The sequence below is a fragment of the Callithrix jacchus genome, chromosome 9, assembly GCF_049354715.1.
Source record: "Callithrix jacchus isolate 240 chromosome 9, calJac240_pri, whole genome shotgun sequence".
Classification (NCBI taxonomy): domain Eukaryota; kingdom Metazoa; phylum Chordata; class Mammalia; order Primates; family Cebidae; genus Callithrix; species Callithrix jacchus.
This window is the reverse complement of record NC_133510.1, coordinates 131096131-131168219: the sequence shown is the minus strand read 5'-3', so window position 1 is coordinate 131168219 and position 72089 is coordinate 131096131. Positions and strand designations below refer to the sequence as shown.

The 72089-nt window shown below is 41.9% G+C and overlaps 1 long non-coding RNA gene across 1 annotated transcript; it reads right to left on the bottom strand.

Annotated features, from left to right (window-relative positions):
• Positions 1-53559: 53559 nt before the first annotated feature.
• Positions 53560-60328, bottom strand: LOC144577799 (uncharacterized). The gene is made up of 2 exons (XR_013522416.1): positions 54089-60328; positions 53560-53746 (listed from the first exon to the last, which is right to left on the bottom strand). It is a non-coding gene; the product is annotated as an uncharacterized LOC144577799 (long non-coding RNA).
• Between the last annotated feature and the right edge of the window lie 11761 nt (positions 60329-72089).

Below are 72089 nucleotides of genomic sequence, written 5' to 3'. Positions count from 1 at the left end.
TAAATGGAATACAGAGCAGGAAGTGAGCGGCTGGAGGGTCATTCTATTGGGTGCTCAAGCTGGCACCATGGCTGGCAGAGCTAGGCTGTAAACTGGCCATTGTCTGGAGATACTCTCCAGGGGGAAGAGAGTTACTTTGAGGGCATACTTTTAGGTTATAAATTGCCTGTTGCCTCCTGAGGCAACCTCATCAATTATACACAGACACACAAACACAAACAGATAGTGTACTCTTTTAGTTACAATAACTTTACAAAAAGTATTCTCCAAATTAAAAGGTGAAGTTAAGGAAACTATACCATTCACAATGTATCTAAAATCATTGAATACTTAAGGATAAATCTGACATTTGTGAAAGACTTGTGCTCTCAAAAGTACAAAACACTGCTGAGAGAAATTAAAGAACTGAATCAACAAAGACATATAATATCTCATGCTCAAGGATCTCATGACTCTGTATTAAGATTTGAAATCTTCCCAAAATGATCAAAAAAATCGATTCAATAAAAACCCAATTAAAGTTTCAGAAGATGTTCCTTGTAGAAATTGCCAAGCTGATGCTAAAATGTATATGGAAATAGAAAGTACCCCATCAATTTTGGAAAATAAAAATTGAGCACCCTAAAGTTTACAATGATGATTGCAACTTATCTCAACCTACCTTCAAATAGTATTGACATTTCATGTGTGTCTGAAAATGTACAAGAGCATACTCTGTTCCTCCCATCTCACAATTTGTGCTACTTTTTTTGCCACATTTTACTTCCACAAATATTATAAATGCTATAATTCATTTATCTTATTTGGACTTTGAAAAGTCAATTACCTTTTGCATTGTTATATGTAAATTTTCAGTGCTGCCAGAGAAGTAGCACTCAAATATAAATTTTCTCTCAGCAAGGCAACTTTACCTTCTGCAGAAAGGGTACACTCACCAGCAGTTTGCTAAGAGACAACATTGAACAATGGAGGCAGGGTCATTTATAGCTAATGCATCTGTCAACTGCTGTGTCCTGATTCCATTGGCTGGAACTGGACCTCACAGTCTAGGCTGCACCTGGTTGGCTAACGACTTAAAACTTTCCTAAATAGATAAAGGCAGAGGAGAACAAAGGAAAAGGAAAAGAGGAAGTAACTTGAAGAATGCTTAAAGAGGTAAAACTACTTCCAAATAAGGATGAGGAATAAGCTGTGGAAGAGTCACCTGGGCTTGTCCAGGCATGTCAGGGCAAATATCTAGGTTAAACTGTAAGAACTAAAAACGTTGGATATACATATTTCTTTATTATAACTAATAGATACTCAGGAGTATTTGCAAAGGGTCTAGAGTAAATTAACTTTGAAAGAAGCTATTATTTATAATGAACTAAGAGGAAAGCTTTGAAGAAGAACTTTTATTTGTTTTTATTTTCTACAGCCTTAATTTAGAAATTAGAAAATATTTACATTTATATTAACCTACCTACTTACTTCTAGTAATGTTTATTCTCATGTGCAGGAGATCTTTCCCCCAAAAGAATTTCTCTTATGGTATTGCAAATCTGCTTTGAATGAATTATTTTAGCCTTTGTCTGAAAAGTCTTGGTTTGGCCTTTATTTTTGAAAAATATTTATAGAGCCTATGCAATTCTAAGTTGATGAGGCTTCCCCCCATATAGCTTTGCACTTTGAAGATGTTACACTCTTTTCCTTTGAACTGTGTGGTTTCTGATGAAAAGTCTTTTGTAAGTATATTCTGTAGAACATAATATATATACACATATTTTCTTTTGCTGCTTTTAAGATCCCTTTTTATTACCTGTTTTCAGAAACTGTATTACAATGAGTCCCAATGTAGTTTTCTTTATGTTTCTTTGGCTATGGGTTTATTTATCATTTTGAATCTATCCATCATAGTTTTCATAAAATTTGGAATATTTTAGCCATTATTTATTTAATACTTTCTGGATTCTTATTCCTTTCCTTATTTTTTTGGACTCCAATTGTATTCAGAAATTAAATATATGACAACCACACAAATATTTCTGTGGAAGGGGTTAACAGTTATATAGCTACTATAGAAGAAGACATTACTTTTCTTGGGCCATCAAAAATTATAGGTCTGCATCTAAAGAAAAAGTTGCAAAATGAAACATGGTGAGAAATGTGTCTTTAAAAGAAAAAATGCAAAACAAAAAACAGAGCTCCAGTGCCCTTTGAGGCAGTGTAAAGCAATTTAATACAGATTCCACTTTTTCTTCTTATTACACTTATATTCTTCATTAAATCCTTGAGTATGCTCAGTATGTTCACAGTTACTCTGTTAATGCTGCTATCTGAAGATTCCATCATCTCTGTCATTTATGGGTCTGTTTCTACTGGCTTATTTCCTTCCTATGTTTAGGTCATGTTTTTCTGCTTCTTCATATGTCTTGCAATTTTTTAATTGAAAGCTAGACAGCTTAAATTTCCCTGGGGTGAATGCTAGATTTTCTGTACTTCTTATGAAATGTATTGAACTTTATTTTTTAATATCAATTTGATGTTTAAATCTTGTTTTAACCACTTTTAGAACTTGTCCAAAGTATCCTTTAATCTATAGCTAATTTAGCTCTGCTTCTAAGGTATGGCTCTTCTTCTCTACCAAATGCCTTGTGTATTCACAAAATAATGCCCAGCCCTTTGTGACCTCTGGTAATTTTTATCATATAGCTCCCTGGCAACTTTAATTTCCCCAGAAGTTGTTCTTTATTCAACCTGTGAGGTTTTTTTCCCAATACATTTGGAGATTTTTATCAGCCAAAGATCCAAATGTGCCTATGTGCACATTTCCGAAACTCTTGCTTTGCACAACTCCTTCCTTCCAGGAGTCTGTCCAGGAGTCTGTCTGTACCTCAGATTTCCCAAAGTCCAATCTCTCTCTTCAGTTCAGTGAGAACAGGAGGCTCTGTTGGGGTTGACTGTCCCTGCTTTGCAGCCCAGAAACTGGGAGTGATAGATCTCCTCTTACTTGTTTTTCTTTTTTTCAGGTATCATAGTTTTACACTGCCAGTTGTCCAAATCCAGATAATTTGTTTCTATAATTTGCCCAATTATAGGAATAATTTTTTTTTCAGTTTGTTGACTGTAAAAAGGTGATTGTGGACCATGTTTCCCTCCTATGGCTAAGACATCAATTTCCCTCCTATTTCTTTTGAACTATAAAGACAACTTCCTTTGTTTTCCCCGCTATTTTCTTCCTCGTCCTTGTTATTTCCCTTCTTCCACTTCTGTCTTACATTATCATGACCAACATTATTACAAGCAACAATTACTGTTTCTTCCAGGTGCTAAGCGGAGCATGTTACTTGCATTTTAAAATTTAATTATCTTGCAAGGTGAAGATGAATAAATTCTGTGGACCTAATGTACAGCATGGTGATTATAGTTAATAGTAACGTGTTTTGACCTTGAAATTTACTGAGAGTACATATCAAGTGTTCTCATCACAGACACACACACACAGCATAACTACGTGAAATGATGCATATGTTAATTGGCTTGACTATGATAATCATTTCTCAATATATATGTGCCAAATTGTCACATTAGGCACCTTGAAAATATAAAACTTCTATTTGTCAGTTATACCCCCATAAATCCAAATAAAAAGGAAAACACAAAATTTAATTGTAACAACAGCTCTCAAACTAGGTCTTCCAGGACCCCCTTTATCTCACCCTCCTGTTGTTTGTGGTCATGTCTCATTATTCTCAGCCTTCTCAACAATGAAAAGATGCTGACTTAACTCAATCTCCTATATGCTTATATGTGCCCCTCTTGTCAGATGGTGATCTTTTTACTTACAATTTATTTTATTTTATTTTGTTTTATTTTATTTTCATTGAGATGGAGTTTCATTCTGTCACCCAGGCTCAAGTGGTATGATCTCGGCTCACTGAAACCTCTGCCTTCTCAGTTCCAGTGATTCTGTTGCCTCAGCCTCCCTAGTAGCAGGGATTATAGGCACCTGCCACCATGCCAGGCTAATTTTGGTATTTTTAGTAGAGAACGGGTTTTACCCTGCTGGCCAGGCTGGTCTCAAACCCAAGTGATGTATCCGCCTGGACCTCCCAAAGTGCTGGGATTATAGGCGTTAACCACCAAGGCCGGCCCACAACTCATTTTAAAGCTATTCATCAGGCTAAATCTGGCTCAGGATTCTGCTTGGTCTCCATATCCTCTAAGAATCTTCCATGGTGGTTTTCATGTCCTCTCCTCCCACCCTCACTTTGCTAGGCTGAATTAGGCACCAGCTGTATGCACAATTTTATCCCAACTCATGCACAGCTCTCCCATATTTCCCAATGTTCGTCCCAGAGACTACTCTGTACTGTCTCCTTTCTTCCCTCAGAACGTTAGTGTGTGACGTCTGTCAGATTCATCTCTTTGTCTCCAATGCCCAGCACAATGCCAGATGAAGTGGGTGTTAACTAGAGTCTGGCTGTGTGAATGAACAGATAAATGCGGAAGAGGATACACTTTTCTCACTAATAGTCAGCTTCATGGAACCAGGATGATTCCCATTTACTTACACAGCCTGCTCAAGCAGAATCTGCTAACATGCTCATCCTTAAATACAGAAACAATGTCCATATTCCTGTTGGGCACAATTGGTGCTCATTCATGCTCTCTCTTTTTTTTTTTTGAGACAGAGTTTTACTCTTGTTACCCAGGCTGGAGTGCAATGGCGCGATCTCGGCTCACCGCAACCTCCGTCTCCTGGGTTCAGGCAATTCTCCTGCCTCAGCCTCCTGAGTAGCTGGGATTACAGGCACGCGCCACCACATTCATGCTCTCTTAATTAGTCCCCTGAGAAGTGGGAGCCATAAAATCCAATTGAGCAGTCTCATCTCTTTTCCTTCTAGCTCTTGGTGAAGCCAGAGGAATGGAGATATACGGTTTTCTGACTGGGCGCGGTGGCTCACACCTGTAATCCCAGCACTTTGGGAGGCAGAGGCAGGTGGATCACCTGAGGTCAGGAGTTTGAGATCAGCCTGACCTACATGGAGAAACCCCATCTCTACTAAAAATACAAAATTAGCTGGGTATGGTGGCACATGCCTGTAATCCCAGCTGCTTGGGAGGCTGAGGCAGGAGAATTGCTTGAACCTGGGAGGCAGAGGTTGTGGTGAGTCAAGATCACGCCTTTGCACTCCGGCCTGGGCAACAAGAGTGAAACTCCATCTCAAAAAAGAAAATAAAGTTTCCTGAATGTCATTATCAGCTCAGAATTTTAAGTGTGTGTCCATTCCCCAGTCACCCACTGGAGCATCATGACATGAATGAAAGCCCAGTACCTCCCAGGTCACACAGGCTGGTCCCTCATTCTGTGGAGGGTCAAACTGACACTCGGACTGCGGCATTCTCCAACGTCATGTGATAACTCAGTCGCAAAACCAGGATTAGAGCCTAGATCCAGCTAAAGTTTTCTTCTCATTTGTGTCCTAACTTTGCCCTTATTTCATCTGATTTATGCATGTAGTTTGACATCATTCATTCATTTATTCATTCATTTGATAAATAATAAATATTTTATCTGTATACATGCCGGAAAAATACTCAGATAAATAAGCAACAGACTCTACTGTCTTCAGCTATTAAGCTTCTATTTAACATTGCTTCAAGCATTTATTTATTTCAACATCATCATTTTCAAAGTTGATACATACAAGTAAAGCATATCTGAGCCTATACAATGGCTAGTTAAAAATCGATCTGAATTTTATCTACATTTCTTAGCTTCTGATTTCTTTTTCTTTGAACTGAGTGACTGAAATTTACTCCAAAACTTATTTTACTTAAAATGAATGCTTGGTTTTTAGTATTTAGAAAAAGATGAAATATATAAAATGCCCCCTGGTATATTTGAATTGAATTTTCTTTCTATTACAAACATTGAATTCTTTTCAAAGTACAATTTAATGTGTCCATGCAATGGAGCACAATGATATATTCTAGGTTGGCCTTAGGAATGAATTTTGAGAAAATATCCTATTCCCAGCACTTTCACATTGTATAGGGAAACAATTTTTTTTTTTTATTGCATTTTAGGTTTTGGGGTACATGTGCAGAGCATGCAATACAGTTGCATAGGTACACACAGGGTAGTGTGTTCTGTTTGCTTTCTCCCCTTCACCCACATTTGGCATTTCTCCCCTGGCAATCCCTCCCCACCTCCCCCTCCCACTGGCCCTCCCCTTTTCCCCCTATAGACCCCAGTGTTTAGTACTCCCCTCTCTGTGTCCATGTGTTCTCATTTTTCATCACCCACCTATGAGTGAGAATATGCGGTGTTTCATTTTCTGTTCTTGTGTCAGTTTGCTGAGAATGATGTTCTCCAGATTCATCCATGTCCCTACAAAGGACACGAACTCATCATTTCTGATTGCTGCATAATATTCCATGGTGTATATGTGCCACATTTTCCCAATCCAGTCTATCATCGATGGGCATTTGGGTTGATTCCAGGTCTTTGCTATTGTAAACAGTGCTGCAATGAACATTCATGTGCATGTGTCCTTGTAGTAGAACAATTTATAGTCCTTTGGGTATATACCCAGTAATGGCATTGCTGGGTCAAATGGGATTTCTATTTCTAAGGCCTTGAGGAATCGCCACACCGTCTTCCACAATGGTTGGACTAATTTACACTCCCTACACCAAAATTAACTCCAGATGGATTAAAGACTTAAACATAAGACCCGGCACCATAAAAACCCTAGAAGGGAAACAATTTTTTAACTTTGTATTTGATCCATTAACCTTAGAGTTTTGAAATTGGGTTAAGTATCATATATGACCATACACGAATAAAAGATATCCATGACTGCTCTCCCAGGAGCAGAGAGTGAAAATAAAGTTGTCTTAGGTTGTGGGACTGGCTCCTAAAACATCTCCAAGATCTATGCCCAGGGAGCGGCTGCCAGCCATATCTCATGCCTTGGAATCAATAAGAACCTGAAAATCATTTCAGATTTCACACGCCTGCTTTGCTTATGTTTCCAGCTGAGAAACTGCTTGTACCTACAAGACAGAATAATTTTTTAAGTCCATCTGATTCTAAGAGCAGCTACTCACAGAAAAAAATCAAACTCTGTTCTCTTAATATCACACTTTGATCTGAGGGCAGATAAGCCCTACAAAATACCTGTATAGTTTATAAAACCTTTGGCTTTAGCCCATGGAATTAATGTAGGTGAAACTCAATTTTACCTCTAAAAGCATTTCAACATGATGCCAGAGCAGGTTGTCATTGCTCCCATTAATTGATGATAATACAATATCACTTTTATTTGAACATAAGGAAAATCTTCATCATTAACCTTGGTCCCTGGGCCCATTCCCGGTGGTGCCTGGGATGGATTTCTTTATGTGAATCTCCCTTACTGAACTAATACAGGAGTGCCATCTGGCTGGTTAGGATTTCAGAAGGTCTCTGTTGAGGAATAGGTGTCAAGAGCTCCACAAAACTGGGAAATAAACCTGGAAGTGATGGTTTCTTGCAGTTTCAGGGATTCCATTAAAAGAGACAGGTGCTGAGGTCAGGAGTTTGAGACCAGCCTGGCCAACATGGGGAAACCCCGTCTCTACTAAAAATACAAAAATCAGCCTGGCGTGGTGGCAAGCACTTGTAATCCCAGCTACTTGGGAGGCTGAGGCAGGAGAATTGCTTGAACCCCAGGGGCTGAGGTTGAAGTGAGCTGAGATCCTGCCAGTACACTCCAACTTGGCAAATGAGTGAGACTTTCTCAAAAAAAAAAAAAAAAAAAAGTGACAGGTGCTTTGAGAACGTAGAGAGAGGAAAATAAATGCAAAGTAGCCGCTGTCCCATTTCTGCCAAAACTGTTACGCCCAGAACGTTACATCAAAATTTTACCTAACTAAATATTTGCATTTCTCATTCTGAACCGATACATCAAACAAGGCATATACTTATTAAAATATCCAGTGCTTCAGTTTTCTTATCGATATCAGAAAGGTAGGTGCTAGGTACAGGAATGGAAAGGCGGTAATGGGTGGAATTGAAATGAAGCTTCTGCATATTTGTGGAAATCAGAGAGCTATACATGTCCCTAGGGGATCTAAGAACTGCAGTGAGCAGCCAGGTGCCAAGGCTCATGGAGCAGCCAGGAGGCCAATGCAGGCGGATCACTTGAGGATAGGAGTTAACGACCAGCCTGGGCAACATGGTGAAATCATGGTGTCTCTACTAAAAATACAGCAGTTAGCCAGGCATGGTGGTGCATGCCTGTAATGTCAGCTACTTGGGAGGCTGAGGCAGGAGAATTGCTTGGACCTGGGAGGTGGAGGTTGCAGTGAGCCAAGATTGCGACACTGCCCTCCAGCCTGGGCAAGAGAACAGGGCTCCATCTCCAAGAAAACCAAACCAAAGTGAAAAAGACTTGCAAAAATCCTGTAAGCATATCAGGGAAAATGTAAACATGGAGACATGTTTCAAAAAGCCTCAGGGATGGCACATCCTGCCTCAGTTCTGTTTTTAACTGGAGGCAGCCGATGTGCTTTTCGATAACACAGTGCTTGGCACAATCAATTGTTCTGTGCTAATGTGGTTGCCACAGTCCCTTCAGTGTGAGTCCAGCCACCAGTAGTGGGTGGTCTTACTGAAGCTGGAACAGAATCTACGAATAATCAGGACCTTCTCAGCACTGGCTATGTCTAAACCTTGTTTGAGTGGTATCCAGAAAACTCCGAATATCATTATAGTTGAATAGCCTCAGAAATGAAATCAGTTTGAGCAGAACTGTGATTCTCCGTAGCCACCTGCAAATGTATTTGCGTTTGTTTTAGTATCATTATAAGATGGTGGCAGTGAAAGTATCTTTTATGAACAAATAGATGAGGTTCCTGCAAAACCACCCCTGAAAAACCCTCTTTCATCACGGTTATGATAAGATGCATCCCTGCGGAATGATCTCAGTCAATGCTATTTTAAGAAGTGTCCACCATTTAGATAACCCTCCCTGTGACAAAGAAGGACAGAGACATTCGGTATGGATTTTGTCATTATTCTTCGAGTTGGACCTCTTACTTGCAAGCATTTAAGGTCAGATAAATGGAAAAAAGTGGCTTGGTGTAATGAAGATGGGTATCTGTGTCTGAGCACAATATTTCCAGAAAAGAATTATACAAGGAGCTTTTCCTCATATTACCAAGAGGAGTGATATATCTTTTTAAAAGTTACTTCGATGAGCCCAAGGATAATGAAAAAATATCCTGATGTTAAAGAGATATGGAAAGAATGTGAATTAAATCATTTCACACATTGAAAATGCCTAATTACTTATGTATAGGTGATTTTAAACAAATGAAAAAGTTAAGAGTGTATTACCCTGGCGTATTGACTGCTTTGAGTTAAAGGTAGTTGGAAAATAGCAGGTGAAGGAAAATTGTTCTGACCTCTTTTCTGTTTCTTAAAAGCAGGAGCTGAAATTCCCATGTGATAGACACCTTCACTATAGCAAAAGAAATAGCATCTTTATCCTCAAGGACAAGAAGTGGAGGCCAAAAAGCATTCAGTACAGACTTTGTGAAAATAACTCCTATCTTTCATGTCTTCCCACACAATTTAGCTGCGTCTTCACAAGTTTCTATTCTTCGTCCAATCCAGTATATAATAAGGGTGTCTAACTGCTTAAGTCTTTTTTTTTTTTAAATGATGGCTCCCATGCCATGTAAAACTTGTCTTAAATACATTTGCATGCTTTTCTCCTGTTGACTTATTAAGTTTCAATTTAATTTTCAAGCCCGTTTTGCAAGAAGCCCTAAATGCGATCCACACTCCCATACCCACACATGAAACAGGTGAGTTGTGTAAATTCTAACTCTAAAGTTTTACATATTTAAGTTGGCCCCTAAAAAATGTTTTAGGCACCATTCTTATAATTTGAAAAATGGGGCTGGTCCCTTCTATTTGAGCATGACATGTAGCAGATATTACAGGGTCCACCCACATGCCCTCACCAAGAACTGCCAGAGCATTAGCTGCAGACAGCTCAGAGCTGAGTCCCTCTCTGGGAATGTCGCTGGCCAAAGGACAGTGTCTCTCAAAGTTACACCCCGTCCCCAAAGCAGCTTGCATCCATTAATGGCAGGAGGCAGAGAAATGATTTATTTGTAAAGACCCAGCCCCATTGCCTTGTTGAAGACAACTCTGAAAAGCCAGCTCAGCATCAAGGTCTCCCCTGGGATTCCTGGAGGCTGACGCCACAACTCATCACATCATCACACATCACTACCTTCTACAGGTCATTCCTCCTCCCTGACTCCCTCCCAGATGCTGCTTTTGAGAATTATGCCCAGTGAACCTCCGTCATAGAACACGTTTCTAGCACACCTAACCTGAGGCACTTTATGAAGAAGATTCTGTTAACAGATCGATGCACACCCAGGGGCACACTGTGCAAGCATCCATGAGCTGGGCCCAGAAGGAGACTCAGGGAAGGATCAAAACATTCCTCTGCACCAGAGCTTGCAAATGTATGACAGTAAACCCACTGAGCTGAGCTCACAGATGTTTCCTTTGATTTGCCTGATGGTTTAAAAAAAAACGTTGCATTCATTGACAACGTGTAATATCAGGAGATTTTACATTAAATATATGATACCTAACATTTCTTTAAAAATGAAAGTCTGAATTGTGGCAATACTGGCATGCATTCTAATAGCCACAGTCAGCTGGAGATGAGGTCACCATCACTGCACTCTTTAGAGAGCATGGGAGCTCTTCAGTGAGCCACAGTCTCCAGCACGCCCTATTGCCCCCCACCATTTGGTTTCATTCATCTGTCTAACCTGCCTGGCCCCTGTAGGCATTTGAGCTCATGACTTCCAGTCTTGTCTACGACTTCTCTCTCTACTAAAAAGAAACTGAATTTCTCAAGGCCAGAAACTATTGATCCTATTCCAGCATTTTTCTCCTCCCAGAAACTTGACCTTTAGCCTATGAGTTATTTAACTGGTGATTCAGATATGTCTGTTTAACTGGTTTATTTAACTGGTGGCTCAGATATGTCTGCTCAGGGTGAGAATGACTCCATGTCTGACAGTCTGTAGAATTTAACTCATTCATTTATTTTTATCCTATTTAAAAAGTTGGACTGCAGGTACATAATTAAGTTAAACTTTTCTGTTTATAACACATCAGTGGTCTGTGTAAGATCCCCTTCTTGTTTTACTTATTTTATTAATTTGATTGCATTCTTTATTCTCATACCTGTTCCCACTGAGTCCACAAGCACAGCTGGAGCATGTGTAGTATGTGTCCTTAATATAATGGTGTGTGTGTGTGTGTGCGTTCGTGTCTCTGATGTGCATGTTCACCTAGGGAATTTTCTTGGTTGTGTGAATGTATTTGAATCGAAACTTCTAATTATCTAAAAATGCATCATCATAACGTATTTCCTCAACTCTTGGTACATGAGGCTTGAAGCAATGCACAAGCCTGTGGCCCCTGCTCCTCACTCAGGACTTGGCCATTCATTTCTAAGCACACAGAACTCAAGAGTACTGGTCACGGAGCACAACTCAGGAAAACAGAAACATTCTCCCTGTTTTCTCTTAGTGAAGGGTGCTTTGGTATTGATTCTTGTGTGGAAAGATACTTTTTCCCCCTATTTTTTTTAATCCTCCAAGAATGAAAATTTCACTCCCTTCTGGACAAAAAACATACATCAAGACCCAACTTAAAACCCGGGTCTTTCAAATGCCCAGATTCTCACTTTCCAGGAGAAAGCTGAGTCTGGACCCACAGGTTATAATTTCATCAGCCCTTCCCTGCAGCATTTGCGTGTCCTGTGCCTAGCCTGGACAATGGCCCTTCCCTCCTATGCCATGTCCTCCCCTTCAAACCACAATGGTTAGGGGCAGTGTTCTAGCTGTCTTCTGACTCCCACAGCCACAGCCTGGCTTAGCGGCAGATGACCAGGAAACAGTCATTGGAAAAGCAGACATCGTTTTTTCTGATGAGAGCTTCAGTTCCACTGCCTTCTCCTCTTCTCTTCCTGAAGAGAACTTCGCCTGGTCTTCCTTGTACTTGGGAGTGTTCTTGTGCACAATCAACCACAGACAGACACACAAGGAGGCGTGCTGGGCAGATGGGTCTGCCTGGACACACGTTCCAACATTGGAGGCGTCAAAGCTTAGCTCACGTTGATGACTGTGAAATACCTGTTGTGGTGTCTTTATCCGCTCTGCAGTAGGATTACCGAGGAAAGATAAAATAAGCCCCTGAGTACACGCTGAAAATAGCAACGTAACTCAATCATGTGTCCTCAAAAGAGTTTGACTTAAAATTAAAAGAAACTATTTCATCTGCTGTTAAGAATATAAAAGTAGGACAAGCTATAGGAGATCAATTTTAAATCATCTGAAGCTACAGGAAAGATTCGTCCTGAAACTTCTTTCAAACGAGGTAATGTGTTTTTCTGTCTTGGCCTTTTAATAAAGAAATCATGCATTCGGCAAATGGTAACATTTAAACCAATTACGAGCCACTGAACTTAATTTTTGTAAGAACATAGGACTGAGTTATGACCTTCTTTTTGTGAATATAACACCTTTACCAAAATAAAACAATGAGAGTTATGTCTTGTGCATTAGCTCACACTGTTGGAGAAAAATAATTTTACATTTTTCTCCTTTTGGATGAGAGCACATTATCAAAATTTTTATGTACAAAATATTATTTCTTTCTTAGTAAATGTAGGGGTTTGACAGTGACTGGCCATGTTTCACAATAACACGATAACTCTCATCAAAACACTAGGAGTAATTACACCATCCTCATTAACAGATAACAGAAGTTAAGCATCAAAGGTTTAGTCGTCACTCACAGTAGGTCAAAATAACCTGAAATACACCCACCATGGGACTTTTTGTTTAAAATGAGTGAATACCCAAAAGGATAGTAAAAATGTAGTGTGTTTTAAAAGTTTACATTTTTTAAAAATAATGCTTTTAAACCCTTACGAAATGCGGTGTGATATTATTACGTATTGTAACTCACGACATAAATCTAAGGGGTGTGTATGTATTTAACTTGAAGGGTGCTCACTTGAGACACTTCATGAACATGAGGTCAGGGTCTCCGTTCCATACAGGAATCAACTAATTTGAGTATCCTGGACCTCTTCCCCCTTTCCCTTGGGAGAATCCTGGACTGAGGACATGGGGTTACGTATGCGTTATTTTCAGCAGCTTACAGTGAGCTTGGCCAAGTCTCTTCTCTTCTCTAGTCTTCAGATCCAATCTGAACGGCGCAGGTGCCAAGCAGGTCATTTCTAGCCTGTGACTCCAAAAAAGCTGTTACAGCTCTTTGTACCAAGTCTTCTCTGCAGACATGTGGTACATTTTGTTAGCTCAGGAAGTGTTTTAAACAGCTTCAAATCAGTCTTTTAACATTTTAAGATTCTGCATGAATATCCAGACTTTCTTTGTCTCCCAGAGCAACTGAGGCTCTGGTGCCCCAGGCTGCATTTCTGCAGGGCCCCGGGTGGCAGCTGGGCTGCGGTCACCCTTTTCCACACCTCAGGCACCCAATGACTCTGGTCTGCAGGTTCCCCCAACCCCCTGCTACAGGAGCTGAAAAGAAATTATTTAGGAAGTTAGTGAGAGTAAGAGAGTCCTCAGTAAGGTTTCCCATTTAAGGAAAAGTAGCCCCTACAAATCATTTCTTTTCTAACAAAGAGCAGCCTGTAAAATGGAGCTTCAGACATAGATAAGCAAGCTGGAAACTTGCATGGGTGAATGCCAGCAGTTGTGCCAATAGAAAAGGGCTACCTGGGCTGGGCGCGGTGCCTCACGCCTGTAATCCCAACACTTTGGGAGGCCAAGGCAGGCAGATCACGAGGTCAGAAGATGGAGACCATCCTAGCCAACATGGTGAAACCCCATCTCTCCTAAAAATACAAAAATTAGCTGAATGTGGTGGCAAGTGCCTATAATCCCAGCTTCTCAGGAAGCTGAGGCAAGAGCATCGCTTGAACCCAGGAGGTGGAGGTTGCAGTGAGCCGAGGTCATGCCACTGCACTCCAGCCCGGCGACAGAGCAAGACAGTCGATAAAAAGAAAAGAAAAAAGCAGGAAGGCAGGAAGGAGGGAGGGAGGGAGGGAAGGAAGGAAGGAGGGAGGGAGGGAGGGAGGGAGGGAGGGAGGGAGGGAGGGAGGGAGGGAGGGAGGGAGGGAAGGAAGGAAGGAAGGAAGGAAGGTAGGTAGGAAGGAAGAAGGAGGCTACCTGAGAGCCAGGCATATTCAATATGGACCTTCGTCTTCTTTTTTCTTTGTCAACCACGTGTACAGCAGAGGAGCAGGCAACATGGCACCAGCCAGGTGGAGACACCATCTGCATAGTGAAAGACGAGGATGGGGCAGCCAGCTTCTTTGTGCATTATGTAAACGGCACGCCTGGTCCAACCAATTTTGGGCACTAAGTAAATCAGACACTGCCTCTTCACGATCATCTGTGAAACCCCATGCATTTCACCAGGAAACTGGAAGACCCACTGGAGAGCTCCCCTCTGTCTGCAGGAGAAAGAGCTTTTCTCTTTCCTTTGCCTATTAAATCTCTGCTCTTAAACTCACTCCTTGTGTGTGTCCTCGTCCTCAATTTCCTTGGTGTTCGGCTACAAACCTTGGCCATTACCCCAGATACACAATGCTGCTTCACCGCGTTTATTCCTCTCTAGGCTGAGACGCTGTCACTGCAATAACTCACTTTGCTTGCCCTGCTGATCATCTTATAGTAAAGTGGGGTCTTTCTTGTGCCTGTGTCTTTCTCAAGTCAGCATCAGTGGTCAACTGTAAGAACTGTTCATTCCAAGGAAAGCCCTTGTACTCATTTCAGTTTGCAATGCTTTTCTCATGACTATTAAAATATTCCTTCAATCTGGGCTTCTTTTCTACTGCCAGAAATCCTGCCACACTAATCCCGTTAATCTGGGCTCAGAGATGGTATTTTCCTTTCTTTTTAAAGTAAACTTGTATTTCTCTCTCTTTTTTTTAAATTATACTTTAGGTTCTGGGGTACATGTGCAGATTATGCAGGATTGTTGCTACGGTACACACAGGGCAAGGTGGTTTGCTGCCTCCATCCCCCCATCACCTATATCTGGTATTTCTCCCTTCATTACCCCTCCCTACCCTCCCCACTGCCCCACTGTCCGCAGTGTGTGATGCTCCTCTCCCTATGTCCACATGTTCTAATTGTTCAACACCCGCCTATGAGTGATACCATGTGGTGCTTCATTTTCTGTTCTTGTGTCAGTTTGCTGAGAATGATGGTTTCCAGATTCATGCATGTCCCTATAAAGGACACAAACTCATCATTTTTTATGGCTGTGTAGTATTGCATGGTGTATATGTGCCACATTTTTCCTGTCCAGTCTATCATCGATGGACATTTGGGTTGGTTCCAGGTCTTTGCTATTGTAAACAGTGCTGCAATGAACGTATATGTGCATGTGTCTTTATAATAGAACGATTTATAATCCTTTGGGTATAGACCCAGTAATGGGATTGCTGGGTCAAATGGAATTTCTATTTCTAGGTCCTTGAGGAATTGCCACACTGTCTTTCACAATGATTGCACTAATTTACACTCCCACCAACAGTGTAAAAGTGTTCCTATTTCTCCACATCCTCTCCAGCATCTGCTGTCTCCAGATTTTTTAATGATCGCCATTCTATCTGGCGTGAGATGGTATCTCAATGTAGTTTTGATTTGCATTTCTCTAATGACCAGTGATGATGAACATTTTTTCATATGTTTGTTGGCCTCATAGATGTCTTCTTTTGTAAAGTGTCTGTTCATATCCTTCGCCCACTTTGGATGGCCTTGTTTGTTTTTTTCTTGTAAATCTGTTTTAATTATTTGTAGATTCTGGATATTAACCCTTTGTCAGATGGGTAGATTGCAAAAATTTTTCCCATCTAAATTTGTTGCCCAGATTCAATCACAATTAAACATTCATACGTAGGGAACTGAGAAAAGGCGGAAAAGAGATTAAACACAACTGATTTTCTCAAATGACATAACTTCTGTTTTGGTAAACCTAAAACTCACTATAAATAGAGTTACTCATAGAGCACAATGTAATAATGGGAAAAGCAATCAATTATGAATTCCTCACTGTTTGCTGAAATCTGTTCTGTGTATTGTCTTTTTTGCTCTCTCTTTCTTTCTATCTCTCTCTCTTTCTCCCTTTCTTTCTCTCTTTCTTTCTTTTGCAGAGGCTGGAGTGCAATGGTATAATCTTGGTTCACTGCAACCTCTGCCTCCCAGGCTCCAGCCAGCAATTTGCCTGCCTCAGCCTCCAAGTAGCTGGGATTACAGGCATGTGCTAATTATTGTAATTTTAGTAGAGACAGAGTTTCAACATGTTGGCCAGGCTGGTCTTGGACTCCTGATCACAGATGACCCACCCATCTCGGCCTCCCAAAATGCTGGGATTATAGGTGTGAGCCACCGCACCTGGCCAATTCTGTATAATGTATCTTTTTAAAATTAAAATAATAATAATAATTGTAGTAACAAAACACATAACATAAATAGACTTCCAAATATTTAAACATGATGTATATCTCTTTTTTCTCTTTAAACATAATAATCTATCATATTCCCCACACTCCTGATATATATAAATATAAAATTTACCACCTTAACCAATTTGAAGTCTACAGCTCCATAGTAGCAACATTCACATTGCTGTGAAACAAATTTTTAGAACTTTGTCACCTTGCAAAACTGAAATTCTGTACCCATGATGCTAACAGCGACGTCTCATTTTCACGAGTCCGCCCACCTCTGGGCAAGCACATTCTCCTCTCTGTCTGTGAATGTGATCGCACTAGCTATCTTCTATGTGGAATCCTGCAGTATCTGTCTTTTTGTGACTGACTTCTTTCGCTTAGCGTAATGTCTCCAAGGCTCATCTATTGTGTTGTCTCATTTAACTCTTAAGACAATCCTGGGAGGTGGATCTTATTTACAGATGAGCAAACGGAGGCTGTAACAGACATCCAGTGCCACCTGACAATGTAAGACAGGTCAAGGTTACATTCCAGTTTAAATCCCTATGGCAGAGTTGGACGTGGTGGCTCACACCTGTAATCCCAGGACTTTGGGAGGCCGAGGCAGGTGGATCACCTGAAGTCAGGAGTTTGAGACCAGCCTGACCAACATGGGGAAACTCTGTCTCTACAAAAAATGCAAAAATTAGCCAGGTGTGGTGGCGGGCACCTGTAATCCCAGCTACTCGGGAGGCTGAGGCACGAGAATTGTTTGAACCCGGGAGACAGAGGTTGCAGTGAGCTGAGATCACACCATGGCACTCCAACCTAAGTAAATAAAGAATAAATCCCTATTGCCACCTTGTAGACCACGTGCATTCAATGTCTTGCTCCCAATTATGAGTGAGAACATGTGGCATTGAGTTTTCTCTTCCTGGGTTAGTTTGCTCAGGATAATGGCCTCCAGCTCCATCCATGTCTCTGCAAAGGACATGCTCTCATTTGTTTTTTTTTATGTCCCTGTCATATTGCATGGTGTGTACGTACCACATTTTCCTTATCCAGTCTACTGCTGATGGACAGCTACTTTAATTCCACGTTTTTGCTACTGTGGATAGTGCTGCGGTGAACATACGCGTGTATGTGTTTTTATGGCAGAATGATTTACATCCTTTGAGTATATACCCAATAGTGGGATTGTCGGGTCAGTTGGTAGTTTTGCCTTGAGTCCTTCTAACACACGTTTTTCTCTATCAGTATTCTGCTAATTTTTACGAACATACGAGCCCTAAGCTGAACCACCTTTTGCTGTCTTGAGTTTTACTGCTTTCCTTTGAGCTAATAAGTGTTATGCTTTTTACTTGCTTAGGTATCGGTGCTTACGCTCACATGGTCAGAACAATCTGTTATTCTGTCCATGTTTGCTTCCTGAAGGAGCCTCCTGCTCTGCTGAGCTGCCCCAGCCTGTCTGGGTGCCTCAGGCCTGAGCGCCACTGCCCCAGGCTCACCCTTCACCATCTTCCTGGCATCCCCCTTCCTCTCCAGGGCTGGATCCCTGTTTCCCATATGCAAAGTCCTTCTTTTTCTGTGTTTGGTGAAGTGCGTTCTGCGCTTTATGCTGGGGTTTGGGTATGTGACATTTCTTTCTGGGATTTTCATGTCTGAAAATGTCTTTATTCTTACCCCATATTTGATTAAACATCCCATATGTTCAAATACTAAACTGGCCATCAATCTTCACTTGAACTTCAATGCATTGATCGATTGTTTTGGAACTTCCAGTATGCTCTTGAGAAAATGGAAATTACTCTGATTCTAATTTTTTTAATGTGGTAGAAATGTACACCCCGATTCCAAAATTTTCAAAGATGACGGTTTACTGCTAGAGAAAAAGAGAAAGAAATGCGATTGACTCAAATCCCTAGTCTCCTCGGTACTTTGAAATTTACTTCGGATTTGCCAGTATTTCTTTTTAAAATGCATCTATGTGGTCACATGTCCATTATGTTTGTTACTTCTAGTGGCTACGTGGCATTCCATGGTAAGCACCTATGATCATGTCCACACCCATTCCTGATTGATGGAAAATTCAGTTGCTTCCATCTTCCCACTAACACACACAGTTGTTTACCCACAGCCCAGCATGAGAATGACCCTGGGTTATTTACCACACACAGGACTACAGAGAAAGGATATATATATATATATATATATTCACAATTCAATATGATTCCACTAATTTGCTCTTTAGAATGGCTAAGCCAGATTTATTTTGTCCCCAGCAGTGGCAAGGATCCCGTTATGTTACGTTCTTACCAAATCTCGGAATGAATCTGTCCTGCTCAGTATCCCCACCCGATGGGCATAAAATGGTACCACGTCATGCTCTCTCTCTTACATTCTTAGTCTGGTAGTTTGGATGCATCTTCAGCTCTTAGGCTTTTCCTTTTGTAAGTATATTCCTAGGCATTTAGAACAATCGAAGTGGTTGCTCTTTACAAATTTTATATTTTTAATTTTCATGGGTACATAATAGGTGTATACGACTGACTGCTTTGAAAGAAAGTCGCATCTATTTCAGCGTCTTTGCTAGTGTTGATATTCATCATTGTTTCAGCATCGGGTGGACTCTCAAACCGGGACAGCACTGCACACACTGTACGGTGTGGGCTCCTCTCTAATGTGGATGTGTTGAGAAGAGGTTGTGAGTGCTCAGTGTGAGAGTTCTGTTCTATCCTACACTGCATGAATAAAGCCAAGTGCAATGATCCGTGTTCACAGCAGTCCTAAGGAGGACTCCCTTGGTGATGGAACAATGGGGGACAATTGACTGGAGAAGGAGGTCTTTGGGTGGCTGCTAATGGATCGGGAGGAATTCTTGTTACCAAACCTCCATCGTTGCAAAGCACATTGGTGAATGAAGCCAAGAATGGAACTCCATTAGACATGATTAAGCTGATATGAGCACAAGGAAATGGTTTACAGTCTGGGGAAATAAATTAGAATATGAAAGCTTGTAAGCAAAGTAACTTAGACAATAAACAAGTCCATAAGTTAGTAAAGATAAGCATAAACACCCTCTCTCAGCTTCCCAAATACCAACTTTTCCTACCACGGTTTGACATTTTTATTGTGATTTTTCAGTTTCTGGAAAATGAAAATAACCATCGATATGTATAATGTGAAATGATTTGCATAGATTATGTTTACTAGTTTCTGCACTAAGCACTCTTAGTAGCAATTAATTTTTAACTTCTGTGCATGAAATTCTTAAGATAGCTGATATATGTGCCCTTCTTATGGCTAATGAAAAAGTCACAGCTTGTTAGAAAAAGACTTCATATTTTTGCTGAGTCATCTTTTCTGTAAATGTCATCTTTTTCTTTTGGCAATAACTAAACTAACTTTTATAATAGAAAAGAATAGAGTGGGCATGCCTGTGCCTACTTTTGCTCCAGGATACTGGGAAATGTATATCCAAGCAGGCTAAATGGCCTGAGTCCTGTGGCTCAGCTGCAGAGACCCCATCACTCACATTGGTCATGACACACTGCATCAGTGTCCTGATGAGCGACCCTCATCAGGTCTAACAGGGTTAGTCCTTAACAATACATTAGATGCCAATTATTTTATTTTATTTTATTTTTGAGACGGAGTCTCACTCTGTAGCCCAGGCTGGACTGCAATGGCGTGATCTCAGTTCACTGCAATCTCCACCCCCTTGGTCCAAGAGAATCTCCTGCCCCAGCCTTGTGAGTAGCTGAGATTATAGGTGCCTGCCACTGCACCCAGCTAACTTTTGTATTTTTAGTGGAGATGGGGTTTCGCCATTTTGGTCAGGCTGGTCTTGAACTTCTGACCTCATGATCCACCCGCCTCCACCTCTCAAAGCACTGGAATTACAGGCGTGCGCCACTGAGTCCGGCCTGGATGCCAAATTTTGACAAAAACATATTTGCCTTTTGCAGAATCAATAATAAAATGTGTTTTCTACCCATCAGGTAGTTCTTTAACTTATCATTTTTGTGAATTTGAGTATTTCAGGGAACAAACCCTCCAGAAAATGAATACATGTAAATCATCATGATTATGGATACCCTCTGCTCACGGTAAAATATATACTTTAAATTTTACTCCCGTCCATTAAAATACATCCTGGAGAGTGATGCCAGGCAGATTTCATAGGTAAGACTACAGTTCCCACTACAATTTCAAAATAATGTGGTTCATGACTTACGAGATTTTATCTGAATCTCCTTTTCCGCCACACCTGCTTTAGAAAAATATGACTCCGTAATTCACAGTAAATAATGCAAAACTTTGAGGACTTATTAAGTGGCCCCAAGATACAGAGAAATGGCTTGGAAGCAATTTTTCCTTCCACTATTTGTAATACTTTTTTAGCATTATGGGGTGGATAATATGTTTGCACTTTAAAGCTTTTTCTTGAACATAGTGTAATCCACTGATTATCACCATGTGTGTTCAAAACCTTAGAACAATAAACACACGCACACAGAGATCATTAGTGCATCGTGCCTTGAATTATCACAAAGCGGACAGAGGTACACATACGCAATCACCTCCAATTTCAGAAAACAGACATTTAGGGACATCCAGAAAATGCCACAGCAGCCCCCTCGGGTCACTGGCCTCATCCTCCCTAAAGACAACCATCGTTTCAAGAGGATACACGATTTTCCTTGTGGAGTCCAATACTGGAGATTTTATTCGGGAGACTCATTCATGTGACTGGGTGTGAACTTCCTTCGTTCATTTGTATTACGTATAGCTTATCATTGTGTGAATACACTAACGTGTATTTATGCATTTTACTGTCGAGACACACTTGAATTGTTTTCGGTGTGCAGATCTCCCGAGTGGCGCTGCCCTGAGTATCCCGGCACATGTCTTTGTGGTCATGTGTGTGGAGTGTTGTTGAGCATGGTCCAAAAACCGAAACTGCTTAGCCATGGGGTGTATATTGGTTCAACTTGAGGAGATCTTGCTAAAATAGTTGTCCAAAGTAGTCAAAACAGATTTTATTCCTGCCGGCGTTTCACGGCTGTGTGACTTGCTCAGTATCTTCAGGAAAGCCTCACGTTGTCGGCTTTTGAATCTGAGCCATCTTGTTACATATGTGATGATAGCTCATTGAGGTTTTAATTTTCACTGTCCTGGTAATTAATGAGGATATGCACATTTAGACATATTTATATGACATCTTGGATACTTTTTGTGAGTGACAACTTATATATCTTTTTTTTTTCTATTGGGTTCTATGTCATTTTCTTTTCTTTTTTTCTTTTTTTTTTTTTTTTTTGAGACGGAGTTTCGCTGTTGTTACCCAGACTGGAGTGCAATGGCATGATCTCGGCTCACCGCAATCTCCGCCTCCTGGGTTCAAGCAATTCTCCTGCCTCAGCCTCCCAAGTGGCTGGGACTACAAGCACGCACCACCATGCCCAGCTAATTTTTTTTTTTTTGTATTTGTAGTAGAGACGGGGTTTCACCTTGTTGACCTGGATGGTCTAGATCTCTTGACCTCGTGATCCACCCGCCTCGGCCTCCCAAAGTGCTGGGATTATAGGCGTGAGCCACCGCGTCATTTTCTTTTTGATTTTAGAATTCTTTGTATGCTGTGAATATGAGGCATTTGAGGAATACATGGATATTGAAAGTTCTTGCTCCTACTTGATGGCTTCTCTTCATATTCTGACATCGCCAAATGTGTAATTCTTTAAGTTTATTGTTACCGCTTTTTGTGTCTTGTTTCAGATATCTTTGCATATCTCAAAGGCATGGAGATACTGTGTTTTCTTCTAGAACATGTACCGGGTTGATATTCACTTTAGATCTACACATACAATTATTTTTATTTATTGTGTGTGGAATTGATTTTCCTAATATCTAGGAAAATCTGTACCATTTATCACACAAAAAATCACCCTTTCCTACTTCTCTGCATTGACAGAATATATAAATTGAGCGGCCATTACGTGTGAGCAGGTGTCTGGATTCTCTGCCTGGTTTCATTGGTGTATTTTTCTCATCCTGCACTCATATCATGCTGTCTTCATTAGTATAGCATTAACCAGGCCTTGATATCTGGGAATATGTTTGCTAACTCTGTACTACATCTTCACAATGGTGTTTGTTATTCTCGGCCTTTGATGTTTCTATATGCATTTTAGAATCAGTGCATAACTTCTGATTTAAAATTTTGTTGAGATTTTGATTGTGTGTGCATTGACTCTATGGATCAATTTGGCAACATTTACTTATTTGCACTATCAAATATCCCAAGCTATGAATATTTTATATCGATGTATGCATTTTTAAAGTATCTCTGAGTAATTTTTAAACTATTTATATTGTGAAGGTCTTGCATATCTTCCTTCAGTTTTATTCCTAGGTATTTGTTTTATTATATTGTAAATAGCATTGAAAAATTATTTATAGCACATTGCTGCTGTAGTATACAAAATGCTGCTAAATGAAATAATTGATTTTTTACATTGATTTGGTAACTGAATTTTGCCAAATTTACTCTTTAAGTCAAATAGTTTTTCTATAGGTTATTATAGATTTTTCATATATTATGCATGTGTGCATGTGTGTGTATATATTTATACATATATTGCTATATTATTTTTATACATAAAATAATATATAATTACATGTTATATTGTATAAAATGTTTTTCTGAAATATGTTATATAATGTATATTTTGTATATATTATTTTTATATTTTTATATATTTTAAATAGCATAAATATATATGTATGGTATACACACATACATATATTTCTATAAAATATAGAAACTTTATTTTTTCTTTTACATTCCTTATACTCTTTTTCTTCTTTTTTTAATTTTTGTTTTTATTATACTTTAAGTTCTGGGGTACATGTGCAGAAAGTGCAGGTTTGTTACATAGGTATACACGTGCCATAGTGGTTGGCTGCATCCATCACCCCGTCATCTACGGCAGGTATTTCTCCTAATACTCTCCCTCCTCTTGGCCCAACCTCCCAACAGGCCCTGGTGTGTGATGTTTCCCTCTCTGTGTCCGTGTGTTCTCATTGTTCAACTCCCACTTATGAGTGAGAACATGCGGTGTTTGCTTTTCTGTTCCTGTGTTAGTTTGCTGAGAAGGATGGTTTCCAGCTTCGCCCATGTGCCTGCAAAGAACATCCATTGTGGAAGACAGTGTGGTGATTCTTCAAGGATCTAGAACCAGAAATACCATTTGACACAGCAATCCCATTACTGGGTATATACCCAAAGGATTATAAATCATTCTACTGTAAAGACACATGCGCACATATGTTTATTACAGCACTGTTCACAATAGCAAAGACTTGGAATCAACCCAAATGCCCATCAGTGATAAGACTGGATAAAGAAATGTGGCACATATACACCATGGAATATAATGCAGCCATATAAATAAGGATATATTTTTTCTTGCTTTGTTTACTGAATTGACCCTTGGGTCAATGTTGAAGTGGTGATAGCAGGAGGCTTAAGCCATTTCTGTACTTTGGAAAACGGATTTTGGCATCTGAATACTAGGTATAATACTTGTGTAATTCTTTGTAGATCTCTTTTATCACAGAACTTAGCAAACTTTTTTTCCATAAAAAGCCAGGTAGCAAACATGTTAGATTTTGTGGGCTGCATGTAATTTCCATCACATATTCTTCTCTTTTAGCACCTCCTTCCCTTCTTCTTTTCCACCTCCTCCTTCTCCTCCCTCCTCTTCTATCACAACCATTCGACATTAAAAAAAAAAAAATGTTTCAGTTCAGAAACAGGCCCTGGTCACTTGGTCCATGGAGGTAGCTGCAAACCCCGTCTTTCAAATTAAGGACAGTTCAAGTTTCCAGGCATTTTTAAAATCGTCAATAATGCAGACTTCCGGTTTTCTAAGAACTATAACGACAATGATTAATTTTATGTGTTTTTCCCCCTAAACCTATTGAGATTAATATAGATTTTTCTTTTTCTTCATAAAACTTTGCATCATGTTATTTTGCGCTTAGTAGCAAAACCTTTTCTTTCTGATGGATTTTTTTTTTTTTTTTTTGAGAAGGAGTTTCGCTCTTGTTACCCAGGCTGGAGTGCAATGGCGCGATCTCGGCTCACTGCAACCTCCGCCTCCTGGGTTCAGGCAATTCTCCTGCCTCAGCCTCGTGAGTAGCTGGGATTACAGGCACGCGCCACCATGCCCAGCTAATTTTTTGTATTTTTAGTAGAGACAGGGTTTCACCATGTTGACCAGGATGGTCTCGATCTCTTGACCTTGTGATCCGCCCTCCTTGGCCTCCCAAAATGCTGGGATTACAGGCTTGAACCACCGCGCCAGGCCCTTTTGGATGAATTTTTTTTAACTAACCATAAAACTTCATCTTTAAAGATTCTTTTATATTAACATAAAAATTTTAAAAGAGGTGAAATCACCCTGCTTTTACAATTCAGCCTCAAAAGCATCTATTATTAACATTTTGGTTTTAGTGTTCCTGTTTTCTTTTTTTTTTCTTGTATAGGAGCTCGATTAAATTGCATGTAATTTAATTATATGACCCAGCAGCTCTATGATACTTTTTTTGCTTAAAGGTAAATTTGATTGTCTAAAACGGGGGTCATTCTTAGAAAAAAATGAGTTTCTAGGTTGAATGAATAAAAAATGACATTACTATCTACCAAAAATCAGCTGAACTCTTGAATATGCTCTTCAAATCTGCTGAGGTCATACATTTCAACGGAGTCTGGCAAATGCAATGGTATGTTTTAGGGTCAAAACTGGAAACAAGAAAAAGTGTAAAATCCAAAAACAATCATTGTATTGGGTGGAGGGGAAATAAGGTGTAGAAGAAACATGATTGGTGGTCATTTATTCGTGTCTTAATTCAACTCCACGTAAGGAATCAGCCTTAATGCTGGCTGTCATAGTGAATGGGACGTCATCTCACTTCCTTTCGAGAGCTCACAAGCTACAGTGAAAGGCAGCGTGAAGTAGGCAATAGGATAAAACGTGGTATTACGTAACGGTGACCTAGAAGCACACAGCTCGGAGGCCTCCATACCCTGGAGTTAGGCTGGGTAGTCCAAAATCGGTGACGTGTCAGCAGAGACTGGAGTGCGTGGGACAAGAGAAAAGCAGGGTCGTCAGAGGGAACAGCCAGTGAACAGGCTCAGAATGCAGACAAAGCAGAAGACTCCCAGTGTGGTGTTGAGAAAGAAGATGACCTCCGATGGAGCTGCTGAGACGCTGGGTCATGAGGAGGCCTGCAGCCAGACAGCGCAGCGTGCATGTGATCCTAAGGATGGGGAGCTAGGATACAGATCTATATTCCACCCTGCAGCAGGGAGGAAAGACTGCCGCGCTCAAGAATGGAAGCGGAGAGCCCTGCGGGAAAGCCACTGCAGTAATTTATGGGACAGATGTTGCAGGTGGAAATCAGGTTAAGGAGGTGACCTAGAGATCAGGGCGTAGATTCGAGAGGTGGCCAAGGAGATGGAAGTAGTAAGACTTGGTAAGTCTGGGTGTCGTGGCTCACACTTGTAATCCTAACATTTTTGGAAGATGAAGCAGGCGAACCACCTGAGGTTGGGAGTTCGAGACCAGCCCGGTTAACACGATGAAACTACTGAAAATACAAAAATTAGCCGGGCATGGTGGCATATGCCTGTAATCCCAGCTACTCGAGGGGCGGAGGCAGGAGAATTGCTGGAACCTGTGAGGCGGAGGTTGCAGTGAGCCGAGATTGAGCCATTGCACTCCAGCCTGGGCTACTCCATCTCAAAAGAAGACTTGGTGATTATGTCTACAGATGGAGTAGAGAATTGGGATTCCAGTCCCATATGGAGTCATCTTAGGGATCCCAGGGTTTGGAAAATGAGCCCTTTTCTGAAACCTGACCCTGGCAATGCTGGGACCAGCACCGTGAAAGTTGAGGGCGCTCCGTGTAATGTCTTCTACCCGCTGTGCTCTGCTAAGCGCAGCCTTTCTCACCGAGAGCCTCCACCTCTCCCAATTGTGGCAAAACTCTGCTTCGTCTAATGCCCAGCATGGGCCATCTCCGCTGTGTCTGTGTGGACCACCTGGGGCAGAGCGATGGTGCTCTCTTCTGTGAAGCAGTGGGTACAGAAGCTAGCTCCGTCTCTGGCTTATTTTAATTTTGCTTTCACATTTTAAAGCTAATTGATAACAGGCTCCACAAGACTAGGAGCCATTCCTTGCATCTCAGGAAGCATCTGAAGAAGTCTCCAGCTCTGAAATTCAGATGCCTTCGGAAACCAAATGGATAAGATAAACGCGTGGAGCAGTTGCAGGAAGCCAGTACATAATTATCAAGATTGCTTTGTTGTTTCCACATCAAACATTTGCCAATTATATGGTTCGAGAAAATTCTGTGAAGTGACTGGCTAGCAGTTAATGATTTAAAGTGAATGACGGGTACTTTACAGGTTACGATACTATTCTCTCTAATTTGAATGTGTTTCTATTTCTTTTCAACAATAGAAAGTTGAAAACACGCTGCCTGCATGAAACAAAGCACATCTACCTTTGTATCTGACCTATAGCCACCATTCTGTGGCTCTTACAAGTGGCCTCTATGTAACTGCTGATGACAGAAGGGTGAGAGAAAGATGGGCTCAGGTTAACCCTGAGGTTTAAGGAAATAATTTATTTCCAGCTGTTTCCAGCAGGATTCTCTTCACCTGTTGCTCCTTGTTTTTTCAGTTTTACACACACGTGGACATGTTGGGCTGGGAAAGCTGGGTCTCAACCCACCCATGAGGTTGATTCAATGCAGTATGTGTGGTTTTAGAACAGAAAAGCTGCTGTGAGCTCAGCATAGTCGCTGCTGGCTGCACAGATTTGCCTTGGACCCCAGGTTCATTGGTCTGTGAAATGGGAGATTTACAGATGTCTGTGATACTAAAGAGCACAAGATTTTTAATGATGCCTCAGACACTGTGTACTATAAGCAAATGCAGGTATTGAAACCACAACAACATAGGTACCATTTATGGAGCACTTCCTAAGTGACAGGGGATAAAGTCTGCAGACATGATCACAGTTAACCTTCACACGGGCAGTAGTCATGCAGGGCAGGCGAGCCTTGAAATTGGGGCTTAGCCTGGGAGGATTCTTGGCTTCACCCAGAAAATAATTCAAGAGTGAGCTGGTGGTGTTAGACAGCAGGTCTTACTGAAGCAGCTGTGCACAGCAGTCCCGGCAGCATTGCTTGGCAGAGCAGGACCCTCCCACAGGCGGAGCACCCAGAGCAGGACCCTCCCACTGGCGGAGCACCCGGAGCAGGACCCTCCCACAGGCGGAGCACCCGGAGCAGGACCCTCCCACAGGCGGAGCACCCGGAGCAGGACCCTCCCACAGGCGGAGCACCCGGAGCAGGACCCTCCCACAGGCGGAGCACCCGGAGCAGGACCCTCCCACAGGCGGAGCACCCGGAGCAGGACCCTCCCACAGGCGGAGCACCCGGAGCAGGACCCTCCCACAGGCGGAGCACCCGGAGCAGGACCCTCCCACAGGCGGAGCACCCGGAGCAGGACCCTCCCACAGGCGGAGCACCCGGAGCAGGACCCTCCCACAGGTGGAGCACCCAGAGCAGCAGCTCAGAGCAGTGCTGCAGTTATAGCTATATCCACTTTTAATCGTATGCAAATTAAGGGGCAGACTATGCAGACTTTTTAAAAAAAGGGGTGGTAACTTCCGGGTCATTGGGTCATTGCCATGGAAAGGGGCAGTAACTCCCGGGTGTTGCCATGGCAACAGTAAAGGGACACTGCACTGGTGGACATGTTCTATGGAAAGCTACTTCTACTCCCGCCCTGTGTTAGCTAGTCCTCAATTTGGTCCTGTGTCCATGCCGTTGTTATCTCCATGTTGTTACTCTATGAATATAAATAAGGAAACTGGGGACTAGTAAGCAGAGACACCAGGCAGGGGTCCCAAGACCAGGGCTGGATGCAAGCCTGCCCCACGTGACACCTGTACTCTTAGCTTGCCCTGGATTTTCAAGGACTTTAGGTGACACAGTTGTTTCACTTTAAACCAAATTGTGATCCCCAGGCATGCTGAGGGCATAAGACTCATATGCTTTTTCAGCAGAATTTAGGGGAAAGAAATTTAGTGCATCTTCCAGCCAAGCAAACAGGGGCCTTTCGGGTTTCCATCCCATGGGAATGACCAAGAGACCAGTGGGTTAATGATGAAGCTGGCCCCAGCCCTCCCCTCTGCCCATTAAACTCCTTCTTTCTCAGCTGTGTTGGCTACAGGCAGTGCTGTGGGGCAGGTGCTGGAAACAGAACCCACAGAACACATGGTGACAATGGACGTGACCAGGACTGAACCTACCGTAACTTACAAACCTTGAGTGAACTCATCTTCCTTTTGTCAATTCTCCTGCATTCTTGTCAGTAAAATTCTACCCGGTATTTGGCTTCTTCATAGGCCCTACGTTTGTGGACCTGTGCAAATGTGTTTCTCTCCACATACAAACACCTCCAGATCTGATCACAAAGGCTGATTTATGGGGGTTGGGCATGGTGGCTCACATCTGCAATCCCAGCACTTTGGGAGGCTGAGGCGGGTGGATCACTTGAGGTCAGGAGTTTGAGTTCTGCCTGGCCAACATCTCTACTAAAAATACAAAAAAAAAAATTAGCCAGGCATGGTGTCATGCACCTGTAATCCCAGCTACTTTGGAGGCTGAGATAGGAGAATTGCTTGAACCCAGGAGACAGAGGTTGCAGTGCGTGGAGATCATGCCACTGCACTCCAGCCTGGGCCATAGAGTGAGACTCTGTTCCCCCACAGAAAATTAATAAATAACAAAACAAAGGCTGATTTATGGGGATTTAAAAACAAATAGGGAATCATCTAACAGGGTTTGAGCTGCATCCTTGTGCTGCATATCTGAAAACATGCCATTGATACACCACTTACTAAAAGAACTTCACATTTCTTTGAAGTAAAATATCTTTTATCTTTGTAGTTTAGTTGAAAGAATCAACATAACAAAAAGCATCAACACTGAAGCTGGTAGATCCCATTAAATAGAAAATTAGGAGAGAAGAATTCATGGGATATTATTGATTACATCAAGTAATCTTCAAAAGCATAGAGAGAGAGAGAGAGAAGCAGAGCTTTAAACAATTCACATGTGAAACCCACAGAGTTAATTATATTTTTCACATAATTATTTATATTATGCAGTTTTCTGTCTTTCATTTCTAAATAACAAACTTTATTTCCAACACATTGTACTTTGGTAAATTGCTAATTCAATGTAAAATTGACATAACTGTGCTAGCTTCTCCTTAGCGGACGCTGGGACTTTTGCCTGATCTCTGAGTTTCTCCTTTACACGGGGTGTGGTTTAGATCCTCCGGCAGGGCAGGCCCGTGTGTAGGATCTGTCACAGAGGCAGAGGAGAGCAGCCCCAGAGGTCCCCACCCTGAGAAGCCAGAAGGGTGTGTTGTGATAACTGCACCCCAGAAGTCTGGGTCATTTCTGCCCTGTACTAAGGAGCACCACCTTGCACAAAAACAACACGAAAAGTTCACAGCTGTTTTAAGACATAGCATTATTTATTATTCAAACGCCAGCACCTGCCAATAAACTTCAATATTGGCTTCTTAGGTTTCAAAGTGTTTTGCTAAAAAAGGGACAGAGATTACATTGACTCATTGATATAAGACACTCAAGTGTTATTTTCACTTATAAAAGTTATATCTCACAATATAAGACCTTTTCAGCTTTTGTAAAAACAGAAGTGTACAGAAGATGCAAAATAAATGATACGTTTGGGCTGCGAGAAACGTCATCTTAGTGACTCCTCCAGACTTGTTTTCAAGATCTTTATGACCTGGTGCGGTGGCTCACGCCTTTAATCCCAGCACTTTGGGAGGCCGAGGCAGGTGGATCACCTGAGGTCAGGAGCTCGAGACCAGTCCGGCCAACATGGTGAAACCCTGTCTCTATTAAAATTACAAAGTTAGGCAGGCTTGGTGGTGCATGCCTGTAATCTCAGCTACTCGGGGGGCTGAGGCAGGAGAATTGCATGAACCCAGGAGGCAAAGATACCAGTGAGCTGAGATCACACCATTACACTCCAGCCTGTGCAACAAGAGCGAAACTCCATCTCAAAAAAAAAAGATGTTTATGATGCAGTGATACTTACATTTCAATTCTAAAAACTACTAGTAAATTCTGGTATTAGTCTCTATCTTTCAAAGTTCATGAGCTAAACATGCAATAGAGACTTTCTAGATATGAATATAGGACAAAGAAGTATTGTATCTATTAATGAACTTGTTTTTCTTTAGATTAAGCTAGCACTATGGTTTTGTAAGGAAGGAAGTACAGAAATGTAAAAATAGAAGTAAAAATGTAAAATATATTTTTTTACCATCGTCTCTGTTTTCCTATCCCCAAATCCTATCCTCTGGACACACACAAACACACACAACACATGCACACACACACACACACACACACAACACATGCACACACACACACACAACACATGTACACACACACAACACATGCTCATGGACACACACACGGTCACAGATACACACACATGCACACACACACACAACACATGCACACACACACAACACATGCTCATGGACACACACACACGGTCACAGATACACACACATGCACACACTCACAGTTACAAAGACACATACCCAAGTATTCAGGTGAGATTCAAAGAGACACAGTAGCAGTTTTGTTCTTTTGCTACAGTTGCAATAAATTACATGGTTTGGTTCAAGTGAATATCAGGCCTCTGGTTTATTAGATACTTTCTGGGAATTTGGTTGCATAAATTGTGATCTCTGAGTCTAGCTCATTCTGGGCACTCATAAACTAAATATTTTTAACTCATATAGTCTGCAACGATTGAAATGCATTCATCATTGCCAAGTTTGTCACATAGTGGATTTTACAGAGCAGTCAGAAGCTACTAGACCTATAATAATTGAAACAGTAAATAAAATTATAGTCACTGATAAATTATGTAAAAACTCAAACACAAAAGTTATTGAGTATCTACTGAGATTCATCCACTGTGCTTGTTATTTAGGACATAAAGCATAAACAGGACAAAACTCCTTAGTATTTCAAAACTCCCAGCTTAACGTGAGACCGATACGTACATGAGAAGCAGCGAATTTAAATGTGCACAGGTCTTGGGCAGGGAATGAGAACATGTGCATCGATCACATACAGGGCAGTAGAAAGTGGTGAGGCTTTGCGGTTCACCTTAGTTTATGCGCTTCTAAAGGGAACAAAGTATTATAAAATGTTCTGGACAAAGAAAAAAGATTTCAAGATGTTTACGAGCAGCAGCACTCACCATTTCAGTTCTAAAAACTGGTGTTTTGGGCTGGATTGAGCCAGTGTGTTGGTGGCTTGCAATCCCCGAGGCAGACAATTAAGTGTAATATTTTAAAAACTCTGGGCAGAAATAAGGGATCAATTAATTATTCCCCTGGATAGTTGTTGCTGTTCACTCAGGGTGGCTGGCAAAATGTTAAAGATACTCACTTTGAGGAAAGGTGATTGATTAGGCTCTTACCTTTTGATAGACCAAAAGGCTTTATTGGGGCAGGCCAAAGGTGGCCAGCAGGTCCATTAAGTTAGGGAGAAAATGGGGACGGGTGTTGAGAAATATTAAGTTTACCCTGCCCCCATGGCTCCTTTGTGGAGGAAACCTTGTAGTTCGTAATTAGTGGTAGGTGGGTGACAGCTGCCTAGTTGGTCTATTCCTGCGTTGTGTGTATATGTAAAACATCTGCGTGTTAAGATCACCTGTCAAACAGCAGCTAAATATGTAGATGAATCTCTGCTCAGGGCCTTCAGTCCTGGAGAGCTGCAAGCCCCGCAGGCTCTCAGGCTGTTGGTCCCCAGGACAGATCCACTCTGTTGGCTGTCTGTCTGATAGCCAACCTTCAGCCCACCTGGGTGGGAGTCTCCCAGCTGAGCTGGTTCTCAGTAGATGAGGCTTTCCCAGTTAAGTCTGTTTTCCCCACCTCCCTTTATCTCCACTCTGTTTACTCTGTAAACTTTGTGCTGGATGGCACTATCAGTGAAAGATCAAAGGGAAATTACCTGTTAATAGTGTTTACTCTGGGCCCAGAACCTAAGGCTTTTATCATTCATATAACCACTCTTTTAGCCATGTTAATTATCCACAAGCCTGTTAACTTAGAGCCTCTGTTATGAATAAATGTTTGGACAGACAGCGGGTGTTTGTCGATTGGTTGCATTTCAGTCTGTGAAAGCAGTCAGCGGCCATCCCTAGCCCACTGGAAACGCTGTAATGATGTGAGACTGCATTCGGTCATCCGTCATTGAGTCAGAGTCTGCAGGTCAGACCTCCGCAGGCGGTGACCCACGTCTCAGGTGGTGACTCCACCATGACTGAGGGCACAGAAAGTGGAGGTGATCAGGAAGCTACAGACAGGCGGGGCATTCCAGCAGTCCCGGGAGGGCGACTGGATGTATGCCAAGTGGAATGAGGCTGGATGTGGGAGAGAGAATTGCAGGGTCTTCTTCTAACGTGAGACCCTCACTCCTTTATCTGGAGCTGGTTTTCTCTGAGATGTCTGCACAGGGCTGTGTCCACACGTGTGCCAGTAGACCTACCTATCCGTCTATATGTGTCTATATGGGATACATATAGGGATTGTATTTAAGAATAATTTCTTTTTTTTTTCTCTCTCTTGAGACGGAGTTTTGCTCGTTACCCAGGCTGGAGTGCAATGGTGTGATCTCGTTACCCAGGCTGGAGTGCAATGGTGTGATCTCGGCTCACCGCAACCTCCGCCTCCTGGGTTCAGGCAATTCTCCTGCCTCAGCCTCCTGAGTAGCTGGAATTACAGGCACGTGCCACCATGCCCAGCTAATTTTTTGTATTTTTAGTAGAGACGGGGGGAGGGGTTCACCATGTTGACCAGGATGGTCTCGATCTCTTGACCTCATGATCCACCCGCCTCAGCCTCCCAAAGTGCTGGGATTACAGGCTTGAGCCACCGCACCTGGTTAAGAATAATTTCTTACTACTCAAGCAAAAGTGTGCAAGTGCCTGCATTCATCAGCGATCATTGTGTGCTGTCAGCCTACTCACAGGGTTGGGCTTGTACTCATAGTGCCATGCTTTGGTGGTGCTGTGATTCCTGACACGTAAGTATTCTGCTCGCCAGCTGAGGACCTCTGGAGATTGTGCTTTACCTTGTCAGGTTCACCTGAGGGTGGTTTTCCTTAATAGAGTAGCTTCTGCAGAGAGCATCACATCTTGGGCCTCACTCGGTTGTCCCTGGATCCCTTCGGTTTTTGAAGCCTGCCCCAGCTAATTTCCCGTCAAGAGTGCCTTCAGGCCACTGGATCAACTTTCCTTCACCAGGAAGGGTCATAGAAAGCCTTGAGGGCCTGGGAGTCTAGGTCCCTCCACACAGTGGCTCACTGCCAGTGACTGATGGTTCTGGCTTGAGAAAGCCCGATTCTCGTCCCAGGGTCTCTTTATGAGGCAGCTAATCTAAGAATGGTGGGGCCGGGCGCGGTGGCTCAAGCTTGTAATCCCAGCACTTTGGGAGGCCGAGGCGGGTGGATCACAAGGTCAAGAGATCGAGACCATCCTGGTCAACATGGTGAAACCCCGTCTCTACTAGAAATACAAAAAATTAGCTGGGCACGGTGGCGCGTGCCTGTAGTCCCAGCTACTTAGGAGGCTGAGGCAGGAGAATTGCCTGAACCCAGGAGGCGGAGGTTGCGGTGAGCCGAGATCGCGCCATTGCACTCCAGTCCGGGTAACAAGAGCGAAACTCCGTCTCAAAAAAAAAAAAAAAAGAATGGTGCAGCGGCTCAACTGCACATATGTGGGTTAGCCTGCTGGAGGCCAAATTCCAACTCCAGCTGACCACGACATTAACTGAGAAAGTGAGAAGAACATGCTGTTTGTGAAAGAGGATTGTGATGAATGTTAAGTGAAATGAACTCGGTGACATTCCCCAATTTCGTGCCTGGACACAGCAAGAACTCCTTGTACAGCGGTGACTCTATTACCACGCAAAGGACATGAGGTGGCTTCTCTAGCCTGTTGCCACTTCTGATGTCCCAAAATGGAACATTCCTACAGGGCGTCAGTCACAGCCTGGTTGGCCAGGCTTACTTTTTCAGGGAACAACACAAGCCCAGGTGAGCCAGAATGCGCTAATATGCATTAATGTGTACGCTTGGTCATGTGGAAGCAAAACGGGCTGCCGGAAAATGGGCAAAGGCCAGCATGGCAGAGAATAGTGCAGGGAGCGGCCAGAGAGAGGTCTGTGTGGTGTGTGTGTGTGTGTGTGTGAGTGTGTGTGTGTGTGAGTGATCATGAGAGACACATTTTTTCCCAGATCATAAATGAAACAGAGGAAAAGGAATGCTCTTAGAGCAATCTCTCATGCCTAGGCTTTCTGCTGATTTGCAAATGTCATCTTTCAAGGCTACCAAATGAAGCCTCTTTTAGTTTTGGGGACAAAGGGACTAAAAGAAATTTACAGGTTTTGTTGTGGGATGGGTGGAGGAGAAGAACAAAATTTATGCAGTCATGCAGTCCTTCCAAGACTAGGGCTTTAGAAATTGAGGGCATGAAATTTTGCAGGAGTGAGACAAAGGCTGAATTTAAGGAGGGACAGGCATGACTGGCTTCATTCAGATAGATTGCCTTTTCTCAAGGAAGCCTGTCTGATGTGTTAGGGAGAAGCTGAATTGAGGTTAGTGGAGGCAAGTATTAAAAATGAAGCTTCACATTTTATGATTCCGGTGCTCAGGCTGAAGGGGATCAGAAATGATAAATTCCTTGTGACATCTGGGTGTTTGGATCATTCCCTTCTCACCTGCAGCCTGACTCACTCAGGAGTCAGATGTGGGTTTCTGCATGCAGCCCAGCAAGCCTCATAAACACCCCTTCAGCTGCTGTTAATGTGTGATGATCACGGCCAACCACCCTGAACACTGATGATGCAGGCCACAACGAGGCTATGTGGTCAAGGCTTTATTCTATGGTTCTTTTGGTCATCTGCACAAATGCCTTAAATTATTAAGCTCAAATATTATTCTCATTTGATTTATGCATTAACAGGCTCAGAGAAGACAAGCGGTTTGCTCAAAGCCCCACAGCGTGAGAGTAATAAGGCTGGGATTCGAACTCCGACTTTAACTTGGTACGTGTTGGGGGTGCGCTCTGACTCGTGTAGTATAGTAAAAAGTCAATCTTCGGTTACATCAGGAAACCAGTGCAAAACTTTCAGCTTCTTAAATCCATGATTTCTATTTTTTTGAGACCGAAGAAACGTCACAATAAATATAACATTTGATATATCAATTATCCACATTGTAATCTCTATGGCAATTACTTAAAAATGGTAACAGTATTGATAATTTACTAATTCATACAGAAAATACGTAAATAAACATTTTCTAATTACAAATAAGAAAAGATAAAATAGACACGACGCACAGAAAAATAAAAGCAGAGTAAGTTGACAGTCCAAATATATTATGAATTTCATTGCATGTAAAGAGGCTGAATCTAACAATTAAAACAAAAAAAATTGCCGTTTTGAATCAAAATGAAATGATATTTATAGGAGACTCATTTAACACAGAGATAAAGATGGAAAAAGTTATACCATGCTAGCAATATTAAAGAAAGACTGTGTGTCCAGTAAAATATTAGACAAAGTAGTCTTTACAATAAAGTGTGCAACTAGAGTTAAGAATACTTCATAAAGGTTTAAAATAGTTGAGAAGACAGAATGATTTTTTTTTTTTTGACACAGATTCTCACTCTGTCAACCAGGTCGGAGTGCAGCGGCGTGATCTCAGCTCACAGCAACCTCGGTCTCCCGGGCTCAAGTGATCTCTCACCTTAGCCTTCCAAGCTGCTAGGACTACAGGCATGTGTCATCATGCCTGGCTAATTTTTGTATTAATACCGCAATTTCTTATGATTATTAGGGACATTATCCCTGCTCATTCCCCAGTCCCTTGGTGTCAGTTAGGTTGCTAAGGCCATCGCAGACAGGGCAGGTTAGAGCAGGGCCCTGGTTTTAATACTATCTCTATGCTTCCCAACTCTGCCCCTAGACAAGTAGGTTTATGTCTCTGAGCTTCAGTTCTGTTGTCTACTACGAAGATCGTAACATCTCCCTCACAAGGCTGCTGTTGGAATTAACGTAGGGACTCAGATCTATAAATCAGGTTGCATAATGGCTCACACATAACAAACGCCCATCAAATATGAATCATAATGACAGCTTAGGTCTTCTCACTACTTCCACAAAGATCGTTTCTCACATAGTTTTATGTCACAAAACTTTTAGCTACTATGTGACCCTAAGGTAGTACTTGTCCATCCCTTTGATGACTGTTAAGCAAAAAAGAATGTACAGGCAATTTAAAGAAGGAGACATGCAAATGGCCATTAAATAAGAAAATATAATGAAACTTACTGATGTCATTTGGCTGTGTTCCCACCCAAATCTCAACTAGAATTGTATCTCCCAGAATTCCTGTGTGTTGTGGGAGGACCCAGTGGAGGTCACTGAATCACGGGGGCTGGGCTTTCCTGTGCTGTTCTCATGATAGTGAGTCTCATGAGATCCAATGGGTTTATCAAGTGTTTCCACTTCTGTTTCCTCCTCATTTTCTCTCTTGCTGCTGCCATGTGAGAAGTGTCTTTCACCTTCTGCCATGATTGTGAGGCCTCCCCAGCCACGTGGAACTGTGAGTCCATTAACCTCTTTCTTTTATAAATTGCCCAGTCTCGGGTATGTGTTTATCAGCAGTGTGAAAATGGACTGGTACACTCACTAACACTTGACAGACAGCAAATCAAAACCATGAACCAAGCCGAGAATAGCAAATCTTGTACAGTTGTGAAAAATTACGGGGTATTACTGTCTGTCGGTGGTAGGCGAACTGGCATAGTTACAATGCAGTAACCATTTGGTAGTGTTTACCAAATTGTTAAATAGGGAAGCCCTCTAGCCTTTCAAGTTAGCCTCTTCTAATACCTTGAGAAAAACTCACATGCATGTATAACGGACAAACCCAGAAACTCATCCCATCATTGTTGACTGAGCTGAAAAGTTGGAAACAGCTAGTGTGTCACTGACAGAACAGGCTGATAAAGCTCCATAGCTCTGTCTGGGCACCGTGCTCATGCCTGTAATCCCAGCACTTTGGGAGGCCGAGGTGGGTGGAGCATCTGAGGTTAGGCATCCCAGATCAGCCTGACCAACACAGTGAAACTCTGTCTTCACTAAATATACAAAAATTAGCTGGGCATGGTGGCACATGTCTGTAATCCCAGCTACTCGGGGGCTGAGGTAGGAGAATCGCTGGACCCTGGGAGGCAGAGGTTGTAGTGAGCCGAGATCACGCCATTGCACTCCAGCCTGGGCAACAGAGTGAGACTCCATCTCAAAAACAAAACAAAACCTTTATATCTTCACGAAATACTTTGAGACAGTTGGGCGGACAAAAAAAGGCTACAAGTACAGATGTTGCAGAAATTCCTAAGCCATATTTTTCAGTGCTGAAGTACATTATGAAATGACCACGCAGGATGATATTTTGTAAGGAAGAAAAGACAAAAACATGATATGCTCCAATTCCTATCTGTGGGTAAATATGTCAGCAAAACCTCAGGAGAAGACGTGGAAGGCTCTACAGCACACTGATCATGATCGTTACAGCAGGGCCCAGGGGAGTGACGTGCTGGCCCCAGGAACATGAGCTTTCTCTGCAGCATGTTAATTTTTTTACTAGACAGATTGACTACAAACTACCTACATGATTAAGTTATTTTAAGGACAGGGTACCTATATTTCTATAACCTGTTTTTATGACATTTTGGCAAAATGACGTCCTCTCTGCCCCCTGCCTTATCCCTGTATGAATTATTTTAATGTGTTTGTTGCTGGCAGGGCAGACTCCTTGGTGTCTTATTCCTCAGAGTCCCTCGGGCACACATCAGCATCGTGGTCCCTGTCCTCATAGCCTGCGGGGGACCACCCTGGAGGCCGTCCTATCCTTCCACACTCAGGATGTCTCCACATTCACTTTTCTCCTCCTCTCCCACTCTCTCTTCTACCTAAGAGACACGTCCCTGTACTCTCAGGCATATTCGAATCCCACCCATCTTGCAACTGCTGTCGGAAACTGAGCTTTCTTTCAGACAGCTTCCCCTATCCCTAATAACCTCAGGTGAGCTTCTGCTGAATTCTGCTGTCATCCCTTCCCTCTGCTATGTGTCATTATGGAAGATGTAGGGTGTGAGGTTGGAAATCCCAGAATCTGAATCCATAGTTGGGTTCAGATATTGTTTCTGTAAATGACTTGTTGTGCCCTCCAGCGTGCTATTTAACGTCCCTGCTCCTTGGTTTTATGCATCTGTAAAATGAGTTTTAAAATAGTGTTTTCCTCAGGTAACTGTGACAATGCTACAATGCGTGAACACTAGAAGGGGTTTAGACAAGACTCGGTGTGCAGGGAGCACGCCCCCAGGTCCTGTGGATGTTATCCTCATTAGAATAATCTCCCTACCAGACTGTGAGGATGCTGAGAGCAGAGTTTCTGCCATTTACTTTTACATTTCCTATGGCACTGGGCACAAGCTAACTAGGTAGATAGCAGACCTTTCCTAACAGACGGGACCCTTTTCATTGCTAGTTCTGCGGAGTAGAAAAAGAATGCTCTCTTAACCAAGAGTGACAAAGGGTCTTAATTCAGTTTCTCTCTCCTGGTGTGTTATCAATGAGATCCATTATCAATAAAAGGAAGACAAAAAATTCCAATGGTGTGTATTTTCTAGGCCAGGCATTTATCTGGGGTACTGGCATTGGGAGTTTCATTTTGTTTCAAGTTGGAATGAAATAATGACTTCATGCTCACTCAGAATTGCTCCTGTAGGACCCTTGGGTAACCTTATTTGTTTTTCCCCATCTGGCTGCCCACAGGGGTCAGAACACTTCTCTCCCTTTAAACCTGGGGCCATGGGGTGGGAAGGAGACAGCAGGGGTCACTGTGGTGCTGCAGGGTGGAGACAGGTGCTGCCTGAGCAGGAAGGGACAGAAGGAAGACAGGTTTATCTCCAGGGTACTTGCTCATAGGCATTCTTAAAGCACCTTAGGTTCATGGTCTGTGAGACAGGGAGTCAAAATACCTTATAGCAGGGTTGTCTGTGTGGTCACTTAAAAAATCGATCACATAGAGGTAGAGGAGTAGAATGATAGACACCAGAGATTGGAAAGGGGATGTGCTGGTGGGAGAGCAGGGGACTGAAGAGAGCTGGGTTAATGGTTAGTCAGACAGTTAGATAGAAGGACTAAGTTCTAATGGTTCACAACAGAGTAGGTTGACTAGAGTTAACAACAATATATTGGATCTTTTCAAAAGAGGACTTTTGGGGGGGTTTGTATGCAAATTTACTCTTTAAGTGCTATTATAACTTACTGGATTGATTTGGATATTTTATTTTAGATTCAGGAATTGCACATGCAGGTTTGTTTCCCGGTCACATTTTGTGATGCTGAGGTTTGGGTCACAGATGATCCCATCACCGAGGTACTGGGTGAGGTACCCAGTAGCTTTTTATCCCTTGCTCTACTTCCTCCCTCCTACCTCTAGTAGTGCTGTTCTCACTTTTATGTCCCCGAGTATTCAATGTTTAGCTCCTACTTATAAGTGAGAACATGTGATATCTGGTTTTCCGTTTCTGCATTAGTTTGCTGAGGATAATGGCCTCCAGCTGCACCCATGTTGCTGAAAAGGACGTTTTCATCCTTTTTTATGGCTGAGTAGAATTCCGTGGTGTATTCTCCCCTCTGTGAAACATGGTTGCTTTCTGTTTCCCTGTCTGAACCTTTTCTTTATCGGGTTCACTGTTGATGACACCTGGGTTGATGCCAAGTCTTTGCCATCACGAATGGTGTTGCCATTAGCAGGAGAGTACATGTGTCTTTTTGATAAAACCATTTGTTTTCTTTTGGATATATGGTCAGAAATGAGATTGTTGGATGGAATGGGAGCTCCGTTTTCAGTTAGTTGAGAAATCTGTAAGCTGCTTTGCACAGTGCCTGAACTAATTTACCTTCCCACCAACAGTGTGTAAGTGTTGTCTTTTCTCTGCAACCGCATTAGCATCTGTTGTTTTTTTGACTTTTCATTTATTATTTATCTTTGTTTTGAGACAGAATCTCACTCTGTCACCCAGGCTGGAGTGTAGTGGCATGATCTCAGATCACTGCCACCTCCGCCTCCCAGGTTCAAGCTGTTCTCCTACCTCAGCCTCCCGAGTATCTGGGATTATAGGTACCCACCATCATGCCTAGCTAATTTTTGTATTTTCAGTAGAGATGGGGTTTCACCATGTTGGCCATACTGGTTTTGAACTCAGGGCCTCAGATGATCCGCCCCCCTTGGCCTCCCAAAGTGGTGGGATTACAGGCATGAGCCACCATGCCTAACCTGAGCCACCACTCCTGGCCTGATTTTTAATAATAGCCATTCTGACTGGTGTGAGATCGCATCTCAATGTGGCTTCGATTTGCATTTGTCTGATGATGAGTGATGTGGAGCATGTTTTCATAGGTCTGTTTGCCACTTGTATATCTAGAAGAGAGGACTCGAAAGGTGCCCAATACATAGAATTGATAAACCCTTGCGTGATGGATACCCTGAGCACCATTACACATTCTGTGCATGTAACAAAATTTCACATGTACCCCACAAATATGTACGAATACAATGTAGCAAAAACATTTTTTAAAGAATGTAAGTGAAACATCTATTTCCTAAACTAGTAAGGTGCCTGAATTATTTTAAAATTGTGCATTACTCATATGACCTTGAACAAAATCTTTACTTCTGTTGGCTTCACTTTCCCCATCTGTAAAACTAGGACTTGAATTCAGTGACTTCTGAAAGTCTCTTAAGATTGAAAATGCTGGAATTATGTCATCTGCATACAATTCAGCCAAGTGTTACTGACTGTTTCACATGCATACAATGCCCTATGCACTGAAAAATCAGAACTTAACACACATGCGTAAAATCTTATTGCATCTGTGAATCTTTCTAGCTTGGCCAGTACAAGACGTCAGAGGATGTGGCGGCTGCACCACATTGATGCGAGCCCTGAGGATGCCACTCCAGGCTCAGCAGCTCCCTTCACGCTCACAATGTCAAGATCCCTGTTTCCCTGTCTGCAAGCAAGAGCAGGACATCTCCATTCACTCATCTACTAAGCAGGTATTGGAGATGGCCTGCTGTGCCCCAGGCTTTGTGCTGAGTATTGGTGATACAATAAGCCAGGCGTGGTGTCTGGCCACAAAGAGCAGAAAGGATTGTGTGAACAAAGTAAAAGGAAATGGTTGATTACGAGGTCTGACTCTTGACAGCCTCCTCCAGGAGTTCTTAGCAGGAATGTGAGGTGGGGTGGGGGGAATCTAACTCACCTGGCCAGCTCTAGAGTGGATGTTGCTCTTCTGCCCTACACTGACCCTTGTCCTCCTCTCCGTGCCTCCCCCTCCTTTACCTCATTTCTTTTCAGTGTCCTGGTGATGGGCCGATGCTCTGGAGGGAGGAGTCTGAGAAAGAGAGAACAGGCTACACTGCAGGGGGCCAGGATGGCAGGGGCGGTGGCAGTGGGAATGAATGTAGCCACTGAGAGGAAAATGGGGACAGGGAAAGGGGAGGAAAGACTTGGAGAGGAGGTACAGGAAGCATGCTGAGAAGGGAAGAGGGTGAGACTGCAGCCAATCACGTCAATGGGACAGTTAGCACAGAGAGAGAGAGAGAGAGAGAGAGAGAGAGAGAGAGAGAGAGAGAGAGAGAGAGAGAAAGAGAGAGAGAGAGAGAGAGAAGAGAGCCAGGCTGACTGAAATTAGAGGTGGAGGGGCTTCAGGGAGCTCCAAGGGGCACAGGTCTAGAGAGGTGAGGACGAGAAGAATATGCTAATGTTGAGCCATGGACAATGACCTGAGAAGGGGAAGGCAAAAGTGTTCCACAGAGAGGAACGAGTGGCGAAGAAGAGTGAGCAGCAGGGAGAACCATTAATGTTGGTGGGGACCTTACCATCAAATCCACCGAAGTTTTCAGATTATGTGGTTGTTGTTAGGTAAAGTGGATGTGCTTTGTCTCTGGATGGAATGTGAGAATGAAGTGAATAATAGGTCTAGGATGATTCCAGGTAACTGAGGCAGTATCCCCACAGCCTGTCTACTCAACAGATTTCCATAGTATTAAACATTCAATAGAACTTCATCAGTCACTTCAGAAGAGGGGGAAGAAAGAGTTGGAAATTGTGATACCCATTTAAGAATTCTGATGTTATGGTCTAGAATTTTTACAGTTTCAGGTCTTAGATTTAAGTCTTTGATTCATCTTTAGTTAATTTTTGTATAAGGTGAGAGATGAGGATCCAGTTTCATTCTCCTACATGTGACTAGCCAATTATCCCAGCACCATTTGTGGAATGGGGCGTTTCCCCCTCACTTTATTGTTTTTGTTTGCTTTGTTGAAGGTCAATTGGATGTAAGTATTTAGCTTTATTTCTGGGTTCTCTATTACGTTCCATTAGTCTCTGTGCCTGTTTTTATACCAGTACCATGCTGTTTTGGTTGCTATAGCCTTACAGTATAGTTCAAAGTCAGGTAATGTGATGCCTCCAGATTTCTTCTTCCTGCTTAGTCTCACTTTGTCTCTTTGGGCTCTTTTTTGGTTCCATATGAATTTTAGGATTCATTTTCTAGTTCTGTGAAGAATGGAGGTGGTATTTTGAGCATCTAGTTTATCTCCAGTTTGGGGTGGTTATAAAGAAATATCCACACAACCATTAATGTACAGGGTTTTTTTTGCATCAATATAAGTTTTTATTGCATTTGAATAAACACTAAAAAGTGGAAGTTCTCGGTCACATGGTAAGTACATGTTCAACATTGTAAGACATTTTTGGACATTTTTCCAAAGTGGCTGTTTCAATTGCTGTTCCCACAGGTTTTGTATAAGCATTCTAGCTGCTCTGCTTCTTTTTCCATTCTTGGTAATGTGAGTTGTTTTAATGTGGTATCTCATTGTAGTTTTAATCAGCATTTCAATAATGGCTAATTATGTTAAACACATTTTCCTATGTTTACCATACATCAAAGGAATGAACGACTAATAACCTATAAAAACATAGATATATATGAAATTCATTAAAATAAGCAAACGCAGGCTCTGCACCATATGTTTTCATTTCTACGGCCTTCTGGAGGAGGCATAATTACAGGAGAGGAGATTCGACCCCTGGGTGAGGCCTGAGGCTCTGGAGAGTGAATGACCCCCTCCAGATGCAGCAGAAAAAGAAGCATGCAGTATTTCTTAGGGTAATGAGATAATTCTGTGTTTTTAGTGTAGTGGTAATTACACAACTATGTGCATCTGTCAAAACTCAGAAATGCACAGTAAAAAAGACAGAGTTTCCTGCATATACATTACACCTCAATAAAGAAGATTTTTTTTTTTTTTTTTAGTGGATAAGAACAGAAATCTATAAAACATCACTGGCGCATAGTCTCATCAGAGGTTAACCTCCTTCCTGACAGAGACCTTTGAGTCAGGGTGAGGATGTTGGTCAAAGAGAAATTTAGGCATGTTGCCCCATTTTAAATAAGTGTCTTACTTTTAAATGGGCTAAGGCATATGTGCTTCTCCCCCAACCAAGAACTTTTACTAGTAACTGTCTCAATGAGAAAGGAAAAGTACAGACAACTTTCTGGTTTTGAAATATAAGATGTAAAGGGGGAAAAAAATCCTATGATGTAGTAACGCAATGGAATTGATTTAATATTGAAATAGGCTTATAATGGCAGACACAGATTCAATGGGCTCTTTTTAAATAATTCAACATTTAATACATTAATACATTTTATTAAGGTGTTTTACAATATTTACATCTCTTTATGGTAGCAGTTAACATTTTAAATCCCATTTTATGGAAGGAAGCTGAGCCACAGAGCATTTAAATAAATCACCCAAGACTAAACAGCTATGTCGGAGCTGGAATTCGAATCAAGTTAGTCTTCCTACAAAGCCCATACTTTTAAGACCTAACTCTGTTCCCTTTGCATTTTGCCTAAAATTAAATATTCAAGTAGCCATCTTGAATTACACATTAAAATAATATTAGCAATATGACTAAGATCGTACACCTTAGTTGCGTTAATGAAGTCAGAGTTGGTTGCTGCCTTCTGCTGGAGTCCACCTCATGTATGCATTTCCACACACCAAAGACAGCCATACGCAATTCAGGGATTTTTCAACCAGTTATTCCGCGGTGAATTTTCTTATCAGCATAAACATTTTCTCACCCGAGTAGCTGTTGACTATGATATTTGGTGTTAAATCGTGAACAACTTTTATAAATAAGAGCAACTTTAAAAAATAATTAAAGGTAATTTTTCTACAATGAACCTCTATAAACCAATATTGCTGTATATTTTCATGTGTGACAATGTAATTCCACTCACCAGTGGATTGTCTACAATGCTTCCCCCTGCGCTGGATAAAGCTGAAATATGATCATGTAGAATGTAGGTGTTGATTGTGCTTCCTGGATTGGTGGGTTTACAGTTTTCATTAAGTTGGAATAACATTTGGCCATTATTTTTTCAAATATTGACTTTTCCTGTCTTCACCTCTCTCTTCTCATACTAAGCTGCTTTAAATTGGTCCACACCTCACTAATGCACTTTCCGTTTTGTCTGGGTAGGGGGAGGGATTCTTTTTCTCTCAATGCTCCGTTCTGGGTATTTTACATTGTTACGCATTAAAATTCACTGATCTTTTATTTTACAATGTCTAATCACCATTAACCCCTTCCAGCATATATGTGTGTGAGTGTGTGTGAGTGTGAGTGAGTGTGTGTGTGTGAGTGTGTGTGAGAGAGTGTGAGTGTGTGAGTGTGTGTGTATTTTATCTCAGGCACTTGGAGTTTCCCTCTTGGAAAGTCCAATTTATCTTTTTAAATATCTTTTGTGTCTCTTTTAACTTTTTGAACATTATAGATTTATAATATCAGTTTTAATACTCTTCTCTGCTAATCCCAACTCCATGTCTGTTCAAGTATGTGTTGACTGATTATTTTCCTCATGATGGATGGTGTTTCCTGTCTTCTTTTCATGCCTGGTAGTCTTTGTTTGAATGTCAGCCTTGCTTGAGTACTAGATATTTTTATATTCTGGCACATTTTGAATATTGCTCTGGGATTCAATTCAGTTTTTTGGAAATAATTTGATTTCTTTGGGTCTTGCCTTTGTGATTTTTTAGGTGGGACCAGAGCAATACTCAGTGATATGGTTTGGTTGTGTCCCCACACAAATCTCATCTTGAATTCCCATGTGTTGTGGGAGGGACCCAGTGAGAGGTAATTGAATCATGGGGGCAGGTCTTTCCCATGTGGTTCTCGTGATAGCGAGTCAGTCTCACAAGATCTGATCATATTTATAAGGGGGAGTTTCCCTGCCCAATCTCTCTCTTTGCTGCCATCCATGTAAGATGTGACTTGCTCCTCCTATCTTCCACCACGATTGTGAGGCTTCCCCAGCCATGTGGAACTGTAAATGTGATTAAACGTCTTTCTCTTGTAAATTGCCCGGTTTGGGTATATCTTCATCAGCAGCATGAAAACGGACGAATACACTCAGTCTAGGGCTAATTCTTACCTCCTGTTGAAGGAAGACCTTCTTGAGCACTCTACTCAATGCCCCATGGATTATGAAGTCTTCTGGTCTGAGTGTTGGAAACAGGTACTGTCTTCACCCTTGAGTGAACACCAGGCACTGCTCCCCCTTATCCTTTAGAATGGTTCTTTCTCCAGGTACAGAAAGGTTCCTCACCCATGTGCAATGTGTGGACCAGCAATCCACTCAATGTTCCAGGGGCGCCTTTCCAGATCTTCAGGATCGTCTCCTCACTTCATACCCTTCCCCATCAGCTCTGGCTTCCTCATGCTCCCTCAGCCACCAGCTCTGTCACTTCAGCTCAGAGACTCTTCCAGGCTCTACCCTCAGTTTCCCTCACATGCTACAAACTGGGGACACTCTAAGGGCGGCAGGCTAGGGCAATTGCTGGGCTCATACGCTTGTTTCCATATCTCGGGGATCACTGTTTACTACCTGATGCCCCGTGTCTTTTCAGCTGTTGTTTCATAATTTTTTTCATGGTGTGTCCCCCTTAGTTCATCTTGACCAGAAGTAGAACTTCATTTATCTTTAAAGCGTGCTGACATGGCAAATGCTGAGTCAGACTAGCAGTTCTTCCTATGCATCTTTTGTTCTTATCTTACTTTATTACCTTTAGGTTGCTAACTTATATTTGCCAGCATTTATTCAACCTGTCTCCTAATGATCACATGTTAATTTTAATGAATATGTTCATTCAATTTAACCCTGTGTGTGTGTGTGCATGTGTGTGTTTCAGACACTCAAACATTTATTAAATACCTGCTCCAGGACGGCCACTGTGCTAATCATAAAATGTTTTCGTGGATAAAAAGTTGTGTAATACAGTACTCTTTCCTTCCTGGATCATGCAATGCATTTGTAAAACAAATAAGTATAAAATGAGAATAGGAAGTAGAGGCGATAAAGGAGCATGTTTTAAAACACCATCATTTATTAAAATCAATATCTGAGATAGTGTCTAAACTTACGTGAAATCAAATTCAATCTGTACAAAAATTAAGATTTTTAATTTATTATCTCAAGATCCTAAAAACATCTCTAAATTCATGATTCAAGGCCTATGGAAGACAATTTGGGTTGAGTACATCAGAATCATTCTTCTACTATAGAGACTGAAAAGCCAGAAACAATAACAACATAAACAAAAACAAAATACTTCACAGATTTTCTTGTAACTCTGAGTCCCATGTGATTTACTTTGAGCCACTGACCCCCAATGATAGCAAAATGGAAATACTTAGAACACATCTGTCCTCTGTCACCTGCAAAACAACAACAGTAACAACAAAAAATGAAAACCCTTTTGAGTAAAGATTTTTAAAAAAATATATGCTACCCTTTTTCTTTCTCGGAATAGAGCTGTGATGTCTGGAGACAGAGGAGCCATTTTGTGGCCATGAGGACAAAATGTCCCATGTTGATAGTGACTGAGGCTAAAGAGAGTAGACTACTGGCCTCTTGATGGCGACATTGAGCCACATCAGCAGTTAGAAACTGCCTCGTCTGATGAGAAGACAGAACTCCCCACGCTTGTGCCACTGATGTAGAGACTGATGTTATTTTCAACCAAATACAACACTCATACTATCATGTATTCACGTAGCAGACAAACTGTTTTCTTTGTCTTACTCTCAACAAAGCATCTCCTAAAAATCACACATTTTCCCCCCTACACACTTTTAACATCTTTAAGGAAAGGATTCTACTTCCTACTGGTAAAAATAGAGGTGGTGGGGTCTAATGGGAAAACAGTGGGTCTCTGAGTCCGATCAATGCAGCAGAGTTTCTCTGGTTTCCTGGGAGCATCTGTCAACCTTGTGTAGGTCACTTCATTTCCCTTTTGATTTCTGTCTCTGAAATCACATTCTTTATGGAAACGAAGAATAATTAAAAAACATAGTTCACAAAACATGTAATTGTGGTCATCCAGTCCTCATAAATCCACATAAGAGGATCTTCATACCAGGTAATTCTGCTCAGGTGAGATGAGAGTAGAAGTGAAGGAAATACATATCCAGGTAGACTCTGTGTCTATTGTCCGTTACTGGGGCTCTTTGTTCTCGGGTTTGGAGCATTTAGTGGAAATTGCCATAAGGAGGATTCTCAGGTGGAAGCTAGTAAAAATCTACAGCTGCATGTGAAACTCTGGTATGTGGATACTGGTCTCAGAGATGGTCTATGATTAAGAAGTCAAGAAAACAACATGCAAATTTGGCTCATCTGGGCCCGAGCATAATTTGTATGGCTTTGCAAAATAGCGTTAAACTGTCATAGCCCAATTGCTCCCATGATTATGTAAAATGCTTGAGTTATGTTTGTTCAAAAAAGTGAAATAAACGTTTTATGCAAAATGTATTGATTAATGAACGATGAGCATTTTTAAATCAGCTGTGTTTGCCCTTTCACATTGCAGTGATTTTTATTTCTCTTATTCACACAAAGCTTTTTTTAAATTTTAGGTTTTCAAATGTAATTATGGTTTAGTGCATTCATAGACAGTTATTGAAGAGAGATACTGATCATGGTTTTTTCCAGTTATGATTTTCAAAAGGCATTTCATCAAAATGAATTTTGCACCAGGGTTCACCCAATGAATGGAATGTTTGACAACAGAATGATGTGCCACCTGCTCATAGCATAGTTCTCTAAACTCCTTGTACGTCAATTACCGATTCTGGAACACATCATTGTTCTCCTAGGGATGAGAACTTCAGGTCAGGGTGGTATAATTCAGAAACAACTTCGGCACAGAAGGTGCACATAGTTCTTTTTAAGAGCTCTTTAAACTTTCTGATTTATTTTGAGAGAAGTAATAAAACCCTTGGCGTCCTCGAAATAGCTTGGGTGAAAGAAAATGGCTTCTGAAGAACATTTTTCTGAGGCCTCTTGATGAAACTTCAGTCGCGTGGCCTGTTGCGATGTACCAAAACAGTCGTCTTCACCAACTTCTCGTGAACGTGGCGGGAGGAAGTACCGGGAAGCCCCCTCGGCAGAGGGCACTGTGGGTTATGAAACCAACATTGCTTATAATGAATGTAAGTCCTTATGGGGGCACGTGGTTTATCTGTGGTGTCTTACAATGTGCACCACATACACTTAAATGGAGTGAGGGAACCATAATGTAACATTCCATTTCCCTCTAGTTAAAAAATCATTTGCAATAAATTCTGTCTATAGACTCTCTGGTTTTATAATCCCAGTACAACATTTTGTGCAAAAAGTCTAATACTCTTCTCCATGGTTCATGTTTGAAGTTTCCTCCCAGGTATTATCGCATCCCTGCAACTACCAGCCCCTGGTGAGTAGAAAGTGACTATGAGAACTGGAAGATGCAGGATGGCGTTGTCTTCTCTGTGCAGAGAGAATAGTGAGGGAAACAGACGCTTGTATTGCTTTTTGGAAATGAGTGGGCTGGGTTTGCAAGGGACTCACCTGTGAGCTTCAGGGGAAAAGTCATGACAGTGAGTTGTGTTGCTTCCTGCCTTGGAAGTGAAGCCAGATGACTTCTGTAATATCGGAGTGACAGAATAAACTCAGGGAGGCCACAGGCTGCCAGATAATGATCACAACGTTGGAGGTGAAACCAGTTTCTCGTGGAGCATGCGTTATTTCTTTTCTTTTCTTTTTTTTTGAGAAGGAGTTTCGCTCTTGTTGCCCAGACTGGGGTGCAATGGCACGATCTCGGCTCACCGCAACCTCCACCTTCTGAGTTCAAGCAATTCTCCTGCCTCAGCCTCCCGAGTAGCTGGGACTACAGGCACGCACCACCATGCCCAGCTAATTTTTGTATTTTTAGTAGAGACAGGGTTTCACCATGTTGACCATGATAGTCTCGATCTCTTGACCTCGTGATCCACCCGCCTCGGCCTCCCAAAGTGCTGGGATTATAAGCGTGAGCCACCGTGCCCAGCCAAGGAGCATGCGTTATTTCTAAGGGATCAAACGTATTTTTCTATGGCAGGCATCTTCACAAACATCTATGGTGGGCATTCGTAGTCTCAATATTATAGGGCAATGATCCTGCAGCTGTTAAAACAAACCTTTACTACCCAGGGAACCTCTTTGCCCTTCTGCATAAATGATATACATTAATCTCAATTTTAGGGCGATGATATATATGCCAGGTCAAGATCCAACTTAAATGTCATGATAGCTGGTGCATAAATATTCACTAGCATACTCCGTGTCTCTATACCATGATAGGAAGTCTTTTTCCCCAGCAAGCGCTTGAGTCCACAGGTCCTTTAATAAAATGATTCACTGAAACTTCTTATATTGGCTTCAGCTCTACTCTCTGGTCGACATCTAGCAAGGCTTGTAATTTTCAGTTTTCCCAAAACTCCTTTAAGGTATCACTGAATTAATTTTTTTTTTTTGAGATGGAATTTAGCTCTTATCTCCCAGGCTGGAGTGCAATGGGCAATCTCGGCTCACTGCAACCTCTGCCTCCCAGGTTCAAGCAATTCTCCTGCCTCGGCCTCCCGAGTAGCTGGGATTACAGGCACCTGCCACCATGTGCCCAGCTAATTTTTTTGTATCTTTAGTAGAGATGGGGTTTCACCATATTGGCCAGGCTGGTCTCAAACTCCTGACCTCAGGTGATCCACCCACCTTGGCCTCCCAAAGTGCTGGGATTACAGGTGTGAGCCACCGTGTCCAGCCCGCTGAACTAAATTTTTTAGATGTGTCTTTCTGAAAATGTCATGCTCATCTTTCCATAATGCCTGGCATTTCTCCCCTCATTGAACAGGTGCCTCTGTCTTCATATCAGAGCGTTGAAAACACAGATGGGTGTGTCACAAAAACCCTTGTCCCAACCAGTCTGCACCATGTGACCCTGGGGAGTCACTAAACATCTCTAACACCTATTTTCGCATCAATAAAATTACAGTAATAACTACCTGGTCGGGTGAGAAGATGAAATAGTGAGATATGTGAAAATTCTTAGCAGAAGGCCTGGCAATGGGTCATGTTTAATATACGTGAGTTGCGTGTGGAAGTTTTGTCTTCCCTTCACATTCCACAGAAGTCACTTCATAAGTCAGGTGCGGTGGCTCTCGCCTGTAATCATAAGGTTTTGGGAGGCTTTGGCAAGAGGACTACTTGAGGCTAGGAGTTTAGAACCAGGCAGCAGAGAGAGATGCTGTCTCTACAAAAAATTAAAAAAATAAAGAAAATTAGCTGAGTGTTGAGGCTACACCTGGAATTCTAGCTCTTTAGGGGCTGAGGCAGGAGAATTGCTTGAGCCCAGGGGTTTGAGGCTGCAGTGAGCTATGATCATGCTACTGCACTCAAGCCTAAGTGACAGAATGGTACCCTGTATTTTTAAATAAAGAGAATAAAACCCTTTTCCAAGTTTAACAACCTGGATCGTCTGAAGTACTGGTGCCTTGGCCTTCTCAGACACATGGGCTGAACATAAGATAGAAAGAGCTGCTTTTTGTCAACAAAAAAATAAATTAAATGTGACGGTTTAGATATAGATTTAAAAAAACACTATCTCTTCTTTTATTGTGGCAAGAACACTTAAAATGAGGTCTACCCTCCCAATAGATTTTAGGAGTAAAATACAGCATCGTTTTCTCTAGGCAAGATGCTGTGTATCAGGGTGTGGAACGTCTTCTTCCCACAGAACTGAATCGGAACCTCAAAGCGATGCTAGCATTCCCATGTTATTGCAACATTAGTCACAGGAGGCAAGATGTGGGAACAACGTGAATGTTGAATCCACAGATGAGTAAAGTGTGTGTGTGTGTGTGTGTGTGTGTGTGTGTGTAACTTTCCAACTTAGGAAATGACAGACCTGTTCAGGACATTGGGCTTTCAGGGGTACTCTTGAACCTGAGCATGGTAATGAGGTGGAGCAGGTGAGTGGCAGTCAACATGCGCACAGTCCTTTGCTTGGACGGGTCACCGAGGGCAGCACTTTGCGGACAGCTGCCCCAAGAACCGACTCCAACGCTAGAAGGAGGCAGATGACATCCTCAGTCAAACATGGTCCATCGTTATCAGTATGGTGAAGAGAACATAATCTCGCTTTTAAAGTGACCTCAATTCATACATTGGCCTCACTGCTCACTACACGTGTGACTGATAAACACATTCAGTTCTCAGTCTCTGATTCCTCATCTGTAAAATGGTTTGACGCCACCTAATCCTTAGAGGTTGTTGTGTGGACTAAATCCGTCACACATTGGAGCAAGAGTTTGATCACTTCCTCTCACCCCTTGCTGCTTTAACTATCATCTCTCCCACCCCTGAGTGATCCTTCCTCTGCCTCAATTGGTCTCAAACATAGGGTAATGTTACCACCTCCTAGACTTGGCTCCTTAAACCCCAGTGACCTCCTGCGTGTCCTCATCTCAGCTCCACTCTCCTGCCCTACGCTAGTCTATGGCTGTCCTGGTCCCTGCATGTGGCTTCTTTCCCACCAGCAAAGCCAAGGACAACACTGACATGTGCCAGGAACCTTAGACTTTTAAGTGTGATCAGACTTTAGTTTTCATTTTTTGTTTGTCTTCTAAGCAGAGTCACTGGAAGAAACAGCTGCCCATAGGACCATGAGAAATCGGATCTAAGTACAGATACTATCACTCATTTGATAGCCAGCTAATGAAACAATTTCTTAGGACATATATTTGACAAAGATTGACACAAAAATGTCACTCTACTACTAATTTGAAACCTCTATCCAGTAGTTTTATTCCTAAATTGACTCCTTATTTGGAATACTCCAGGAAAGATGAATTACTGTGACCTGTGTTGCTAAATGAAAATTATTGGCCAATGAAGATGGGTTTCTTAGAATTCTATTCTCTTTCTTGCATCAGATAGGATTAGTCTGGCTTCCTATTAATAGACAGATTTAAAACAATGAGCATGTTTTCACTCATAGGTGGGTGTTGAACAATGAGAACACATGGACACGAGGGAGCATCACACACTGGGGTCTGTTGGGGGGGTCTAGGGGAGGGACAGCGCGGGGTGGGAAGTTGGGGAGGGATAACATGGGGAGAAATGCCAGATCTAGGTGATGGGGAGGAAGGCAGCAAATCACACTGCCATGTGCGTATCTAGGCAACAATGTTGCATGTTCTTCACATGTACCCCAAAACCTAAAATGCAATAAAAATAATCTGATAATGTCATATCTAAACACACACACACACACACACACACACAAGCAGCTTAAATAACATAAAAGTATATTTGTTCTAATGTAATAGAAGTCCAGATGGATGGCGCACAGTTCTGGTATCAGCCTGAAGGACACTGGGGTCAGGCTCCTTCAGACATCCTCTCTCCACAGCACTAGGCAGAGCTCTGCTTTCCCTTGGTTCAAGTTGATGGCTGGACCGTCACATCTGCTTCAGGTTAGCTAGAGGAGAATGGAAAGGGCAGATGTCAAAGCCTTTTAAGAAAAGTTCGTTGCTGCTCTCATATGTATATTTTTGTAGAAGTGTAAGGAGACATCTCTTTGGTTTCCCTGAAATATATAGTTGGAATTCTGTTGGAGACACACTGGGCAGATTCACATGAAGACCAAGGAGCATCCAGGAGTAAAGAAACACAAAAGGGAAGCCCTTTGCTTTGAAGTTCTTGGAGGAAGTCAGACACCATGAGGGATAGAACAGTCTATAGAGGGGATGTAGTAGGCAGAATAATGGTTCCTCAAACTTGCCTGAATCTAACTCTTCAGAAAACGAATATATGGTCTTACCTGGCAAAAGGAACTGTGCAGACGTAGTAGGGAAATGGACCAGCACGGTGGCTTACGCCTGTAATCCCAGCACTTTGGGTGGCTGAGGTGGGCAGATCACAAGGTCAAGAGATCGAGACCATCCTGGCCATCACAGTGAAACCCTGTCTCTACTAAAAAAAATACAAAAATTAGCTGTGCGTGGTGGTGTGTGCCTGTAGTCCCAGCTACTCAGGAGGGTAAAGCAGAAGAATCACTTGAATCTGGGAGGTGGAGGTTGCCATAAGCCAAGATCCCACCAAGATCGCACTACTGCACTCCAGCCTGGCAACAGAGTGAGACTCCCTCTGAAAAAAAAAAAAAAAAGAGAAAAACGATAGGGAAATGATCCTGGCTTATTCAGGGGAGTGCAATCTGATCACAAAAGTTTTTAAAATGAAGAACATTTCCAGCTGTGCACAGAGGGAATGATAAGTACAGAAGACTGATTTGAGAGGCGGCCACATAAGAAGGCCTTAGGTTTCTTCTCCACTCCACTGCTTCACTTGACTAGCCTTAAAAAAAAAAAGCAGTACTTATGTTAATTTACAGTTACTGGCTTTGAAGATGGAGGAGAAGGGCCAGAGGCCGATGAGTGTGGGTGACCTCCAGATGCTAGCAAAGGCAAAGACTTGGATTCTGCCCTAGAATCCACAGACTGAACTGCGTCCCTGCCGGCTCCTTGATTTTTAGCCCGGTGAGACCTATGTTGGACTTCCAACCTACCGTTAGATCATAAGTGTGCAGTATTTTTCACTGGTAAATTTGGGATGATTTGTTATTAGCAATAGAAAATGAACACAGGCACTGATGGCCATCAGAGATGCAAGCTGTCATGTGGAGTTTATATTAGGGTCCTAGAGTCTCTCACACAGTGCAGCAAACGGGGTGGCTGGAGTCAACATAAGGTTAACCCCTCATAGTTCTGGCGACCATAAGCCTAGACTTATCCACAGGGCAGTGCTGATCTAAGGGGCAATCTGTTCCATGCCCATCTCTTAGTTTCTGGTGCTGTTGGTAGTTCTCGGCCTTTCTTACCTAGGAGATGCATCACTGACATCTCTGCCTGTGTCATCACTTGGCCTTGTCCCCATGTATATCTGCTCACATCAGTTTCCTCCTGTGCATGCCTGTGTCTTCTTGTTCTCAAAAGGACTCCAGACATGTTAGATCAAGGGCTCACCTTATTGCAATATAACATATTGTAACTAATCACATCTGTAGTGACCTAATGACCCTATTTCCAAATAAAGTCATGTCCTAAGACTCCAGGAAGAACGGGAATTCTTGGGGGACACTCTTCAACTCTGCGTAGGTGGTGAGATGCTTCTAAGCCCATCATTGTTTGGCTGGACCATGAGAAGTTCTTGCTATGTGTGCACATGGAAAGAAACATATTGGCAAAGAGCAGCAATGAACAAGGGTTTTTTTTTTTTGTTTTGCTTTTTTTCCCTAACTACCCAATACTCTAAGAAAACCCTGCCAGGCTGGCAGCTGTGGGGGGTGCCTCTGTCCACACAGTGCTTCCTCCTGGGGACAAGGATGTGTAAGACTTCCAGGCCTGCTGGTTTTCATAGAGATACACTTGCTCATCATGATGCTATTCAGCCAGAATAGAATTGTCACTTACCCCCTTACCTTGTAGGAATTTATTTAGAAATAAGAATGTGGCATCCATTCGCTGTGCCTCAATGCTGATAAACATGTGAGCCAGGGGTTAGCCAACATCTTTTCTAAAGGACCTACCAGTAAATATTGTCAGTTTTGCAGGCCGTGTGGTTTCTGGTGCAAACGTAGTCTTCTCTTGTCCAGCACTGTTCCTCAACACTTCCAGGGCAAATCTAGTGAATATTCAGATTCTTCTTTTATTTTCTTTGAGACGATCTCACTCTGTAACCCAGGCTGGAGTGCAGTGATGTGATCACAGCTGACTACAGCTTCAACCATCCAGGCTCAAGTGATCCTCCCACCTCAGCCTCCCGAGGAGCAGGGACTACAGATGCACACCAAACTAAGTTTTTGATGTTTTTTTTTGAGACAAGTCTCGCCACGTAGCCTAGGCCGGTCTCAAACTCCTGGGCTCAAGTATTCTCCCACCTCGGCCACCCAAAGTGCTGGAATTAGAGGCATGAGCCACTGTACCTGGCCCAGAAGTTTCAAAGCTCGACTTTCTCAGAGACTATTTTATCTTCTATATTCAAGTTTTTGGTTAAAATAAAATGAATTTCAATCCTGGGATTGATCCATAGGAACATAATATCTAAAGCTTAGGATATATCAAGGTTTCTTCACATGTCAAATAAAATTAATTGTGAGAAATTATAGAAAATTACTATGAAGTTGCAAGCATAAATATAAATTCAAGCTCAGAACACATTACAAACGATTTGCCTGCAGCCATAAAATTGCACAATTAATCCAAAAGAAAGTAAAAGCGGATCTGTATCAGCCACGCTCTCCTTTGTGCGTAGCAGGACTGAGGATCCAAGAGGACAGTAGTCAGCTGGGGGTCCCACACCGAGATATTAGCGAGATCTCCCTTCGGTTTATCATCTCGAGATCGCTTTGGTCACTGCTGGCTTCTGGTGTATGAGACTCAGCAGGCTACGGCGAACGGGAAAGCTAATGTAGTCTAACAAAGTAAACGCTGGAAAAGGCTGTGTATTGCCTTACTCTCCTCTACGGTAATCAGTCTAGAGGTATCTGAGAATGTCCAGGACTTCCAGGATTTCAACAGTGACAATGCTTGCTTTCGTCTTTGCCAGGGACACACCAAGACTCAACTCACATTTCTCTGGTCCTGTACAGGTACAAATGTCAGTCTACAAGCCCAAGTACAGAGAAAGCATACATTTCTTTTTTCATTTCAGTGACTTTTATTACTTTTTATAAGTACCCATGCTATTAGACACCTGAACGTTATTCTTCATCAATTCAGAAATCTCACCCCCAGTGACTTCCAAAGTCAAGATTAAGACAAAGGTTAAGATGTAACCAGCCCTTCCCACAAAAGCCTCAGTTTCCTTCAGCTTCTCTCTTTTTATTTTCTGTATCCTGCCTGGTCTTGAAGAGAAGAAAACCTTCCTCAACTGTATCAACTTTAAAATCCTATGTTCTGAGTTATTTGGGAATTCAGAAGTTTAAAGCCCAGGAGGCTTTCTTTGGTACCATCTCTCCTCCAATGCCAAGGATGCTAGATGAGCTGAGCCCCACACGTGTGAAAAAGAGTGAAGAGTAAGAAGAAATACCAAGGAAAAATCAGTTAATGTTTCAAAACACGAATTCCCCACCAATCCGTTTTTAATGCCTTGCTTTTATCTGGATCAGAAATACAAGTAACAGGCGTAGCTGAAAGGGCGTTGTTATAATCGCTTCCTCCCAGCGGAAGGAAGGAAACCTCCCGGAAGGAAGGAAACCTCCCGGAAGGAAGAAAACCTCCCGGAAGGAAGGAAACCTCCCAGCAGTTTTCTTCCAGTTTGCAGTGGACATCCACGTACTCAGGGCCCTTAGAACAAGACTGGCGTCTCCTCTGACCCATTCTTTCCTTTTAAGTGGGGACTCAGGTTTTGCCTTTATAAAATGTGATGGTTGAAGAACAATGAGTTTTAAATAGCAGGTGCCGCAGAGACAGAGAACACTTAAACACTGTTGAGAGTGTAAATTACTTCAACCATTGTGGCAACTCCTCCAAGGTCTAAAAACAGAACACCCATCCTACCCAGCAAACCCATTCTCGGGTATATACTCAAAGGAATATAAATCATTCCAATCTTAAAGACACATGGATGCTAATGTTCATTGCAGCACTACTCACAATAGCAAGGATAAGGAGTCAACCGAGATGCCCATCAATGGTAGACTAGATAAAGAAAATGTACACATACACCATGCAGTGCAATGCAGCCATAAAAAGGAGCAGGATCATGCCTTCTGCAGGAACATGGGTGGAGCTGGAGGGCCATTATCTTCAGCAAACTAACATAGAAACGGAAAACCAAATACAATATGTTCTCACTTCTAAATGGGAGCTAAATAATGAGACCACATGGACACAGAGGGAAACAACAGCCACAGGGTCCTACCAGAGGGTGGAGGGTGGAGGAGGGAGAGGACCAAGAAAAATAAGTAATGAGTGCTAGGTTTTACACCTACGTGAAACATATCTGAAATAATATGCATACCTATATGAAATAATCTGTACAACAAAATACGGTGACACAAGTTTATCTATTTAATAAACTTGCACCTGTACCCCTGAACTTAAAATAAAAGTTAAAAAAAGTCAGAGTGAAGAAAAACAAAAAATTTGTTTTTTAGGGCCATTTTAAGTTCACAGCCAAATGAGGAGAATATACAGAAAGCCCCTCATGCCTCCTGCGCCAACTCATGCACAGCCTCCTGACCATCAACCTCCCCTATAAGTGTTCGTTATGATTGTGGTACATTTGTTACAATTGCTAAACCAGCACTGATTCATCCCTATCACTCAGAGCCCACGTTTACATCAGTAACCCTTGGTATTGTGCATTCTATGGGTTTTGACAAATATATAATGATTTGTACCCTCCGTTACATCATCACATGGAGTAGTTTCACTGCTCTAAAAATCTTCTGTGCTCCATACACTTATCTCTACATATTCCCAGTCCCTGGAAACCACTTACCTTTTTAATTTGCCTTTTCTAGAAAGTCACCCAGTTGGAATCATATGGGCTGTAGCCTTCTGTGATCGGCTTCTTTCGGTGATATGCACTTAAAGTTCTGTGGTATCTTTTCAGAGCTTTATAGCACCTGTCTTTATAAAGCTGAATAATATCCTGTTGTCCAGATAGATCTGTTTATTTATCTGTTACCCACTGAAAGACATCCCAAATTATGTTAGTTATGAGTAAAGCTGCTATAAGCATTCATGTGTAGGTCTTTGTGTGGACATAGGTTTTCAATTTCTTTGGGTAAATTCTAAGGAGCACGAATGCTAGACTGTATGGTAAGCATACGTTTCGTTTTTTGAGACTCTAAAACTGTCTTCCAAGATGAACATACTATTTTGCATTTTCCCATCAGCAACGAATGAGACTTCCTGTTTCTCTACCTCCTCACCAGCATTTGGCAGTGTCAGCATTTTGGATTTTCGCAACAATTTTTTTTTTTTTACGGCTTTTCTTTTGTGTTGCTATTGTTTGGCTTCAAGTAGAATCTCTAGATTTTCTTGTTTTGAGTGAAATCAAGAAACAAGAATGAGCTGGCGCGGTCAATCTGGTTGGCTTATGAAAACTGGAAACCAGGATGCTAGAAGATAGGACCCAGAATTGTGATCATAATCCTGTGCACGCTTTGTGCCTATCCACCAACTGTTGTCCTGAATCATGGTTTGGTTAAAGCATCTACTCTTGCTGAATACAGCCTGTGCCCCAGGAGAATCTCAATCCACTCCAGCTCGAGGGATGGGCTAATTCAATCCTCATTTCCAGTGAGAGTGGAAATGGCTATGTGACCCAATTTTGGCCAATGACAAGGAAGTTCTGTTTGTGGGTACCCAGGAGAGAAATGTCCAGATTCCACAGGGTGAAATGGTCATTTCCTGTGTTTGCTGTTACATCTGCATAAGACACTTGGGATTGCTACAGCCATCTGCAGCCAGTGCGAAGACAAAGTCATCACCAAGAATGAAGGCTCGGAGAGACGGAAAGAACTTGGGACCTTAGGTACAATATTTAGCCCCTGGATCAACTTCTCCCGAAGCTGTTCCTACTTGACTTCTTAGGCAGAAAAAAAACATATTGTTATGGTTGAGTTAGAGTTTTGTCATTTATATTTGGAGCTTTCCTCTCTTATAAATACTCATGTTATTTTCTTTGTATAGAGAGTAAAATACTTTAGAAGACTTGCATATTTAATATGGGTCATAAGTAGCAGTGCCACGTGGCAGGAATTGACTTTCATTGTTCTGGATTTATGTTTATTGATGGGAAAAGGGGAATAAAATTAGGAAGAATATTCTTATATGGGAAGGTTGGTGATAAATAAGAATTGTGTTATTTTCTGGTAACCATTAAAAATTTAATTAATAGCATTCTGTCTTTTATTAGCTTTAACTCATTCAACTCATTTGCTATTCCAGCTATTAGACTGATTTTAAAGAAGGAAGGTAAATTGAAAAACAGGATCCCATCTCTTTGTCTTATTTATTCTTCTGAGACCATGAGTCAACTTCTACTTATATCCAGCCCTTTCTTTTTTTAATTTTTTGTTATATATATTATATAATATATAATATTATATATATATTTTAATTTTTGTTATATATATTATATAACATATATATAATATATATAATATATAATATATATAATATATGTATATAATATATATAATATACATCTATATTATATATATAATATATATACATTATTGTGTTTTAGGTTTTGGGGTACATGTGAAGAACATGCAAGATTGTTGCATAGGTATATACATGGCAATGTGATTTGCTGTCTTCCTCACCATCACCTATATCTGGCATTTCTCCCCATGTTATCCCTCCCCAATTCCCTACTCCCTGCTGTCCCTCCCCTAGTTCCCCCTCACAGACGCCAGTGTGTGATGCTCCCCTTCCTGTGTCCATGTGTTCTCATTGATCAACACCCATCTATGAGTGAGAACATGCGGTGTTTGATTTTCTGTTCTTGTGTCAGTTTGCTCGTGGCTCAAGCCTGTAATCCCAGCACTTTGGGAGGCCGAGGCGGATGGATCACGAGGTCAAGAGATTGAGACCATCCTGGTCAACATGGTGAAACCCCGTCTCTACTAAAAATACAAAAAAATTAGCTGGGCATGGTGGCGCGTGCCTGTAATCCCAGCTACTCAGGAGGCTGAGGCAGGAGAATTGCCTGAACCCAGGAGGCGGAGGTTGCGGTGAGCCGAGATGGCGCCATTGCACTCCAGCCTGGGTAACAAGAGCGAAACTCCGTCTCAAAAAAAAAAAAAAAAAAAAAAAAGAATTTTGGTTTCCAGGTTCATCCATGTCCCTACAAAGGACATGAACTAATTGTTTTTTATGGCTGATAGCATTCCGTGGTGTATCTGTGCCACATTTTCCCTGTCCAGACCCTTTCTTTTCTGACACCTCTGATTATTCACTAAAATCCTAAAAGACTAAGGTCAACAAGTCCCATGCACAGACACAGAGAGGATACAGGTCACGGAAGTGTATTTTATGTTGCTGTTATGACAGTGTTTAAAAAACAAGATTTTTTTCACTTTTTCCAACATATTGAAAGATGTCACAAAAAAAGAAGCCTCTGAAGTTGTGTCCCAGGTGCCCCACTTGAGGCAGAACAGAAACTCCCTTGTGTGCCGTAGTCCTCACCACTCGCAATTGCCTTAAGATCAACCTGTCAAACTCAGGTTGTTTCCTCAACACCTATTAGCATTTTAATTTACTGCCTGTATAATCATTCTAAGCTGGCATTCTGCTTGCTTTCTCATGGAAAGGATTTCCGCCACAAAATATTCTACGGGGTAATGTTCTCATTCCAGGCACACAAACATTTGTGAGAAAGAACAAAGTACGGGTGACTGGAAAATCCAAACTTTAATGAGGAAATGAGTCAAAACTTTCACTTTATTTCTACCCCTATAAGGACAAAGTTTTTAAAAATAAATAATTAGAGCTAATTTATTTTAGAGGAGACATTTTGATTTGATATATTTAGCATTTTTTAAAAGTTGACATGGATCGCTGAGAATTATCTCACAGTTGAAGATATAATATCTGAATGGTATCAAAACGATTACAGTTTTTAAGTATTTTTAATTTCCTGAGAAGAATTGCTATGAATGTTGCAAACATCTGTTTTTTAATAGCTGAACTTAATTACCCTAAAAGTTTGTAAAGAAAGGGTCATTTGTAATTTTTTTCTTCTTAATACATTCATTTACAAAAGCAGTAAAAAAAAGAATTGATATAACTATCAAAATGCATTAGATATAGCTAAGTCTCATTCAGCTCTATCTGTAACCAAATCTCCAGACTCATGAAATACTACACAACCATGAAAAAGAATGAGTTCGTGTCCTTTGCAGGGACATGGATGAAGCTGGAAGCCATCATTCTCAGCAAATTAACTTAAGAACAGAAAATCAAACACTGCATGTTCTCACTCATAAGGGGGAGTTGAACAATGAGAACACATGGACACAGGGAGGAGAACATCACACACTGGGGCCTGTCAGGGCCGGGGGTGAAGGGGAGGGAGAGCATTAGGTCAGACACCTGATGCATGTGGGGCTTAAAACCTAGATGATGTTGTGTCACATGGTGATGTTGTGTCACATGGGTTGATAGGTATAGCAAACCACCATGGCATATGTATACTTACGTAACAAACCTGCACATTCTGCACATGTATCCCAGAATGTAAAGTAACATAATTTTTTACCAATCCTTCCTTTTGCACTGCTACATTGTAATATGGAATGAGCTTTGAATCACAAGTCATTTAAACCCCATTAACCACTGCAAACCACCACCTCAAAGATGCTAGAAATCTAAAATGTGTTTGGATAGAACTTTACATCTTTAAATCTCTCTCTTGTAGTGAGTGGACATTCAATCCATAATTTGTGGGGCTTGCTCCAGAATCTGGGTTAGATTGATTGAGGCTGATTGGGAGGCTGATTGAGTGAATGGATGTGAGCAGAAGGATGGGTAAAGACGAAGTATGCCTTCCACCCAAAACTAAGGAAGGGTTGAAGCACATGGGATATGCCAATTAGGCATTCCTTTCAGTTGCAGGTAACATAGATCTCTTCTAAAGTAGGAGTTTATTTCTCACTCACATATCATGAAGTCCAAAGGTCAGTGGTAGAACTTGTGTAGTAGAAACTCAGTTCCATCTATACTCACTAACATCCTAGCTTTCTCTCTCTTCTCTGCCATCTGTAGTCCATGGCTTTTATTCTCATGTTTATCTCAACATCACAAGAGGGCATCTGTTTACCAGCCATCACTTCAGCATCCCAGACAGGACAAGAAGGAATGTGAAAAAGACAAAAGAACAATTGCCACCAGAGTCACCACCTCATCTAACTAGTCCTTGTAGATGTCATGTGACAACTTCACCTTTATTTCCATCTTGTTGGCTGATGCTGTGTCACATGGTGATGTCTACCTGCAAGAGAAATTGATCCATGCAGCTTATGTGTGTCTAGGTATATTTATTTTTCCACTTACGAGAAAGCTACAGCACATTTAGAAAGAAAGGTGAATACACAATAGACAGAGAGGTCCAATTTAAGATGGCAAGGGTCCTGACACACCAGTGTGCAGGGTCCCATGAATATCATTGACTTATGCTTTACCTGCATATATTACCACACCTGAGTTCTACCTATTTTATTTCTCCGTATTTACCTTTTAATTGACACAGTGTTGTATTTGAATTTATCTACTTAAAAATGAACCCTTTATTTACACAATAAAGATGGACAATTTTATAGAACGCTACCTATATAATCATACTTCTAAAATTCTGAACATGGATTTGTTCTCTGTCTTTTAAATAGGAGATCAAAAGCTATCACAAAAATAATGATTCTTTTGTATCACCAGAAGGATGAAAGAAGATGCTAACGGGAAATGATTCATCATAATATTATTTAACATCATGAGTGATGACACCTAAAATCATCTCATATTCCAGTGAAAGCATAGGTTGTCTGTACAGCTTTATCTAATATTTTCATTTACAGATGAGATAATGAAGCCCAAGAAGAGTGTATTGTTTTCCTAAGATTTACCACAGACAAAGAGCTAGGACACATGTTACCCTAAGTTTATGATCATTTTACTTCATCTCACCACCTTTTATCAACACCAACACATTCAGGAATTCTGAAGTTCCCGGAACACCGACGTCACTGCCTTAACACTGTGTGGAATGCAGCACCTCTATCTGGCGTTTTGTAAGACAATGGGTAGACGCTGGTTTATAAAATGGGTATGCCACCAGCCCCTGCGGTGTGCAAAACTGAATGGCTGATTTGTTAGGAAAACAAAGAAAAACAAAATGAATTCCAATGCGAAACAGATGCCTGAGGTATCTTCAAATAGAATAAGTGCCAACCAATTGCTAAAAATGTTTTTTGTGGGTTTTGATTTAGAGTTCTTATCCACTAAAAGGACCCTGGCTGTGAATTTGACTCAGTCCCTTCACCATCAGAGTGCATTTTTTCTCTTCTCTATACATGTTAGCATTTAATTTAGTATAAAGAGCAAAGAAATGTTCAATTGCTTTATTTCCTTCTATAGAAAAAAAAGACCCATCTTTCAGTTAAACATGATTTTTATTCTGTTATATGGCTTAACACATTTCCATGAGTCTGTTTAGGGATATGGGTTGGCACATAACTTATTAGCATGAGGCCAGACTCTGAACATCTATTGGGGACCCCAGGACTTCATTTGCAAGTGTAGATTTCATTAGGTTAATGGGAACAGGGAATGCACAACAGCCAGGAAGCCTGTCTCCACTAAGGAGGACGTTCAGAGGAATCATTACAATCATGTTTTCTTTCTTGTTGTTGTTTTTTTTTTAATCTTCTTGAATTTGTAGGATGTAATAAATTCCTCTTCAAAGGTTTTAGCCTGTAAATTGTTAAGTACAAGGAGTTCTGAGATCCTCTCCAAAGAACCAATGTATCGGCCTGTTTAGCCTCCCTGCTCTGTGCTCTCCGTTTTAAAGTTTAACTTCCCGAGCCTCTTCACTCCCTTACTCCTAGTTTTAGTAAACAACTTTCCCACCACTTCTTTTTTTTATTGCATTTTATGTTTTGGGGTACACGTGCAGGACATGCAAGATAGTTGCATAGGTACACACATGGCAGTGTGATTTGCTGCCTTCCTTCCCTTCACTGACATCTGGCATTTCTCCCCATGCTATCCTTTCCAGCTCCCCCTCCACTGTCCCTCCCCTATTCCCCCCAATAGACCCCAGTGTGTAGTCTCCTCTCCCTGTGTCCATGCGTTCTCATTGTTCATCACCCGCCTATGAGTGAGAATATGGGGTATTTCATTTTCTGTTCTTGTGTCAGTTTGCTGAGAATGATGTTCTCCAGATTCATCCATGCCCCTAGAAAGGACACGACCTCATCATTTTTGATGGCTGCGTAATATTCCGTGGTGTACATGTGCCACATGTTCCCGGTCCAGTCTACCATCATGGGCATCAGTAGTTCACATCTATGCCCCTGGTCACCTCCTTTGACTTGGGTCAGCTTTAGCTCCCTGCTCCGTAGCCATCCTTCCTGTCCAACTGCTCACCCCGTCACTCTGGCAAATCTAAGGGACCTCCCAGCACATTTCTTCAGAATAACCACCGTGAAGCTCTGAGTGGGTATCTTCATTTCCTTGGGCAGACAGCACAAACTTAACGGCCTGAAGCAATAGAGGTTGATTCCCGCTCGGTGCAGGAAGCCTGAAGTTTGCAGTAGTGAGTAGGCAGGGTCACGCCCCCTCTGAGGCTCCAGGGGAGGATCCTCCCTGACCTGCTGCCTCCAGGTATGCCTGCCTCAGCTGGTGGCAGCTGCACTCTCGTCTCTGCCTCTGTCACAGGCCTCCTTCTCTGTGTCTCAAGTCTTCCCCTCTTTTATTTTATGCAGCCACCAATATTTGGATTTAGGGCTCACCCTAAATCAAGGATGGTATCATCTCAAGATCCTTAACTCAATTACACGGGCAAAAATCCTATTTCCAAAATAAGATTCCCAGGTGCCAGGGGATAGGAGTTAGATATAATTTGGGGAGACATTCACTCCACTGCAATGAGGCCTGGGGTCTCCACCTTCCAGCGTCTTCCCCATCCCATCTTGTATATGGCCAGATTCTCCTTGCCTATCTCATTCGCCCCTGCATTCCAGTTTCCAAACCTGATTCCAGTGTATCTTCCAGCCCACGGTCTTCCATGGAACCATCCAAACCAAATTGCACTGGGCAGAGTTAAAACCGTAAGGAAGGCTTGGTTCAAAGCTACTGCAATAGCGTAAACAGACCAGAACTCAGTTTGAGTATAGCTCCTCTGAAGAAAGTGTGTGTGTGTGTGTGTGTGTGTGTGTAAGACCTGGGGTCAGAGAACTGTAGGCCATCCGTCTTGGCTAATCAGCTTTCCCCAGAGGAAAAGTGAACTGTCTTGTATCCTTACTACAGGGAGGAGTTTTAACACTTGGAGCAAGACTCCCACTGAAGTTAGGCTTCTTCCCTCCCACAGAGACAAGGAGATCGGACAGCACATATTCCTGGATGACCAGATTTCAAAGGAATGGCTTCCAGGTCCTTGAGAAAGTCAGGCCACATGTTTTAAACTGCCAAGAGGATTTGGAACAGATTTCCCTCTCCAAGGGGCAGAGAAAGAGCTCCAGTGGCAAGTCTTCCAGGGTAAATGTGAATTAGTCATTACTTAGCACCTGGAGGTGGAGATGGAAAGGCATGGGAGTGACTGCCAGCGGATACAAGGTTTCTTTTTACGGGGTGAAAATGTTCTGAAATCAGATTTTGCTGGTAACTGTGAACCTAATAAAACCATTTAATAGTGCCCTTTAAATAAGTGGTTGTGTGGCCTATGAATTATATCCCAATTAATTTGTTAAATTGCATTTTCAAACATTAGCAACATTGAATTATGTTTAAAATTGGTATTTTGACAATTTCAGAGAATGTTCTGGTTAAAGTTGAAGTTCTTTATCTCAACATAGCCACCCAATCATATGCTACTAATGAAAAGTTCAATCCAATTTATAATTTATTCCTCCAGAGGAGAGAAATTTTATGAACCAACTTACTTTTTGGGGGTAAATAAAAGCATGAAGCGATTCTCTGTCTTATTCATCTCAGAGTTTTCAATACCTAAATGTCCAAGACAAGTTCCAAGACAAAACATATAAAATCGACTTTAGCTATCAGTGTGGACATCTTGTCAAGTAATCCTGTTTAACTGAAACTAACTCCTCTTTCCTTCTCACAGTCTTTGAGTGTGCCCAGGGTGTGCCATCATGGGCCATGTTCTTCCCCTCTGCTCTTGGAGAACAAAGCCACCCAGCATAGCCATGGCCTCATGGTCTGGTCCCAGCTTCCTCTCCAGCCTCAGCTACTTCCAGGCTCCAGCTCAGCATCATACATGAGATAAGTGACCTTCTCTAATAGCCGTCTATGTGATACTCAGTCCTCTTTACTTCTCAAGCTTAAAATTGCCTGTTCTTTGCTTGGGCAATGGTGAGCCTAACTCAAGGTGAGGGACAGACTTACTCTTCTTTTACCCAGTCTTCTTGAAAGATGAGAGTGACTGTCTGACCTAAGTTGGATTACAAGTCCATGCATAAATTACTGTGAGGCATGCCTTGCCAAACTTTTGTTTATGGGTAATAGGAGAGATATGGCTGGCATCATCTCTTCCAGATATTTCTGTGTTGATTGGGATGTGATGGCTTGAGATACAACGCTCATTTCTCAATGATAAGGAAAAAGCCAACGGATTCCAAAACATTCTCTTGATTCCTTTGAACTGCCGTACTAACACCAGTAACCTCTAGGAATGCTGTCATGTGAGGAAAAGCAATCTCTAATGTTTAAGCCATTCTGATTAATTTCACTGTTACTTGTAGATAAACTCAATTCTGCTTGATAGAAATATCATAACGGTCTTCCTAGTTTCGATTTTTCCTGGATTATATCTTGCTGTGTGTACATCTGCCTCTTCTACTATATTTAAAGCTATCTGGGAATAGATTCAAATCTTATTCACGTCTATGGTCTTCAGAGCAAAGCAGAGAAAATTGCTACAGTATACTTGAAGAGATGGCCTTAAGAACACTGCAAGTTATCCCAAAATCTAAAAAAAAAAAAATAACTTCATGAGGACTCACTGTGCCTGGTTCTGAGCATCAGTGAATCACAAAACACAATCTCTGCCCTCAAAAAGTCCATGGTCTTCTGATGAGAAAATCAATTTTTGGAATACAATTAGGTTTTTATAATGGAGACATGTCAAAGAAAGCAAAACATGGCCATTTACAAATAGCTGTATCTTTTCAGTGCTTTCAGCTGTAACCACAGAAAATCCTGGCTCATCAGACATCTGCAAAGAAGGGTCTTATTCTCTCTCTCAAACAGCCTGACGATCTGGTGGCAGGGAGTGGGGGTGCTGAGCTGGCAAAGTCAACAGCTGGGCAATGTCAGCTTGTGCTAGGCTCCATTCGCTTCTCTGCACAGCCATCCTCCTTCAGAATGGCTTCTCCCTTATGCAGGTAACACCTGAAATTCCAAGTGCCATCAAGCGAGGTAGAAAGTTCCCCATAAATAAGACAGCAGGTAGCTTCCTGCATCTCCTTTTTAGAAGAGCAAAGCTTTTTACTAGAATTCCCCTACTAAAATTACTCTTATATCTTGTTCATCTGAGTAAGGTCATAGGTCTGCACATTCCCGAACCAGTGATTTCAAGGGAACTAGAATACTCCAGGGTCAAGCAGACCTGCCCTGTCCAAGGCTGTGATGCTGAGGAAGGAATCTCTGGAAGATATTAGGGCCTAGCTACGCAGGTCCGAGCAGGCAGTAGATTCTAGGTGTGTGACCAACACTTTTCACAGAAGACGTAAAAATACTTCTAGAGTCAGTCACAAGCTAAGTGATTCATGGACATTTCAGAACATCTGCACACAAATTATACTGAATCTCCTCAACATTACAGAGAATTTCTTTACTTGATATGTCAGTCATGCCCAAGGCTGACCCTGTGATTCTCGAACACATGCGCACTTGTGTGAGATGTAAAGGAAAAAAAATAGAAGAACATTTGATATTGTTCAATGTATAAATCCCTTGGAACCAAAATAGGGATTATTTCGGGAAAACTCAGCTTTCCTCTGAATGCTTATAAATCTCTTTCCACAACATTTATTCAACAGAATTTTATTGATTTTCCAGTATGTGCCAGGCACATAATCTTTATTTCAAACTGGAAACATGAAGACTCACGTTGCTGGGCCATTTCCTCTACGTGGAAAATCTGAAAAATCCGTGCCATCTGAAACACCACTCAACAAATACACAGCTGTTTGCCATATTCCTGTCATTTCACTTTCAGGAGCATCGACATATTTGAGAAATACACCTCAGGATGAACAAATATGAGGGGTGAAAACCAAACAGGAAATTGTAAGCCCCTCAACCAATCGGAAGGGATCCCTCTTGGCCAAGGGAATTCCGAAGAAACCTGCAAAACTAGTTCAGGCGGTGACTGGGAGCCAGTGAGCTGAACATACCTCATTACACCTTCCTCCCTTTGAAGTTCAGGTACAATTGACCAGCACTAACATTAAAGTGGAGATCTCAAGACGAACAGAGCAAACTCTTTGTAAAAGTAAGTTACCAAATTCCAACTAGGCTTCCATATATCACATGACAGCTAGCAGGCTCTGAGAGAAATCAATGTATTTTACCCCAAAATGTATTTCTTTCACATATTTTAGAATGGCCCTGCACGGCGATCTCTTGGGGGGGATATTTTCATTCTGTAGCTAATTTCCTTCCTTCGCTAGGTCTCTTGCAGAGAGTCTGGAACGTTTTAAACCTCTGGATAGGAAACGTTTGCCATCTATTGCCCAAAGCGTGGCCGCTTATGAGACTTCATCTATGTAATAAGAACCTTGGTCTCCACAACCTCCTACTTTAAATCACACCTCCCTTTGTATTAATTCCAGGTCTTTAGATAGTAACTATTTCCACCAACTGCCAATCAGACAGTTTTTGAATCCACCTACGACCCTCAGGACAACCCACTTTGGGTTGTCCTGCCTTTCTGGACCAAACCAATGTAAACCACACGTGCATTGACTAACGTCTCGTGTCTTTCTGAAATGTTTAAAACCAGGCTGTAACCCAATTACCTTGGGCACATATTCCCAGGAACTGCTGATACCATGCCTTAGGCTGTAACCTTGGGCACATATTCCCAGCAACTGCCGATACATGCCTTAGGCTGTAACCTTGGGCACATATTCCCAGGAACTGCCGATACATGCCTTAGGCTGTAACCTTGGGCACATATTCCCAGGAACTGCCGATACATGCCTTAGGCTGTAACCTTGGGCACATATTCCCAGGAACTGCCTTTTCAAATGTTTTACAGAGTTTGACTTTTTTCATCAATAATGGTAAACATACATTTTCCCTGATAGAGGGGATCTTTTCAAGTAAAGAGGAAGTGATTGAAGACTCAGTTTATGGGGAAAATGAGTATTTAGAATGTATGAAATTGAGAAGTATTGATTGTACAGAGCTGGAATGAAGGAAGAAGAAGATATTTAACTGTCACCATCTCACAGACAACATTGCCAGACTGTGCCATGTTTGGTTTCCAATGGGGACCTCATCCACACCTGGCACAACTCCAGGGGACTCCATTTACATAGAACGCATGTGAATGGGCTGCTGCAGATGCGAGTGAGGCTGCTCTGGCCCTGCCTCTGCACACCCAGCAGCCCTGGAATGGTTAGCCATTCCAGAGAGGGCCTCCCTAAGCAAGACCCCATCCTAGACTTCCACTGCCATTGTGTTGAAATGCTCATCCCCTAACCTGAAGTTCACTTTCTTTCTGCTACTGTAGAACACTGCTGTCCTTTTGTGAGCAGGTAGAGGAAATGAGCTTGGTGTTCCAGGAGCAGGCACTGAGTTGGTGGCTTCAACTGCAAACTGAATTGCTGATTCTTGTCGTAGTCTGCCTCCACCTCCTCATCTCTCAACTTTAATTAAATTCACGTTTCATTCTGTTCTAACTGAGGCCATTTCTAGAATTTTGAGAAATTTCTAGAAAATGCATAAGGTTATCTTTCATATCTTTCATTGTGGTGTGAAAAAGTAGAGGAAGGAAAGTCGTAACTCATTCTGTCTCACAGTGTAGTTCAGTCTGAAATCATACAGACACTGGGTCCCATTGCCCTTCTCTGGGTGCCTGGAGAGAGCTCACAATAACATAGGCAATTTCTATTCCCTCTCCTGCCAAAGAGGAACAACTGTAGGCAAGACTGTGGTTGTCTCTATTTATTTTTGCTAAAATATTTATGCAAATTTAATTTAAATGCAAATGAAGCCCTTTCCACTTGGCTTCTGGATATCCATGAAGGCACTGTATTGGTAGCAGGACCTGGAATTTCTGGTTGGACAATGAATTATTCCAGGCTTAAACAGGATCTGCCCAGAGATTTCTCCTCTCACAGGCCTGATGCATCTGATCACTTTCTCAGAACATAGTGATGCTGCATCTAATGAACTGTCACCTTCGTGGCAGCTCAGTCCTCCATGTCAGACCACCAAATCTAGCACGTCTCTTTCTCATTTAACCCCTGACTGTGTCCTGTGGACTTCACAACTGGTGCTTCTGGACACACAAGGGAAAGACATGCTTCCATAGTAATCTATTCCAGTTAGGTCTTTTTAAATATTGGTTACATTTTCTATTCTTTAAGTGACAAAACAATAAAATAATAAATAGTAGCAGATTCGTAGAAGCAGGCTTTTTGAGCCAGCAGCAAGGTGGGCATGGTGGCATGCTTAGATGAGCCCTTGTGTGGCTGTTGACCAGTGACAGCAGCTGCTCTCAGTAACCCCCCCAAGCTCAGTTCACATTCCCAACAAATCTGTAGGGATATAAACATCTTCATCTATTACCTAATTTTTTTTTTGAGACGGAGTTTCACTCTTGTTACCCAGGCTGGAGTGCAATGGCGCGATCTCGGCTCACCACAACCTCCGCCTCCTGGGTTCAGGCAATTCTCCTGCCTCAGCCTCCTGAGTAGCTGGGATTACAGGCATGCGCCACTGTGCCCAGCTAATTTTTTGTATTTGTAGTAGAGACGGGGTTTCACCATGTTGACCAGGTTGGTCTCAATCTCTTGACCTCCTGATCCACCTGCCTCGGCCTCCCAAAGTGCTGGGATT